Here is a 72,089-nt window from a genome sequence, read left to right on the forward strand (position 1 = left end):
GTGTACTCAACGACAACTTCCAACCCGGAGGTGAAGTCCAGAATTGTATAGGTTCGTAACAGTACAGTGCCTAACTGTTCTAACTATAAACTCTGCTGAGAGCAAAGACAGAAAGTCCGTCTGTACCAACAAAGCTGTTATTGAGCGACTACCACACACGGGCACTCACAACTGAAGGACCCCGTGTCTCCACTGCTGCCCTCCCAGCAAGGCTCAGCTTCCCACCCTCGTAATTCCGAAAACGAATCATATTCCCGAAGCCACGGACTATTCTCCCTCTCTACAGATTCTTCCGAACGCCGACCAACCGTATTTTAGTCTTTTGTCGTCCAGCGCAGAAAGTTTGTGAGGAAAATCCTATACTCGTACAATGGTACGCTTCTGAGTAAAAATCCTTGGAAATAACGCAGCTTGGGTGGTTTCCGAGGTGACGCTTCCTTGTTCCTCTCAGCTGCGTCCAAGATTTTCATAATTTCCGAAGTATAATCCTTCCTGTCCGGCTACAAACCAGCCGGTCACGACTCTATTGTGCCCCAGCGCTCAGGTGTCACAACGTCCGTCTTGCTACTTCCTGTGTTTAAGCAGAACCAACACACTTGAGTGGGCCTTCCACCCAGGGCTTGAGATCCGCCTGCCATTTCATTTCCACTGTCGGTCCAACCTCTACTAGTATGATAATAAAGACACTCCGTCACCTTTCATGCAATAAGCGTTTGTAATTACTTACAAGGCATATGTGACAATGTCCGTCTCCTTTAAATATTCATATATACGATGTACAACCTATCAAATGATATCTAATTGTGGTTGTAGTTCACGGCAAAGTATGTAAGGTGCGAAATTATAGGCACATTACGCATTTCCTCATGAGATAGCATTACTCGCTGTGGAATCGAACTGCCGCAGACTAACAGAACTGTTATCCTTTACTCTTGCCTCTATCTGGCACAGGACGCAGCAAGCTTTCGATCGAGATAAATGTGGGCTACTGGTCGAGTTGACAGGTTTATAGAGCCAGAAAGGAAGAGCTCTTTGGGCGGCCATGGAGAGACATACTCTTGTGCGTGACAGGGGCGTGTGCAATAACACCAAATAAGATGCTCCTGATGATACCAGGATTACTACAACTGGAGGTAGCCATTTGAGAGGTACATAATATTAGCTCAATAGGGTGAATGTGATAAGGTGAAGGACAATCTGGACATGAAGAGTCGCATCGATTAAGAACATAAAGACATACTTTGGTAGGAACAGCACTTAACGTGGGACAGGGCAGAAACGGAGAGGAGAACCTACCAGTTACTTTCTACTCAATAATGCCATATTTACTTCCGGGCAATGGCTAGAGCTATACGCTGCTTGTCGGAGCATGGACCGTACCCCACCTACTTACTGAAAATGCAGCCAACACTACACAGACACTTGTGGATGTAGAGAAATCGACCTCTCATTCCACATCGTCTGGGAGTGTGTCATTATACGTATAACACAATAAGTGATGAGGAGCTGTGTCACAAGCAGTTTGTTGCCGAGGTAATAAGTAATGACGTTAGCTGATTAGGTCTTTGTGTGCGCAAAAGCAAGCGATCTTCCAGATACAATTAGTGTCAGTTGTTCTGATAGCGCAGACGATAGTGCACGTAACAGCTCAGCCTTTGGATCGGGTTTGATCTTTACTGCCATTCCATGTCCGATATCTATGTCACTCTCATGTTGGATTTTAGGAAACGAAACGAAGAACACATTTTGCGATACCGCTTCTGGTGCGCTGCTCGCCTTTGCGGGCCAACGGCCTGACTGGCTAATGTTAATGCAAATTAACTCGGAAACGCCGCAACAATCAAAAAAATTTTAACAGTTATTTCCAAAACACATCCTACTCTGCAACACAGTTCCTAACTTTTTAAACTGTTTCCGTATAAATTTTAATATTATTCTTATTTTTATTAAATACATACTGTATCTGGTTTTTCCCCTTAAAAAACACAATGTTGAGCTATACTGACAAATTTGAAATTATTTTAGAATATTATACGATATATTCGTATATACTGATTCACGTGCAACATGTGATATGTTCCTGTATTTACATTCTTTTTGTGTCATCAGTCTTCTGATTAGTTTGATGTGTTCCCCCACGAATTCCTCTCCTGATTCAACCCTTCATTTTAGAGTAGTAATTGCAGCCGACGCCCTCAGTTAATTGCTGTATGCATTCCAATCCTTGTCTTCCTCTACAGTTTGTTTTTACTCTCCGCTGTAACAGTTGTCCTACTATCCTGCCCCCCGCGCGACCGCTTCGGTCGCAGGTTCGAATCCTACCTCGGGCATGGATGTGTGTGATGTCCTTAGGTTAGTTAGGTATGAGTATCTCTATGTTCTAGGGGATTGATGACCTCAGAAGTTAAGGGCCATAGTGCTCAGAGCCATTTGAACCATTTATCCTGTCCCTTGTTGGTTCAAATGGCTCTGAGCACTATGGGACTTAACATCTGAGGTCATCAGTCCCCTAGAACTTAGAACTACTTAAACCTAACTAACCTAAGGACATCATACACATCTTCGGTTCCAGACTGTAGCGCCTAGAACCGCTCGGGCACTCCGGCCGGCCCTGTCCCTTGTCCTTGTTAGTGTTTTCCGTGAACTTCTTTCCTCACCAGTTCTGCGGAGAACCTCTTCATTAATTCCCTTACCAGTCTACCTGATTTTCAAAATTCTTCTGTATCACCACAATTCAGATGATTTAGATTCTCTCCTGTTCCAGTTTCCCCATAGTCCATGTTTCACTACTGTACAACGTGATGCTCCAAACTTATATTCTCAAAAATTTCTTCCTCAAATGAAGGCCTATGTTTGATACTAGTAGATTCCTTTTCACCAAGAATGCTCTTTTTACCAGTGCTAGTATGCTTTTTATGTTCCCCTGGCTCCGTCCGCCATAGTTTACTTTGTTGCCTAGGTAGCAGCATTTGTTCACTTCATCTACTTTTTGATCACCAATTTTGATATTAAGTTTACCGCTGTTCTCATTTCAACCATTTCTCATTACTTTCGTCATTCTTCGATTTACTCTTAACCCATACTCCGTACTGATAAGACTGTTCATTCCATTCAACAGATCCTGTAACTCTCCTTCACTTTCACTGAGGATAGCAATCCAATCAACGAATTTCATCATTCGTATCTTTTCACTCTGGAACCTTCCTTTTACTTCCGCCATTTCTTCTTGGATCTGTAGACTGAACAGTGGAAACGAAAGATTACCTCCAAGTTCTATACCCATTTTAATCGATCATGATCTCCCACTCGTATTGCCCTCTTGGTTCTTGTACATATTGTATATTACCCACCTTTCCCTGTAACGAACCCCTATTTTGCGCAGTATTTCGAACATCTGGCATCAACTGACTTTGTCGAACGGTTTCTGCAGTTCGACAAATCCTTTATTGTTCTTTAGTATTGCTTCCATTATCAACAGCAATATCAGAACTGCCTCTCTGGGGCCTTTACCATTCCTAAGACCAAGTTGATTGTCGTCAAACAGATCCTCAATTTTCTTTTCTTCAGTGTATCATTCTTGTCAGCAACTTGGAATCATCAGCTGCTAAGCTGACTGTGCGATAATTATCGCACTTGTCGGCTCTTGGAATCGGCGAACCTCTGTGGGTGAAATTTCTTGGAATGTGAGCCGTAACTCCCTGCGGTGCTCTCGTCAGGATAGCTTCTCTGTCCAATTTACGTGCTTTGCAGTGTCTTGGTTGGCTAGCGCCCTCTATTTAGAACGGCCGCGGCTCGCGAGGAGACTCGGTCGGGCAGTGGCGGAGACTCGGTCGGCGGCGGTGACAGAGGGAAGACAGAGCACGGAGGATCGCGTGTGGTCAGTCGGCTCTTGGTGTACTGCGAGGACGCATGATGTTGACATCCCGGCACTTGGGTCTAGCGCGAGCGAAACTGGAGTGCGGAAGCAGCCACCTTTCAACATATTCTCTGTTTAATTGTTGTGTCTATATGGGATCCTGAGGAGAGCGCATGTTAACGGCGAACACCTGGACAAACTTTAAATGGTGAGCCACTTTGTGGTGGAACCTTTGGATGCGATTGTTCCGTGTAGCCACTTTGGTTTTCGTTAGTCATTCCTTAAATCACTTGGACGTGAGTCGGAGATACTTGACACTGCAGGTCCATCTAACTGCACTGTGCCGTGGTTCCTTTGCATTACAAGTGTGACCGATATTCGGCGACTCCTTTTTTATTTCTTATTGTTAATGTAAGTGGTGAATTTTTTGAATCAAAGTTTACTCTTTGCCCAAAACTTCAGTCGAAAATTTAAATTGGAATTGCAAACTTCTTGTTGTCAACTATCATAGTTACAATTTTGTGCCATCAAACGGTACTTTGGTATTTTAGGTTGTGTGCGGATTGTCTGGTCATTATCACGTTGAGCTAGTTGTGGTTTAAAAATTTATCAAGTGAAATTTCACGTCATTGGAGATTGTTAAATGAAATATTGCTTTAATAAGTAACTGCGATTGTCACATCTCTTCCTGCATTTGGCGCTACTCATTGCTTGGCTGTTGGTTTTGGTATTTTAGTAAACTGTGCATTAATACTCGGTTTGTGTGTTCTAGAAGCCGTTATTGGTGTGCGCAAGCCCTCCTGCCTGTTGTTGTCACTTGAGCTCTCGAGCACGGGATTCAGATGCGCGGTCGATGTGAACGCCAAGCATCGAGAATGTGCTGATTGCTGTGTAGATCTTTCAGGCTATCATAACATCATATTGCCGATTGTTTTCCATAATAGCTAATTCACGTATTTATGAGATCTTGCTATTTGAGTATTTTGAAACTTAATAGTCTTAACAAATTTTTATTTTTCGTATTCACAACTAGCGAGCTCAGATCTGCAGTTATGTTTAAGTTATATTTGTGTAAAGTAAATTTTTTATTAATTTAAAGTTGGTGCCTTATGGCCATTTTTCTTTTAAAATTTTCTTGAAATATTCTCATTGCTTTTATACAATAGAATACTCGGTGTAGATCACCGCCATTTGCAAATACTAATTAATCATTGTGTCGTTACCAGTGCTGTTTTCATTAACGTGGTGAAAATTAATGTTTGTATCCTCAGTTGGGAATCAGCATTCCACTTCAGCAGCCGATGTGCCCTGGTTATCATTAGAAACATTGTGCTATATCCCCAGTATCACACGTTCTACAGACCGACGTGAATAGGCGTTTTGTTGGAACTACCCGTACTACCCGCAATGGATTTACAAATTCTGATGGATTGTTACCTGTCCCCTTCTGCCTTGCTTTATCTAAAGTTCTCCAAAGCTCTTTTATATTCTGATTCTAGCAATGTAACCATTATCTCTTCCCTGTCGACTCGCGTTTGTTCTATCACGTCATCAGACAAGTCCTCTGTTCTCTTTCGACTCTTCCGCTCTCTCCCCTGCATTTAAGGGTGGAATTCGATTTAAGAGCGGAATTCCCATTGCACCCCTAATGTTACTTCCTTTGCCTTTCATTTCACCGAATGTTGCTTTGACTTTTCTGTACGCTGAATCAGTCCTTCCAATTTTTCATGCAACCATTTCGCCTTAGCTTCCCTGCACTTCCAAATTTTTTCATTACAACTTAACTTGTATTTCGGTATTTCGGGATTTTCCTGAAAATTTTTGTACTTCTTTCTTCCATCCATGGCTCCTTTGCAGTTATCTTCTTTGAACATTCGTTTTTCTCGTCAATTTCTATGATAGTCCTTTTTTAGTTATGTTTGTTCCTCTTCAACATAACTGTCTATTGAACTATCAATCATTGCAGTATCTATAGCACCAGAGAACCTGAAGTGTATATCTTCATTCCTTATTACTCCTGTAACCCATTTTTTCACACATAGTTTCTTTTTCACTACTCTCTTTCATTTCAGCCTAGTCTACAACATTACTAAATTTTGATCTGGTTCTAGGTCTGTAAATCTGCTCCTGGGTACACCTTACTCAACATATCTGATTTCAGATTCTCTGTCTGACCATGCTGTAATCTAACTGCAACCTTCCCTTATCTCTCGTTCTATTCCAAGTATACTTGTACCTCTCGTGATTCGCTAGCTCAAATGTATTGCAGAACTCTAGTATTTTCCACTCTCATTCCTAGCACCTAGCCCATAATCTCCCGTAATCTTTTCTTCTTCTCCTTCCCCTACAACCGCATTCCAGTCGTCCATAGCTATTGGATTTTCGTTTCCCTTTGCGCACTGAATTAACTGTTCGGTATTCTCATATACATTTTTTATTTCCTCATCTTCTGCTTGCGATATTGGCATGCATACCGGAACCATCGTTGTTGATATTGGTTCGCTGCCGACTCTGATGAGAACAAACTTATTACTGAACAAATCACAGAAACTCATTTTCTGCCCTACTTTCCCACTCATAGAGAAACTTACACCTGTTATGCCATTGTCTGGTGCCTTTACTAATCTCATCTGATATGCTTGTCTTCTTTCCATTTCTGTCAACTGATAGCCACTATATCTAGATTGCGCCTTTGCATTTACCTTTCCAGGTTTTCTAGCTTCCCTACTACGTTCAAGCTTCTTACATTCCACGCCTCTGCTCATAGAACGTTTCGTTGGTTATTTAATCTTTTTCTCTTGGTCACTTCCCACCTGGCACCCCTTCCAAAACATCAGAATGGGAGACTAGTCTGGAATCTTTTGCCAATGCAGAGATCATCGTGACACTTTCTCAATTACAGCACACATTCGTATTGGACCACATATGTGTCATTAATGCCAGTGGTTTCCACTGCCTTCTGCATCCTCATGCCGTTGATCAGTGCTGATTCTCCCACCTTTCAGGGGACGTTTCTTGTTGCCCATCCACCTCTGGACCGCCTTTTTGCCCGCCGTCCCTGGGCTACGTTGCCATTTGGGATCCGTGTGCAACGTGTACTAGAGTCCCTCGGTGTGGAGTCTGTACAACCCCAAATCCAAGGTTTTAACCGCCTGCCACCCTGGTTACTGAAGAGGCCCGGAGTGATTTTAGATTTATTGCAGTACAAGAGAGATTGCACTCCTGCCACAGTTCTTAATGCAGCATTTTCTGCCATTTTATCTGAGCACCACGACTATGTAGCTGTTTTTACGGATGGGTCGAAACAAGGGGATTCTGTTGGTTGCTCAGTTGTTTTTCCATATCGTGTCCTCAAGGTCCGACTGCCTCAGACTTTTACGGTCTTTGATGCAGAATTGTTTGCGATCTTGCGGACACTGGAGCACATGAGACATTCTTCCTCTCCTAAATTTCTTGTCTGTTCCGATTCACTCAGTGCCCTTCACTCATTGCAACGTTGGTATCCAGCAGACAAAATTGTCCAGACCATCCAGGATGCCCTCCTCCGACTACAGCGACTAGGGAAGGTTGTAGCTTTCTGCTGGGTTCCGGGGCATGTTGGCATTGCTGGGAATGAAAGGGCAGATCTCGCAGCCAAGGAGGCGTGTCTTGCCCCACAAGTATCTCAGTGTGCTACCCCCTTGCACGCACTCACCTCGCTGTTGAGCTCACGGGTCATGCGTCGGTGGGAGGATGAGTGGCTGTAAGTGACTGACAATAAGCTCCGTATAGTCAAAAGCCCACAACGCGTGTGTGGTGTACTTCCTTTCAGTCCCGTCGACGGGACGAGGTTCTCCTCACTCGGCTTCGAATTGGCCACAGCCCTATGACGCATGGCTTCCTGCTCCGGCGAGAGGACCCTCCAATGTGTGGTGCTTGCGGCGTCCAGGTCACTGAGCGCCACGTTTTATTGGATTGCGTTTTATTTTCTGACCAGCGGGTCGCGGCTGACTTGCCAGCGGACCTGCCATCTCTTTTAGGCAACACTCGGACGAATGTGGTTAAAGTTTTAAAGTTCTGTGCCCTGTCAAATGTTTTTACAAAGATTTTAGGGAGAGGATTTTAATTTGCTCACTGTGTAACAAGCTCGCCCATATTTTATGTAAGTGGCCAGCCAATAACAATTTCCTGTGACATTCTTGTTGCTATGTTTCCTCTTTCCTTAGGTTTTACTTTCGCATGTAGCATTTTCCTTCTTTTCCTCCTTTCTTTGAGTGTGTGCTTTAGTTTCCTTACGTCTGTCCACATTCGTTCCTTTTAATGAGTGTCAGGGCGCTGATGACCTCGATGTTGAGCGCCCATAAGCCCCAACACACCACCACACCACCATCATCCACCCCAAAATTTGAGAGGGCTCTGAACCTCTGCCTCCTGTGGTAGATTGAGACTATCTTGTTATGCCGGAAATCTTCGGCCTCCATTGATTATCATTTTAATTCAGAATTTAACCCGGGATCGACGACGTTTTGATTACTAATCAAACACAACTTCCTTTTCTCCTTAGACCACGGGTGAGTAACACTAAAAGAAAACGCAAATAGATAAATAAATGATAGCTGAAGAAACTTACGCAGTCTCTTCCTAGTGAAAATTGGGGCCTTTATCAAATCTAGCTGGAGAAAAAAATCATCCACACAACCGCAGATTGCTAGGGCCGACATGTGTGAGAATTATTGCACAATTAGCTTAACAGCTCATGCACCCAATTTGCTGTCAAGAATAATATACAAAAGAATGGAAAAGAAAATTGAGGGTATATTAGACGACGATCAGTTAGGCTTTAGGAAAGGTAAAGAGACCAGAGGGGCAGTTCTGACATTGCACTTATCCAGTCTAAGACTAAAGAAAAATGAAGAGACGTTGGTAGGATCTGTCGATCTGGAGAAAGCATCCAACAGTGTCAAATCATGCAAGATGTACGAAATTTTGAGGAAAATGGGTGAAAGCTACAGGGAAAGACGGGTAATATACAGTATGTACAAGAACCAAGAGGAAACAACAAGACTAAAAGACCAAGAACGAAGTGCTCGGATTAGAGAGGCTGTAACACAGGGAAGTAGTCTTTCGCACCTTCTGTTCAATCTCGATCTCGAAGAATCAATGACAGAAATAAAAGAAAAGTTGAAGAGTAGGATTAAAATTCAAAGTGAAAGGGTATTGATGACAAGACTCGCTGATGATGTTGCTGTCCTTGGTGAAAGTAAAGAAGAATTACGGAATCTGTTGAATGGAACGAACAGTTTGATGAGCAGACTGCAGCACAGTAAGTCGAATAAGGGAGAAAGTAATATGAGGTAGCACAAATAAGAACAGCGAGATACTCAATACCAGAATTGGTGAGCAAGGAGTAAATGAAGTTAAAGAATTCTCATACCTAGCGGCAAAATAGCTGATGATGGATGCAGTAAGCAGAACATAAAGAGCAGACCATCACCAGCATAAAGAAAAGTCCTAGTCAAGAGAAATGTATTACAATCTAACACATTCCTTAATCTGAGTAAGAAATTTAAGACAGCGTGCTTGTGAGCACAAGGTATGGCAGTGATACATGGACTGTGGGCAACCGGAACAGAAGAGAATCGAAGCACTTGTGATGTGGTGCTACAGAAGAAAGTTGAAAACTAATTAGGTTGGTAGGTAAGGAATGAGGAGGTTATCCGGGGAATCGAGGAGGAAAGGAAAATATCGAAAATATTGAAAAGAAGAAGTAACAGGATGACAGAACATCTGTTAAGACGTCGGGCAATAACATCCACGATACTTGAGGGAGCTGAAGAGGGTAAAAACTGTAGAGGAAGGCCGGCCGCGGTGGTCTAGCGGTTCTAGGCGCGCAGTCCGGAACCGCGCGACTGCTACGGTCGCAGGTTCGAATCCTGCCTCGGGCATGGATGTGTGTGATGTCCTTAGGTTAGTTAGGTTTAAGTAGTTCTAAGTTCTAGGGGACTGATGACCACAGATGTTAAGTCCCATAGTGCTCAGAGCCATTTGAACCAGCCATTTGTAGAGGAAGGAGTACATACAGTAAATAATTGAGGACGTAGATTGTGAGTGCTACTCGGATGGCAAAGGAGAGGAATTCGTGGCGGGCCGCATCATTCAGATGACTGATAACTAAAAAAAAAAAAAAAAAATCTAGAGCCAGTGTTACGAAGTATTAGCGTCATGTTCGCTGGGGGTGACAAGTCTTTTGTCCCTTGTGCTTAGTTAAGCTCCTACGTCTTGCCATAGTTCAAGCAAACTTTTGTCAGATATTCCCGCTTACTCTTTCTTCAAAAGTGTCATTGTATTTCGCTTCATAAGAAGGTTGCAGCAGCATTGTGTTCAGCGAAGCCTGACCTTAAGATTGCGTATCGGCCGCGAAGCAGCAGAAGAGAGGAACGCTAGAGATCTGGTGGGGCGCGCGTTAAGTGCTACTCGGACGCCGGCACGTGGCGGGCGGCGTCTTGGAGGCCGTAGACGCAGACGCCGGCTCCGACGCCGCTCATGACGCCCCCTGGGGCGGCACTCGGCTGCAGGCGAGTCAGCTGTGAGCTATGGTCGCTCCCGCTCTCTCGCCCTAACTGCCGCGGCTTGGCACGCCTTTATGTTTCCCCGTCCATAAAACATCCGCATCGATCTCGAAAAAGCTCTCAATTTCGGAATTTATGGAATTGTAAACTGCGACGAATTTGTCAACGCGCCATAAAACGACTGCCGCTGCAGAAACATTTTTTCCCATTCCCTTTATGACCTGATTGCACTGTTTTTGCACCATGGGCTTGCCCGCACACACATCCGGGAATTATAGAGGTGGGTGACCTTCGATTACTTTCTTCTTCACTGGCTCGAAGGACAGAAGCTAATTACTGATTTTACATGGTGTTAGTAAGCTTCGACAGTAACCATCAGCCCGCTGAGTAATTTTATATGAGGCTTTTTTATGTGAGATTTTTCTTGCATTCTGACACAGCCTGGCATTATTCTCACTCGGAATCGCAGATCCTAAAAGACGTGTTACAAAACCTTCTGACATTACGAACTTGATGTTGTCTGATGGATCAGACTATGACTATTCGTACGTTCCTCTGAATGCGTCTGTTCACAAAATAGCGACACTGCGAGAATATCCACACTTATCGGAGCACTAACATAATTTGGCTGGAGCAGACGTCGAAATACCGTGCACAAAAATTTAATCACCAGCTCGACCCGACGACCGAAATCGCACTGTCTACGTGGAACGTTTTTAGACAGGTACCCACTTTGTTGCATATTCAGGTTGAATTAAAATCGTCTGTTACCACTAAACTAGGTAGTTGCTTTCTCCACAAAATGGACGACTTGCATAGGGGGACAACTAAAGGAAGAGTTTACAATTTTAAATATCTTTATGAGACAGCAACCGTACAAGAATTCGATTTGTATATTACTGCTAACCGGTTTTCAAATATATTTTACTTTAACTTTTTCTACACCGATCTTGCATGTCTTCATAAGAAAATCCAAATAGTTGCGTAAAGGATTACAATAATGTTCATATATACAAAACCCAAGAATAGAGCTTACTATACCGAACATATCTTTGAGGAAGCAGTACTCAGATATAATAGCACTAAGTTGTTGTTGTTGTGGTCTTCAGTCCTGAGACTGATTTGATTCAACTCTCCATGCTACCCTATCCTGTGTAAGTTTCTTCATCTCCCAGTGGCTACTGCAACCCACATCCTTCTGAATCTGCTTAGTGTATTCATCTCTTGGCCTCCTTCTACGCTTTTTACCCTCCACGCTGTCCTCCAATGCTATATTTGTGATCCCTTGATGCCTCAGAACATGTCCTACCAACCGGTCCCTTCTTCTCGTCAAGTTGTGCCACAAACTCCTCTTCTCCCCAATTCTATTCAATACCTCCTCACTAGTTATGTGATCTACCCATCTAATCTTCAGCATTCTTCTGTAGCACCACATTTCGAAAGCTTCTATTCTCTTCCTGTCCAAACTATGTATCGTCCACGTTTCACTTCCATACATGGCTACACTCCATACAAATACTTTCAGAAACGACATCCTGACACTTAAATCTATACTCGATGTTAACAAATTTCTCTTCTTCAGAAACGCTTTCCTTGCCATTGCCAGTCTACATTTCATATCTTCTCTAATTTGACCGTCATCAGTTATTTTGCTCCCCAAATAGCAAAACTCCTTTACTACTCTAAGTGTCTCATTTTCTAATCTAATACCCTCAGCATCACCTGACTTAATTCGACTACATTCCATTATCCTCGTTTTGCTTTTGTTGATGTTCATCTTATATCCTCCTTTCAAGACAATGTCCCTTCCGTTCAACTGCTCTTTCAAGTCCTTTGCTGTCTCTGACAGAATTACAATGTCATCGGCGAACCTCAAAGTTTTTATTTCTTCTCCATGGATTTTAATACCTACTCCGAAATTTTCTTTTGTTTCCTTTACTGCTTGCTCAATATACAGATTGAATAACATTGGGGAGAGGCTACAACCCTGTCTCACTCCCTTCCCAACCACTGCTTCCCTTTCATGTCCCTCGACTCTTATAACTGCCATCTGGTTTCTGTACAAATTGTTAATTTGACACTGAGGTGTCTATAAAATTATCTGTGAGACATGTCCAGTTGAAAAACAGGACGAGCAGTTGCTGTTAGAATAAAGAATGTCTACCGGTGAAAAAAATTACAAATGAGTGTAACTCTCCCTTCGCTGTTTATTTATTAATTGTATACCACAAGCCTAAAGAATTTGCCCACAGAGAAGAAAGACTTCAGACTTAATATCATTGAAGAATCAGAAATTTTCGGATCTAACATATCATCATCCTCCTTCCTTTTCATTTATTACAATCTTTTGCACGCAAACTGTATAGAATTATCGCTACTGCGCTGTCCTGTATAAATTTCAGTTTGCATAATACTGGCTATGGACTTGTAGATGGACACATACATGCTATTTAAAATATTTTTGTAATTTAAGCAGCTGGTTTCTTCCAATTCTAATGGATGGCTTGACTTGTTTCGTGTCCACGTAGGGGACAGCTTCCACCTGTGAGCCTCTTAGTCTGATGCCACCACCAGTACCTGATTGTTCTTACAGCAATTTGCGGCGTCTAATGTGCAGCGGCACCTAACTATAATTTTAATGACAATTACCAACTTAATGTCAGTTCCAGTGTCTGTAATTTCATATGGTGTAAGTGTCATCTCCCTACGAAGCATGTTATATGACTAAAGCATTTTGCTTTTCAACCTATTCATGTGTTACTACATGCGAGTATAGTCTTCTCATAAACCTGTTCAGTATAATAATTATCTATTCTTAGTTTTTGCATGTGTGAACATTATTGTAGTCTTTTTAGGTCTTTCTTTGGACTTTCTGATGAAGGCACCCAAAGCCAGTGTCGAAACCAGGCCAAATTAAAATCTTGTTACAACTAGTTCAATGTATTACACAAATCACAAAGAAAGAGTGGTTATTTTTGTGAACAATACGTGCCACTAATTTTGTCTGTCATTCTCTCGACCACCTGATAAAAAGTTGCTGTATCGGTGCATCTGAATCAAAAATGAACAATATGTTAAGCAGCTCATACAACCAATTTTTCTATGTGTGGGATGTTAAAACGCTCATTGTGCCACAGGGCAAGAATTACTTGCACCTGTATAGACTTTTAGACCATTCGATTGTCACCACATACACGCTACAGAGGACTTCAGGTCTACCTCAGGATCATTCGCTGCTATTGACCTTGTGATATGTTCTCCGGCCATAGCGAACAGTGTTCAACGAATAGTAGCCAATCCCTTGGTTTCTACTAAACCCTTTCCAATGGTCATTCATGTGACAGATGCAGATGTGTCGTAAAGAAACATGTATCATTCTCCTTGGCACCAGGGAATGTGAGAATCTGAAGATATAAGCCAGTAGATATAGCTGTAGATGTACACTGACCACGTTGTGATATAGTACTCCATTTTCTAGCTGTCTGTCATCTTCATGTTTTCAGTCTGTCATCTAGATATGGGAGGAGCATACAGCTGTGTCGCTCCTTATAGACACTCCGAAAGAGTAAAGTCTCGGGACATCAACGCATGAATTTATACATTGAAGAAAGAAACCCTGCCCCTGTTCGTGGCGCCTGTGGCAGTCTATCAGTGTACATCACATTCTAACCGAGTATATTTTATTTATTAACGAATAAGCAGAAGTAAATTTCAGATTATATATATCTCGACGCATAAGAAATCAGCCTCATTCTGCCAACGGCCTTGTCAAAGAGGGCGGAGGAGCGGATAGAGTTCAGGGCACTCTCTTGTCCTAGGGGTGGTTCAAATGGTTCAAATGGCTCTGAGCACTATGGGACTCAACATCTATGGTCATCAGTCCACCTAGGGGTGGGAAATTGCCCCTAAAGGCGGAAGAATCAGCAATGATCAACGACATGAGGATGCAGAAGGCAATGGAAACCACTGCATTAAAGACACGTAACATGTATCCACAGGACACATGGCCTGTAACTGAAGAAGTGTCATGATGATCTCTCCATTGGCAAAAGATTTCGGAATAGTCCCCCATTCGGATCTCCGGGAGAGGACTGCCAAGGGGGAGGTTACCATGAGAAAAAGATTGAATAATCAACGAGAGGATAACGTTCTACGAGTCGGGGCGTGGAATGTCAGAAGCTTGAACGTGGTAGGGAAACTAGAAAATCTGAAAAGGGAAATGCAAAGGCTCAATCTAGATATAGTAGGGGTCAGTGAAGTGAAGTGGAAGGAAGACAAGGGTTTCTGGTCAGATGAATATCGGGTAATATCAATAGCAGCAGAAAATGGTATAACAGGTGCAGGATTCGTTATGAATAGGAAGGTAGGGCAGAGGGTGTGTTACTGTGAGCAGTTCAGTGACCGGGTTGTTCTAATCAGAATCGACACCAGACCAACACCGACAACGATAGTTCAGGTATACATGCCGACGTCGCAAGCTGAAGATGAACAGATAGAGAAAGTGTATGAGGATATTGAAAGGGTAATGCAGTATGTAAAGGGGGACGAAAATCTAATAGTCATGGGCGAATGGAATGCAATTGTAGGGGAAGGAGTAGAAGAAAAGGTTACAGGAGAATATGGGCTTGGGACAAGGAATGAAAGAGGAGAAAGACTAATTGAGTTCTGTAACAAGTTTCAGCTAGTAATAGCGAATACCCTGTTCAAGAATCACAAGAGGAGGACGTATACTTGGAAAAGGCCGGGAGATACGGGAAGATTTCAATTAGAATACATCATGGTCAGACAGAGATTCCGAAATCAGATACTGGATTGTAAGGCGTACCCAGTAGCAGATATAGACTCAGATCACAATATAGTAGTGATGAAGAGTAGGCTGAAGTTCAAGACATTAGTCAGGAAGAATCAATACACAAAGAAGTGGGATACGGAAGTACTAAGGAATGACGAGATACGTTTGAAGTTCTCTAACGCTATAGATACAGCAATAAGGAATAGCGCAGTAGGCAGTACAGTTGAAGAGGAATGGACTTCTCTAAAAAGGGCCATCACAGAAGTTGGAAAGGAAAACATAGGTACAAAGAAGGTAGCTGCGAAGAAACCATGGGTAACAGAAGAAATACTTCAGTTGATTGATGAAAGGAGGAAGTACACACATGTTCCGGGAGAATCAGGAATACAGAAATACAAGTCGCTGAGGAATGAAATAAATAGGAAGTTCAGGGAAACTAAGACGAAATAGCTGCAGGAAAAATGTGAAGACATCGAAAAAGATATGATTGTCGGAAGGACAGACTCAGCATACAGGAAAGTCAAAACAACCTTTTGTGACAATAAAAGCAACGGTGGTAACATTAAGAGTGCAACGGGAATTCCACTGTTAAATGCAGAAGAGAGGGCAGATAGGTGGAAAGAATTCATTTGAAATCCTCTATGAGGGTGAAGATTTGTCTGATGTGATAGAAGAAGAAAGAGTAGTCGATTTAGAAGAGATAGGGGATCAAGCATTAGAATCGGAATTTAAAAGAGCTTTGGAGGAATTACGGTCAAATAAGGCAGAAGGGATAGATAACATTCCATCAGAATTTCTAAAATCGTTGGGGGAAGTGGCAACAAAACGACTATTCACGTTGGTGTGTAGAATATATGAGTCTGGCGACATATCATCTGACTTTCGGAAAAGCATCATCCACACAATTCCGAAGACGGCAAGAGCTGACAAGTGTGAGAATTATCGCACAATCAGCTTAACAGCTCATGCATCGAAGCTGCTCTCAAGAATAATGTACAGAAGAATGGAAAAGAAAATTGAGAATGCACTAGGTGACGATCAGTTTGGCTTTAGGAAAAGTAAAGGGACGAGAGAGGCAGTTCTGACGTTACGGCTAATAATGGAAGCAAGGCTAAAGAAAAATCAAGACACTTTCATAGGATTTGTCGACCTGGAAAAAGCTTTCGACAATATAAAATGGTGCAAGCTGTTCGAGATTCTGAAAAAAGTAGGGGTAAGCTATAGGGAGAGACGGGTCATATACAATATGCACATCAACCAAGTGGGAATAATAAAGGTGGACGTTCAAGATCGAAGTGCTCGTACTAAGAAGGGTGTAGACAAGGCTGTAGCCTTTCGCCCCTACTCTTCAATCTGTACATCGAGGAAGCAACGATGGAAATAAAAGAAAGGTTCAGGAGTGGAATTAAAATAAAAACTTGAAGGATATCCATGATACGATTCGCTGATGACATTGCTATCCTGAGTGAAAGTGAAGAAGAATTAAGTGATCTGCTGAACGGAATGAACAGTCTAATGAGTACACAGTATGGTTTGAGAGTATATCGGAGAAAGACGAAGGTAATGAGAAGTAGTAGAAATGAGAACAGCGAGAAACGTAACATCAGGATTGATGATCACGAAGCCAATGAAGTTAAGGAATTCTGCTACCTAGGCAGTAAAATAACCAATGACGGACGGAGCAAGGAGGACATCAAAAGCAGACTCGCTATGGCAAAAAAGGCATTTCTAGCCAAGAGAAGTCTACTAATATCAAATACCGACCCTAATTTGAGGAAGAAATTCTGAGGATGTACGTCTGGAGTACAGCATTGTATGGTAGTGAAACATGGACTGTGGGAAAACCGGAACAGAAGAGAATCGAAGCATTTGAGATGTGGTGCTATAGATGAATGTTGAAAATTAGGTGGACTGATAAGGTAAGGAATGAGGAGGTTCTACGCAGAATCGGAGAGGAAAGGAATATGTGGAAAACACTGATAAGGAGAAGGGACAGGATGATAGGACATCTGCTCAGACATGAGGGAATGACTTCCATGGTACTAGAGGGAGCTGTAGAGGGCAAAAACTGTAGAGGAAGACAGAGATTGGAATACGTCAAGCAAATAATTGAGGACGTGGGTTGAAATGAAGAGGTTAGCACAGGAAAGGAATTCGTGGCGGGCCGCATCAAACCAGTCAGTAGACTGATGACAAAAAAAAAAAAACAAAAACAAAAAAAAAAAAAAGTCTCGACGAGGTCATTGCGGCAAAACATATAAATTTTTGTGTATTGTTGAGTTTCAGGCCTAAGCTATTACGTTGGGCGCATCATTGTGGTGCGTAGTGGTTGGATAATCGTTCTTCAGTGATCAGCCATCCAGTCTTATCTGTTGTACTCTTTTAGTTCATTGCATTCAATTTCTTATTCATCACAAGTTTGACAACTCACTATAAAAATAATTCAGACATTTCATATGGTAGTGTTTGTGTGAATGTACACAATACTGGCCAACTTCGTGACTTATTAACACCTTTTGTAATAAAACGCAACACAACACAACAAATAGATTGTGAGAATTTTCATTTGCACAAATATGGAATTTTAGAAACTTAATTATTTAATTTTGATAGCAGTAAAGTTTTTGTGTGCAATTAGGTATTCAGAACATGGAATAGTATCACAAAGTTAACCGTCAGCCCCGCCCCCCTCCCGACCCCGTTCCACAGCTCTGAAACCGTTGTCATCTGATGTCTAAGTCAGGGAAAGTAGAGTTTATTAAGTTTGTTAGGTAGAGTTTTTAGTAGAGTTTATTAAGTAAAGTAGAGTTTATTAAGACACATCATAGATTCCACAAGAGATTTTTCTGGCCCTGTCTATTTAGGAGTGTCCGTCACTATGTGTCGCACTGTCGAGAGTGCCAGAGGAGAAAGGCAGTTCCTCAGAAACCACCTGACCGATTCATACCAATTCCACCAGCCGAAAAGCCATTCCAACGTGTTGGAATTGACCTCCTCGGACGATTTACAAAGTCTGCTAGTGGAAATAGATGAATTATTGCTTGCACTGATTATCTGACACGCTATGCCATTTCAAAAGCCGTGAAAACAGCCGAAGCATCCGAGGTCGCCAAATTCATCGTGGAAGACATTGTATTAAAACACGGTGCCCCAAGGTCGTTAATTACGGATCGAGGGAAAGCTTTTCAATCGAATCTTGTGACAGAGATAAACCGTCGGTGGAACATAACTCATCACATGACGACTGCCTACCACCCGCAAACTAACGGGCAAACTGAACGCCTTAATAAGACCTTGGTCCGACATGCTATCAGTGTTCGTCAATGTTGAGAGAGCAACTGGGATGAGGTGCTACCTTTCGTGACGTTAGCCTACAACACTGCCAAACAAGACACCACAGGATTTACACCATTTTGCCGGTCGGTGTGGCCGTGCGGTTCTAGGCGCTTTAGTCTTGCACCGCGTGACCGCTGCGGTCGCAGGTTCGATTCCTGCCTCGGGCATGGATGTGTGTGATGTCCTTAGGTTAGTTAGGTTTAAGTAGTACCAAGTTCTAGGGGACTGATGACCACTGATCTTAAGTCCCATAGTGCTCAGAGCCATTTGAATCATTTGAACCATTTACACCATTTCTCCTGGTGCATGGGAGTTAGGCGGCTACGACGATGGACACTGTGTTTCCGTTACATCCTGATGACGTAGACGACGACTACATCGGCCAGGTGTTAACCAGAGCTGTGGAAGCTCGGCAGTTTGCACGACTCCGCATGCTACAGGCTCAAGAAAAGGATCGCCGAAGGTATGACGCAAGCCACCGCCCTGTTGTCTACCAGCCTGGTGACCTCGTCTGGATCTTCACTCCTGTTCAGAAAGTTGGTCTCTCTGAGAAGCTCCTCTGGCGGTACTTTGGACCTCATAAGGTTGTAAGACAGTTGTCTGATGTTACTTATGAAGTTGAAGATTTCGACTCCGACACAAGAAGATGAAAGATCAGAGATACGGTTCACGTCCTTCGAATGAAACCCTATAAGGATCCTGCAAGTGAGGTTAAATTCGAAGCTCCAGCAACTGCCAACAAGCGGAAAGGTGACGAAGAGCGTAGTGGCAAAAGAAGTTCAATGAAGATTACCGCCAGGGCGAGAATCAGTCATCAGGAGTCGGAGTATGCAGGACCGATGACTCATTCCCGGACTAGGATGACGTATCACCGAGACGCTGTTCCCTTAAGGAGAGAGCAATGTCGCAGAAGAAGCTGAGTAGCCACATGGTGTAGTGGTTATGATGCTAAACTGTTTCGTGTAGGTTCGTGAGTTCAAAATTCACTTGCACTGTACAATTTTGATTTCTATGTTCAGTTCGAGCACATTGTAGAAGTATCCATAAATTTCAAGAAGCGTTGTACTGGAATGTTCTGTAGCTGTATATATACTGCATGTGTTATGGCAGCAGGCAGTTCGCTCCGCGCTTTTGTATGTGCAAGTGCTGAATAAAATATCGTTAAGTGATATTAGTGTTCGTAATTCATCTAATTACACCTTCGTCTACGTGACAATATTGTTTGATAATCTGTTTAACCCTTAAGCACTGGTGCACATCTTAACCCCAAGCCTTTCGACATACAACTTCCAAATTAAAAGTTAAGTCATCTGTTTTGAGTAATTGAATCACTCTTGTCATCAATGGTGCCTATATAGTTTCATGTGTAGCAGAAGGGCATCTAATAAGATATATTTTGTCCAGAGCGGTAATAAACACCGCTGTTTCACCCGGTAACGGGCGGGCAGCAAGTTCGGCCGTCTTGTAATCATTGTCATATTGTTTGCCATTTTGGAATACAGCACTTCAGATTTCTTTTGCAACGATTAAAAGCTAATTCAACTTAAGGTTTATGGTCAAAACAATTTTGCAGATTTGTTAATTTTGTTAAAGAAAATGTTATGGTTAAACGCTTCGATTAGCTGTCGAACACAGTTTGCATATTGTAAAATAAACAGGTGACGTGACATGGATTCGGATAAACTTTGAAGTAGTGCTGGAGGGAACTGACACCATGAATCCTGCAGGATTCTCCATGAATCCGTAAGAGTAGGAGATGGTGGCGATCTCTTCTGAACAGCACGTTGCAAGGCATCTCAGATAAGCTCAATACTGTTTATGTTTGGGGAGTCTGGTGGCCATCGAAAGTGTTTAAACTGAGAAGAGTGTTCCTGGAACCACTTAGCAGCAGTTCTGGACGTGTGGGGTGTCGCACTGTCCTGCTGGAATTGCCCAAGTTCGTCGGAATGCACAATGGACACGAATGAATGCAGGCGATCAGACAGGATGCTTAGGCACGTGTCACCTGTCAGAGTCGTTTCTAGACGTATCAGGGCTCCCATACTACTCCAACTGCACACGACCCACACCATTATAGAGCCTCCACAAGTTTGAACGGTGCCCTGTTGACATGTAAGGTCTGGGATTCATGATGTTGTCTCCATATCCGTACACCTCCATTCACTCTATACAATTTGAAAGGACACTCGTCTCCAAGACAACATGTTTCCAGCCATCAACAGTACAGCGTCAACATTGACGGGCCCAGGCGAGGAATAAAACTTTGTGTTGTGCAGTCATCCGAAAGCCCATATCGATGATGTTTCGTTGAATGGTTCGCACTGGTGGATAGCCCAGCACTGAAATCTGCAGCAGTTTGGGGAAGGGTTGCGCTTCCTTCACGTTGAACGATTCTCTTCAGTCTTCGTTGGTCCGGCTCTCGTGGGACCTTTCTCCGGCCGCAGCGATGTCGAAGATTTGATGTTTTACAGGATTCCTGATATTCACGGTACACTCGTGAAATGGTCTTACGGAAAAATCCCGTTTCATCGCTACCTCGGAGGTGCTGTGTTACATAGGTCGTGCGCCGACTATAACACCAACGTTCAGACTCACGTTAATCTTGGTTACCAGCCGTTGTAGTAGCAGTAGCCAATTTAACAGCGGCGCCAGACTCTTACTGTCCTATATAGGCCTGTCCGACTGCAGCGCCGTATTCTGCTTGTTTACTTATCTCTGTATTTGAAGACGCTTTCCTATACCAGATTCTTGGGCTCTTCAGTTTATATGTGGCGTAAGCTGAAGAGCATACATGTAATTGCTAGGAATGTTTTTTGGGTGGGGGCTGGGAGGGGGGTGGATAAAAGCTCGATTACGCCAAGATGTTTCGATTAAAATGTCTTTGATGCTGCCAGACATGTCTAAAAGTTAGTTCCCTTCTTTTACGTCCCTGACTCTGCCGAGTGAATGTTCTCCATTTTTTGCTATGATAAGTACGTTTTTCATTCTGGTGTTTAAAGAAACACTTTCTCCTTCGCCGAGTGTGTGTAGCAATCTCCCTGTCTCTCTCTCTGTCTGTCTGTCTGTCTCTCTCTCTGTGTGTGTGTGTGCACGTGTGACACCGCAGTCGCGCTCACACACTGCGGCAGGTGAGGTCCGCTGCGGTGGATGTTGGAGCACCAGCTGCCTGCGCGCCCTGTCCCCGCATGCATAATGCCGCCCACGACACAGGTTTCCTTGTCCTGCGGCAGAGACACCCGGTACGCAGGTGTTCCACAGACCTGGCTGAGACATATGTCGAACCAGCATGCCAAACCTTGTGCTCCTCGTCATTGCACTTTCGTATACGAATCCCTTTATTACTAAGGCTGCCTGAAGTATTTTAAAAACAACACTTCACATGAGATAGTTCTATAATTTATACCAACATCTACTACCGATAACGCAACAGAAGGCTTTTGCGATCTGTTGCGCCTTATCAAACATCTTACGTGCTAAATTGTTAACACTTTTGTTAACATTAGACATTGCATCCTGCACCTAGTCAACGTCAGAACGCCTCTTTTTCGGGGAAGCCATTAGTGATTTAATAAGTTTGTAAGAGTCCTTCGCCTCTTTCCATATTTCAGGGAAGTGTTCATTAACTTGAATTCGCAGTTTTTTGCTGAACTTCGAGGACTTTTTCGAACCCAGCATTAGTTTCAAATTGGAGACCATTTAAGGCAGCATTTGTGGCCGATAACCTTGCATCTGTGGCTATTTTTAAGTCTGCTAACCCTGCTTATCTTTTTGTTTTTAAGTCTGCTAATCGTTCATTTGTTTGTTTCGCAACAATGGTGAGCTGATTCAATTTGGGGAACACACTAGCAGATATTTCACCATCGTCGCCTGTCACCATTTGGTGTAAATTTTGCCTTTCGCGCCTTCACGTGACGTCTCACCCTTCAGTACATAATGCCGGCCGAAGTGGCCGTGCGGTTAAAGGCGCTGCAGTCTGGAACCGCAAGACCGCTACGGTCGCTGGTTCGAATCCTGCCTCGGGCATGGATGTTTGTGATGTCCTTAGGTTAGTTAGGTTTAAGTAGTTCTAAGTTCTAGGGGACTTATGACCTCAGCAGTTGAGTCCCATAGTGCTCAGAGCCATTTCAGTACATAGTTCCGACACACTTACACACATCCTTTCTGTTGAAAACTGTCCCATTTGATTCAGAAGTCCTACATTTGGTTCAATGTTCCAAAATTCGTCCTCCGATTCTACTCTAGACCCAATAGATCCGACATTTATTCGGTTTTCTGCGGTCTCTGACTGTGGTACCAATCGTGAAACTGTCACCAGTCCCTCTACACTATCCCTCTGTTCGTATTCGTGACTTGCACTCGATACTTTTTGTTCTACATCAACTTCTGACCTCTCAAGATCTTCAGTCTGCCCTATATGCGATACTCTCCGTCCATCCGCCATCTCTGATCGTCTAACTAACCTTTGACATTCTCGATTTGCACGAGCCTGTGTCTCCAAAATATCGTAGAAGGTATCTTAGACTACGAACACATCATTAACAACGCCGTTTAATGTTTGTGGATATTCAAACCAACTCATCAACGCCTTGAATAACTTCGCGTGCGCCAGCAAGGTCATGCACAAATTACTTTTAAACAAACACAAAAGTTTATTTTACTTGTTAATACAACTTTTCTACTCTGTGGATCACACACTTACTGCATTCTGACCACTACACATACACATACATTGAGTAACCTTGTCACAAAACAAAACAAATATTTTTTCAATAGTTAACTTTAATCACTCTCTCTAATTTGACTAATTGCCATCCTGGCAGACCAATTGAAGTCCTGGTAGGGTCGCCATTCTCTGACACTTCACTCCTTTTCTCTTTCTTCAGATGTCAGCAGAAACACTCTTTGATAAACACAACAATATCAAATATTAACCAGAACTTTCTTTACAAAGTTAGTCCTACTACTACATCATGATGTTGGTCAATAGTACGACAAATCGCCTAATCCTGGTTCTGTGTTTCATACTATTTAGGACGACAATCAAGTCTATGGAGGATGATTAGTTTTTGTGACAAGCTGAGCAAAAGTATACTCAAAGTTGCTCGAGTTCATAGTGGATGCAAGCTGGTGAGCCAACAAGTTTACACCTTGGCTCGTAGTATTTACATTTGCAACATTGAGATATCATCTGCATGCTGCTCTCATCCACTGAAAATCCTATAAAAGCTAATCAAAATCTTTTCTGACCGTTTTTCAGCAGAAACTCTCCTATGTTTCTCGTTAGATGAGAAAACATGGCCTTATCAGTAATCTTGAAAGATGGCGATATGTGTGCACATGACTTGAGCAGCATGCATATTACAGTGCCCTCTCAGTTCTCGCAAGAACAATTAACTAAGTGGCAGGTTCGTTTCTCTGCTGTCGGGGCTTGACGACACTACAGCTAATATCTAGCTGAATGTCAGCCGCAGTGAATGCAGTATTACACAAATTTCTCCTCTGCGTTGTACAGAGCGTTACGCGCCCCATTCTGCACTTGACGCCAGTTCAGAGGAGAGTCCCCCTGAAATTTTCGGCCTTGTCTTTCTCGTAGCAGAACTGTCCCCCTCCTTGGTCCTTTTGTGCTCCAAGTCACGGCTTTTTTCGATCAATAGGAGCGCTCTTCTTATTTTGTGGAAACTCTCTCTGCCAGTTGCAAAGGCCCTACCACTAAACTGCGTCGAAATCTCGGCACTTTACTCCTTCCTAGTTCGTTTTCGCCACTCGGACATTTTGTGCCCACCCCAGACACCTAAAAGCTACATGTGTACATGTGCGTACCACGCCATGTTCATGTGATTAACTGTGTCACTGGTTTGTTTGTATCCGTTTGGAAACTGCAAAGCAGAGTTTTCTATAGCTTCTTTCTGTACCACGCCAGTGGCCCGCTACTAGCCCTCCTGGCTGATTCACCTAGACCGTTCGTTGACTCTCACGGTGGGACGGCCTTAAAACTTCTCCGTTGTCACCCGTGGTGTGCCCCTTCTGCTTGCTTCCAAATGCACCATTCTCTCCAGCCGCTTGTTTCACCTTGTCTCATTAACATGCAGTATATAGGGTTGGGTGTTAATACCGTTGATTGAGTGTCATTCACTGGCATTGCATTCTGTACATTTTTATTGGCAAAGCTGCCAAAGTAAGCCAGGTGACATACTCACCTGCCCATTACGATGCATAAATCTCTCATGTAAGGTGCAAAATTGACCTTCATTTAATCTGCCACCAAAACCTAAATCAGGATGGCCGGACACATGTTTGAACCATTGTTCTCCAGATGCGAGTCTGGTGAGCTAACCACTGTGCTACCTCTCTCGGTAGCTAAGTTCGAAAACTGCCTAGAAATGAAAAAAAAATTGTTTATTTCGATTAATGTGTTTCTCCCACCCATACTACTATGACGACTAGCTGCTGTCCTTAAGCATAAATTGGTAGGCAATTAAAAAATTCAAGAGGGTACATTGTCATCTGCCAGGCTTGGATTACTGGAACAGGCTCTAATACATCAGAATCCAAGATGGTGATGCAAGATGGCTGATCAGGAATATCGGCACTGGCTCTATGACATCAAAATCAAAGTGCTGGAATACTGGCACTATGTTGTCAGATTACCAACTGAGACAAAGGATGTTTGTGAAAGTCCAGGCTTGTCTGTTAGACAAAGTATGTCCTACTTAAAATGTTTCCCCAAGCTACTATTAACTCAGAGTAGTAAGGCCCCCAGATACTGCTTCCCCCTAACCTTGGATCTTTCCACTTTACATTCCTAACACTACATTGGCCGGCAAATGGCTAATCAGACATTTTATACTTGAGTCATGCTTTAAAGCACATGTCATTACCAACACGTGTGTGTGTGTGTTCCTTTATGTTATAGGATATAAAAGAGACAGGAATGCTTATTCGTCTAAGCAAACACCACATGTCAAGATTGCTACATGACCCACATCAAGTGCCGTGAAGTCCCACACCACAACATATGTTATCTTGTCATATGTGTGTAATATAGCATAACGCAGACCCGCACACACTATCACAGATCCTGTTCTGGAATGCAGACTCGATCCACAACAAAAGGGCAGAATTTGCCGCGTTCATGGAGCGCAAGGGAATCCTTGTCGCGCTACTGAGCGAGACTAAGCTTAAACCGCACAAACAATTAAACTTTCCTGGCTACTGTGTCTATCGTACCGACCGACCGGGCGACGCCGTGGCAGGTGGAACTGCAATCGTCATACACAAAGACATTGAGCACACAAACATAGAGCTCCCTGAACTGGAAAAAATCGAGGCTACGCCCGTCAGGGTCAAGTTCAACGGAACCTACACCACACTGATATCGGTATACGACAGCCCTGTAGGCATTTCAACACGCGATATCAGCACATTACTCAATATTTCACCGCGAGTAATAGTCGCTGGAGATCTGAACGCAAAACACCCAGAATGGAATTCACGCATACGAAATCCCAACGGCAAAAAACTGTACGAACATTCACTAGGCAGAAACTAGATTATACTAGCGCCGACCGAACCGACGCACATTCCCTATCAGAGGGGACACAGGCCAGACGTGATAGACATGGCCCTCATCAAGGGCATTGCATCAACACTCAACGTTGCCGTTGAAAACGGTCTGCCCTCAAACCACCAACCTGTAATACTATACATTGAGGAAACACTGCAGCACATGGAACGACGCAAGATGTTGGACTACAGGCGTGCGAATTGGACATTGTTCAAGCAAACGTTCGATAGCCACACCCCACCTATACACGAAATTAATGAAACAGCACAAATCGACGAGGCAGTAGAAACCCTCACTAACGCCGTCCAGGACGCAATGGCAGGCACCATACCTGATCGCACCTCACAAAAACGCAGTGCGGCCCTGCCCCAGGAAATCCTGGGCCTAATCTCAATGACGAATCGCCTCCGGAGACAATGGCAGCGCACCAGGCGTCCGTACTTCAAACGGCACATTAACAGGCTACAGGGCACCATACACGATAAAATACAAACACATAGAACACAACAGTGGAACCAAAAACTCGAAGGGCTGGACACCGCACGACCTGGCGTGTGGCAACTAGTCCGACACTTCACCAGGGAGGAAATATACACCCCAACGCTTCAAGGGCCTGACGGACCTGCATACTCAGCGGAAGAGAAAGCAGAACTAATGGCCCGAACCTGGCACCATCAGATCCAGTGTTCACGCTTGCTACTGACCAAGAGGTTACACGCATTCTAGCCCAACCATCGCGCGACGACATTCAACATGCTAGCACAGCCGAAGTCTCCTGGGCTATAATGCATTCCGCTGCTAGGAAAGCCCCTGGTCATGATAGCATTCAAAACCGTGTCCTCCAGAGTTCACGGATAAAGCAACTGAATACCTAACACACATAACGAATGCCATACTATAACACCAACACTTCCCCGCCTTTTGGAAGACGGCCAAGGTCCTGATGTTCAGGAGGCCGGGGAAAGACCACAGCCTCCCACAAAATTACCGACCCATCAGCCTTCTGAGCTCGCTCAGTAAGATTGTTGAGAAGGCGATTCTCAAACGCATCACTAGGCACTGCATAACAAATGACATCCTGAGACGGGAACAATTCGGCTTCAGAAATCACCACTCCACATCACAACAACTCCTACGGGTCGTTGAACATATAACATATGGCTTCAACATAAACAAAGCTACAGGGGCGGTGTTCCTGGACGTCGAAAAGGCTTTCGACCGTCTATGGCACAACGGCCTCATCCGCAAACTCAGCGACGCGGGATTCCCCGACGTCTAATACACTCATACCTCACAGACAGGAGTTTCGACACTGACGTGCAGGGAAAACAATCAACACGACTCGGTATACACGCGGGAGTACCCCAGGGAAGCATCCTAGGGCCCCTACTGTTTAACCTCTACGTAAACGATCTCCCAATCACACACAACACAATGATGGCAATCTATGCGGATGACACAACCATCCTTGCGCAAGATTGGAAACCATCAAACATTACGACACGCCTACAGACTGCACTCTAGAGTGGCCGAGCCTTGGTTGGGGAAATGGCGTGTTAGAGTAAACGTCGACAAGTGCGAAGCCGTTCTGTTCACTAGAAGACCGAAGCACCTGCGCAAACACCGCTACTGCAGACCAATAACTCCACATGCACGTCCAATACGTTTCCGCGAGAAAGTCAAATACCTAGGTGTCTGGCTGGACCGGAAATTACTCTGGGGGGACCACACACAACACACGACCAACCGAGCTAGCGCGAGGCTCAAACAGCTCTATCCTATGCTCAACAGGCGTAGCACACTGTACAGAAGGGTGTCGAGGTCAATGTATATGACACTTATCCGACCCCTGATGACGTACGCTGCTCCTGTCTGGGGATACGCTGCGCCTACACGCCTGCGCCTTCTGCAGCTCATACAAAACAAAGTACTCAAAATCATAAGCAATGCTCCACGATACACACGCATCGCGGACCTTCACCGGGAATACCGACTTGAGACTCTCACGGAGGTAATCCACAAACTCACCACAAGACTATACAGAAACTCCAGACATTCGCAGATCCCGTTTATTCTGAATCTGGGGAACTACGACCAAACCATAGATGCAAACATAAAAGACCAAAAGACATACTTGTAAGGACAAAATATCTATGGCCAAGCATACGCAAACATAACGGCACAGGCGATCCCCTGTTAATCAGACGCCATTACCGGATATCCAGCTGAAATACACTGCCGAATAACTGGCACCACACAGGGAAGCCGTACCGTACACTGCATGCAAACAAGCTCCACACATCCCCCACACAGTGAGGTGATCTATGGCCGATCTCCCACTACTGTATAACGATCTTGATTGTTCCAGGAATGTAGCAGCTGCAGCAACTGGGACACATCGCCATCGCTTGTCACGGTAATGATGCATGATACCTATTCTAACAAATCCAACCTTGCATGAGCTATCGCAGCTAGTAAGCCACTACTGCTCTTACTACCCATCACACTGTCGCAGAGGTTTTTTTCCCACGGCACGAGCCATGGCACTTTTTTCCCTCTGCTCTTCAAATCGCTACCCTCACTCGCGTTTCGTCCACTATCACCTGATGGACCGTGTTAATGCGTAGCCTTACGCAGACGCACGGACAACATCACAGCCCACCATCCTGTGATCCACTAACATGTTTACGGAGGTGACAGTAGAACTTTTGGTTTGGTCACCACGTTAGTGCGGGCGTGGAGAGGCCCCATCTCTAAAAAAAAAAAAAGACCGCTGTTATCGTGTGACGAACGCTTGCGACCATAGCATAGCAGATTTGAGGTGATTTTCACCTCTGTCTTCGCCTACTTCCGCCGATAGTCCACAAGACATCGGCAGAAGTTATTCAATGCACCACATATTTCTGCACAATTTAACGAACGAAACGTGTACCATATTCACATTCTAAAGCCGTGACTGTCTTTCCACAAAAGCTGTAGGCAAGACCATGGCTGCATCGTGATAGGCTAGTATTGTTAACATATCAGTCGCACAAATACGACACTACCAACAGCTCTTAGCCACAGGAGTGCCGACAGATCCATAAGATAAATGTGCTATAATGTGCTACTGTATGGACTGCAAAGTCTCTGTATATGATCCCCTGTCAGTCAGTCGTAGGACTCCCACTTACCATTTCTTATGACTCTGCTAATGGCTGTTTGTTTAGAGGCACACACTATAGTTAGAACTCGCACCCGAATGCTATAGGAACATAAAGAGTATATAACATTGTGCAGTCGATTTTCTTGTAATCTTGATGTAAGGTAGTCCGCAGCTCGTGGTCTTGCGGTAGCATTCTTGCATCCCGCGCATGTGCTCCCGGGTTCGATTCGCGGCGGCGTCGGGGATTTTTCCTGCCTCGAGATGAATGGGTGTTGTTGTGTCGTCTTCATCATCATCATTCATTCCCATTACGGTTGGAGGAAGGTAATGACAAACCACCTCCGCTAGGACCTTGCTAGTACGGCGGTGCGGATTTCCCGCATCGTCCCCTACGCTCCGTGGAGTATGGGACCTCATCATCAAAATGTAAGCTAATGACTTTAACAAATAATAATTCTTAAATGCAGTTATTCCACCAGTTTTGAAAGCTCGGAAAACTATTTCCCACCTTCTAGATGCACGAGGTCGTCTTCTTCTAATCCAGTGGACGCACTGCAGAACATTGTTACACAGACTACATCACACAATAGTTTATAATATAGGATGTATTACGAATGCTGGTTTTAGTGCGCAAAAATACCTAGCAGCGCCTTGGAGTCGCAAATAGCAGCTTAATAATATGTTATGTTAGTCACAAAAGTGTATACAATTATCCATAAACCGTCAACGCCTTGTCAGAAGCCAGCTGACAACACAGTCGTAGAACTGGATAGTATATAGGATCAACAGCACTGAAACGTTGTTCGGTGACAGTTCTGTTGTATAGAAAGAAGAAAAAACAGAGGAGGATAATAAGAGTTGCAAGATGATGAAGCACAGCAATCAGTTGTATTTTCCTTTCACGTTTTATCAAAGTAAATCTAGATTTAGGCTAGTGGCCAGCCATTATCAATGCTAAAAATACAAGAAGTGCATAGCCAGGCGATAGTATAATAAGTTGCAACTCGTAGCATAATCTACATCTATTGTACATTAGGTTACATACCACTATTTCATAGTTTCAACATATGTTCTAGTACATGAGTCCCCTGTTTTAGTAAGAAGCAGCAGAATACTAAGGATAAACTGTATGATAATGGCTCACGAGGTACACCCTCTCTCTCTGCCACAAACACTCTGTGGGGTTCAGCTGTTCGATACACATAATTACAATCATATATGAGTAAAGTTCATCATATCATATGGTATAGGCCATACATCAGAGGTGTTGCCTTGTCTGATTTTGGAGTATATGTAAGAAACCTTAAACCATGAATTTCCATAATACGGAAACAACTGGACTGTTGTGCGTCCCTCATATCAGGAACTGTTCTACAATATATGTATCCAACCTGTGCATTGACAACTACTCATTTAAACTTGAGCCGCAGCTCTTTTACATGCCTCTGCCCAACGGTACATGTCACCAGTTCCTCCTTGCAAGATAAGTCTCGTCTGTCTGTTTATGTAGACTGCTTAATATTTAAAGAATTTTTGTTATCATTTGTGTTTTAGGAAAGTAATAGGCTATATTTTATTCAGCATTTTTCAGGTTTTTGATGGAATGAAGAACAGTTTAGAGAGGTAAATACTCATTTATTTTCACTTTTTAAAACTTTTTTTGTTCGTGGTAGAATGCAGGAATAAACATGCAAGTAATTTTCTAGCAACATAAAGCAGTGATGGTGCTGTCGCCTCACACATTCCTCAAGTTGAAGCACAGCACCCATCGAAATTCGTAGCAAAGGCATTACCTGAAATGTTCAGGTGTGTAAGCTTTGTAGCTGAATCCAAGCCATTCCCATTAGATCGTGGATTTCCAAATAATATCATTACGTTTAACTAAGGATCGGAGGAAATGCCTACAACTACGCGTTTACTACTGCTCGCATTCAACTTCTACGTTGCAGCGAATAATAGTACTTTTATAGCTGTATTAAACCGTGGTAGCGGCTTGATGAGTGGTTCAGACTTTGGTGTCAGTGGAAACTCGAAGTAGAGAAACAGTTCCACATGCTGTGGAAACAGTTCTGTGTGCTGCTCTGATATATTAAGCACTGCATCAGAGAGCTTATTTGCTTGCTGCCTTAGTGGTGCAGATGATGGGTACAGTGGAAACAGTTCCGCTCGTTGACTTCAGTTCTACTCCAGCGTGTTGGGTTCTAAATCAAGAAGCCTGTTTCCACGTTGACTTAATTTCCGCTGTTGCTGTTGCTCAAATATACTTTATTTCCACGCCAATGTGTCGAGAGTTGTATCAGAGAGCGTGTTTATATGCTAGTCTGATATATGCTATGCAGTTCAAATCGATCAGGTACTGCATCGTCTACATCGGAGCTGTTGAAATAACAGAGATATAAAAGAAAACCAAGAAAAGCACGTACATACACTACACACTTAACGAATAATAAACACAGAGCGAGAGGGAATGGTTTAGTCCTTACAATCTATGTGAGTCAGTCTTTTTCTGCCTGCAGGTGGTGAACTCTTTTCATACTTCGTGACGACGATCAACGTTTCACTATGGTGTACTGAGTGGTGGGCTCTTTTGATGCCTAGTAAGCGTGGGCACCGAGGATAAGTGGTGAGGGTAGACCACCGCAGCGCCTTGAGAATCGGAAGAACTACGTTCCATAGTTTTTTTAACGTATTCGCAATTGTGAATGTGGACAACCATCAGCTGTAGAACGGAATGGCGACAATGAAAATTTGTGGCGGACCGGTACTCGAAATCGGTTTTCCCGCTTAAAGCGAGCTGTCACCATATCATTTGGCTACGACTGACGGCCAGACCCAAACTTACACATGGCCTTAACCAAGCGTCTACAACCTATACTCGTACTTCCATTATGTAAATGTCCGTAGACGTGAGACATTTTACATGGAAGTCGCTTGCCTGGTGTAGTGTTATTCTGATTTACGATGCAAAGTGCCTCTGGAGATTTATGCGCGTCCAAAGGACATAATGGCTATTCTCGCTGCAGTGCCTGTTCCTTTGGACATGCATACATGTCCAAAGGACCTTGCATCGTGATTCGAAAGATCACAGGCACTGCAATATCGGTAGCGTCGTCTCTGTAGGTTGGATTCTGACGTCGTCAAAGACGTTATGGATCACGATCTTGAATTATAAACAAGGTATCATGTAGGTTAGTACCCGTAGGGCAACATCATGCAAATGTTGTTACCAAGCTCAGTGGTTTACTCTATTGGAGTGATAACATGCTAGAAATTCATAGTAGACACATCTTCTGAACTGTTCCGTTGGCTCTATAATGTTTCTCCAGACAGTTCCTGGAATTCTGTACACGTAAGGATATCATGCGCTGGATGGGTATGCTGATATGCGGCAGGTTTCAAAAACTGAATACACTACATGATATTCTCATTGTCGTTGTATATTTTCAATGTTCTTGGATGGTTTTAAGCACTGTAATTCAGTATCAATGTCTGCGGTTGAGAGTGGAACATTGCAGTTAATTCTGCTGAGTTCAGATTTAACTGATATCAATCATAATCTGACAGCACTACTGGGTATTGTGGATCACACTCAAAGATTACTTTCGGCCTTACGCAAGATTTACACGGTTAGGATTAAATCTTGTTGGCGTGTATGACAACCGCTGTAACGTCTATGATGTCACTACATTTTCCAGAGACAGAAGACGTCTCCATCAATCGCCTTTACCAATACAGGATGACTTTGCCTTCTGACATTAAGCATCGCCGCTGGGTCTGATGTTCCCAAGAGACATGTATCCTGATGGTTATCTGACTCTGATATGTGTGTCTTCTCCGATCGCAAACCTATGACGCTTCTCTCTGTTGATGTAGAGTGCAGCAAGACAAGTCTTTCATCAATAAAAAAGGCTGCTCTGTCACGTCTAGAGCTATTTGCAAAACTTTCACGCTTCCTCTACTGAGTTACAAACGATGACCTTAGAAAAGTGAATATGTGGATTTTGTTGTATCCCACCTAAAGCAAACAGCGGATAACTTTTTTCAGTCCTAAATTCCTCGATTTTCAACACAAAATTAGCCTATAAAATCAATTGCACTCCCTACTGAAGCTAGTCTACCCACCAAGAAATGAATGGTTGGTGTGTACCATACCGATTCCCTATTACATCTGATACGCTTGCTGAGCGTTGAGAAATTTCTCAGTGGCACCCTCGTGTCACATCACATCTCCTGATATACAATTACTATTACAGAAGAAACACAATAATGTTAAGTAAATGTGTAGTAAAATTCGCCGTACGTACGGTACTGTGAAAGACCATTTACTTTTGGACTGTTGGTGTCAGTTCTATTGGTGTTTCTTTTACCGCCCTAATATTGAAATTCCTTTAGCCAAGATGGTTTTGTGAGAACTACATCGTCGTGCTCCATGAAACTGCATTTAAATTCCTGGAACACATCTTTCACACTTCCGTATGGTCTTCTGTTACAGCTATAATCATACAATTTATGCTACATTTTTTACAGTTCCTTACGAACTTCCGACGATTGTACACACATCAAAAAAGTTTTTCGCCACCTCGGTTCCGAGAGTTCCGGGACGTGTACAGAAAATAGGAATAGAGACCAACATAAACATCATTTCCGCCCTATTTATTTGCTCATGAAAACCACACATTGCATGTTGAACCACCACACAAAGAGACCTTCAGAGGTGGTGGTTCATATTGCTTCACACGCCGTTACCTCTTGTACCATGTAGCACGTCCACTTGCATTGGTGTTTGCCTGTATTCGTCATGGCATACTATCCACAAGTTCATCAAGGCACTGTTGGTCCAGATTGTCCCATTCCTCAACGGCGATTCGGCATAGATCCCTCAGAGTGGTAGGTGAGTCACCTCGTCCTTAAACAGCCCTTTTCAATCCATCCCAGGCATGTTAGATAGGGTTCATATCTGGAGGACTTGCTGGCCACTCTAGTCGAGCGATGTCGTTATCCTGAAGGAAGTCATTCACAATGGGGGCGCGCATTGTCGTCCATGAAGAGGAATGCCTCGCCAATATGCTGCCGATATGGTGGCACATCGATCGGATGATGGTATTCAAGTAACGTAAAGCAATTACGGAACCTTCCATGACCACCAGCGGCGTACGTCGGCCCCACGTAATACCACCCCAAAACAAAGCAGTAGTGGTTGCTGGTGACTTCACTGTAGATTTCCTTAAAGACTCTCCCACTAAGAATTTAGAAGAGTTAGTAACACTATCATTCAACTTAATTCCCACTGTAAAGTTCCCCACTAGGGTAGCCAATTGCTCACAAACAGCCATTGATAATATCTTCATAAAAAAGTCCAATGAACAAAATTATATTACAAAACCAATAGCCAATGGCCTCTCAGAACATGACATGCAGTTCCCTCTGTTAAGTGTTAATACTGAACAGGATATAAAATCTGTAAAATCTGAGCTCAACTGGGTAATCAATAAGCCAAAAATTGATTATTTTAGGACACTCCTCAGAGACATTAACTTGAGTTATGTTTACAGTGCTCATGGCATGAATAAAAATGTAGCACTTTTGCGGAAGAAATGCTTACCTTATTTTCACATTGTTTTGCCCCAAAACTAACCAAGGTTAGAGCAATGTCTACAATGAAGCCATGGATTACTCAAGGAATAGGGATATCTTGTAAAACAAAAAGAAAACTGTATCTGTCAATCCGAAACAGTCCTGATGCTGATGCTATAGCACATTACAAGAAATACTCCAAATTTTAAAGACTGTAATACAGACACCAAAGAAAATTTATTACAAGGAAAGGATAGTCATATTAGATGATAAAATAAAGACAATATGGGATATAGTGAAAGAGGAGACCGGTAGAACCAGACATGAAGAGGGACAAATAGTATTAAGAGGAAACGATATATTGATGACAGATGTGTATAGTTTTGCAGAACTTTTTAACAAACAATTTATAACTGTTACTGAAAAGATGGGGTTGTCGGGTTCTGTAGAGGCTGCTATGGAATACCTCGGATCAGACACTTAAAGTAACTTCCATAATATGAATTTGAGCCTCACTACCCCAGAGGAAATAATGTCATTTCATAAAATTAAAAACATCTAGTGGTTATGATGAACATCAACAAAGTTAGTTAAAGAATGTGATTCTGTTAAGTAACATATTAAGCTATCTGTGTAACTAGTCGTTTATCAGTGGAATATTTCCTGAATGGTAGAAATATGCTGAAGTTAAGACACTGATTAGGAAGAGAGATAAAGAAATAGCATCAAATTTCCTTCCACTTTCATTTTTGCCAGTATTCTAAAAAGTTTTAGAAAAGGTAATGTACAATCGGCTTTATAACCATCTTATCACAAACACCATACTATCAATGTCACAGTTCCGATTCCTAAAGGGTTCTGATATTAAGAAGGCTACCTACACTTACAGTGAAAATGTGCTTAATTCATTAGACAAAAAATTGCAGGCAACTGTTTTATTTTGTGATCTGTCAAAGGCATTTGACTGTGTAAATCACAAAATCCCTTTAAGTAAGTTACAATATTGCGATGTAACAGGAAATGCTGCAAAATGGTTCAAATCTTATATCTCTGGCAGGAAACTAAACGTGTTATTAGGAAAGAGACATGTGAAGAGCACAAGGCAAAAATGATGATAGTAAATTTTTTCCCATTTTCTGGTTAGGACAGGAATTTTTAGCTCAAATACGGCCGAATTTGTATGGGGGTGTACACGGCAAGAATGCTGGCAGTTACAAAGTTATCTGCCATTTTATTTTTGTAGTGCACGGTAAAATTCGATGAATGTCATCTGTGTTCACGGCACATATGATGAGAGTCATTTCATAAGGTTGGCAAAACCTGCTTGATCAGGAGTTCGACATGCTCTCTTCATTCTTTTGTTTACTTTGTGTTTGTGGTTAGAAAGTTGCCAAAGTTTATAGCTTGTGTTCTTGGTAGTAGTTCCTGTGAAAATCAGTGAATTAAGTGAGTCAAGTGTGGATGAAGATTGTGAAAGCGTCAGTAAACCCATGGAAGGGTAAGAGATGTGATGAAATTAACTTAAAATTTGTACTAACGAAACTGGGCCCAATCGCAGATGTAAAAGCTATAGTGTTTTGATAGAGTTTGTGAAGGTGAAAGAAAAGATTAATTTCTCATTTTAATAGTTTAGAATCTAATGATGCTCAGTCGACATACTTGACTGGGCTTATCAATGTTGAGTAAATGAAATAAAGAATGCCAGAGAAAAAGCCTTCGCTTTTCACTGTGATTGAAGCTGACCAAAACCTATTTAGAAAATGGACTGCTTTTTGGAAAACCACTATTACAAGAAATGCCCACTTGCTACACCACCAATTTGTGAAATAAAATTTTCAAAAGACCATTGCAGGTTAGTTGAACACAGATCATCATACACTGGGAATTTTCTTATGTCACCGATCCTAACACAACACCAACTTACCAAGCTTTCAAGAGAGACAGAACCCCTGGTGACAATATGTCCTCTTTACCACAAATTCTGCGTGAAGGTAAGAGAAAATGACTCAACACTTTATCTTGCGTTCACATATCAATAATCTACAGACCTATAATGAGTTATAGAATAATACCTCATAACAATAGTGTAACCTTGAAAGTAATGAAAACTTATCAGTACAGGAAATATTTTTGCCGTTATTGCAACAGATATTTAGTTAGGTTATTAGTTAAATTCATAATACGCTATGTAAGTAGGTAGGTTACTATTTTATGACAAATAACACCAGCAGGTTCCCTTGTTTTCACCCAAAAGTATGCTAACTTCCAGATCAGATTAAACTAAAACCTGGAATGTACCAAGACCTGCAGCACCTGAAGCAATTTTGCAGTCCATCTGCTCAAAAGTACTGTGAAGAACTTCCTCATTGACAAAACATAAGTTGTAAGTAACAGTATTAAAATAAAATCTATATGGGCGTAATGTGTTAAAATCTAGAATATTATAAACTTTATAAAATAAACAGCAAACAGAATCTGTTTACAGGTTACAAGATCCACTGAAGAAGCACAGAATGATAGTGGACTTTTATCGTTTCTACGAAGTTTTTTATGACTACCATCACTTTTACCATGTTTTTTGTGTACCTATTTAAGTTCTTAATTAATAAAGCACCTTAAAATTGAAAATGTGTTTATTGTATTTCATTCATTACCTAAACAAATAGATGTAGAACAATAAAAATGCTGTTGTGATAATTATACGGTGAACGTTTATGATATATGCGAGACTAGAGCAGAAAGTTCGTCGTCCTGAAAAGTTACAAAGAAGTGACTATCATCAATTTTGCCTTGTGCTCCTCTTGTATTAAGCTATTAGGCATCATCCAACTGGGAACTAATTGCATGTGGGGTCCCAGAAGGTTCCATCTCAGGGCTCTTACTTTTTCTTGTTTATATCAATGACCTTTCATCAGTAACATTACCAAATGCCAAGTTAGCTTTGTTTACTGGTGATACAAACATTGCAATAAATAGCAAATCTTAGAAATACTGGCTAATAAAATATTTGTGGACATTAATCACAGGTTTCTTGCCAATTCTTTGTCACTAAACTTTGAAAAAACACACTATATGGAGTTCAGAACTTCCAAGGGATGCCCCACGAGTATATGCCTAACACACAATTACAAGCCGATAGAAGAAGTGGACAGTGTTAAAATCTTGCGATTGCAGTTTGATAATAAATTCAACTGGGAGGAGCACACCACAGAACTGCTGAAGGGTCTTAACAAATCTCTATTTGCAATGTAAATTGTGTCAGATGTAGAGGACATAAAAATGGAAAAGCTCTCATACTATGCTTACTTTTACTCTATTATGTGATATGTGATTATTTTATTGGGGTAATTCATCAAGCCAAGCTAAATTTTTCTGGGCACGAAAATATGCAATAAGAGTTATATGTGGTGTGAGCTCAAGAACATCCTGCAGAAGCCTGTTTAGGTAACTATGGATACTAACTACTGCTTCCCAATATAATTATTCCTTAATGAAATTTTTCATTAAAAATATATAACTTTTTCAAACCAACAGCTATAATCATGGAATCAGTACTAGAAATAAGAATAATCTACACAAGGATTTAAACTCACTTGCTCTTGTACAAAAAGGCGTGCATTATTCAGGAACACACATTTTCAATAACTTGCTAGCAACCATAAAAAGCTGAACAACCAATGAAATTCAGTTTAAGAGAAGCGTAAAGGATTTATTGGTGGCGAACTGCTTCTACACCATTGATGAATTTCTCAGGAAAACCAATATAATCTAACCTCTACACAACTTAAGTGCACACTTAAGTGCAGTAATGTGTTCATTGTAAATAACAGTGTGTGTGTGTGTGTGTGTGTGTGTGTGTGTGTGTGTGTGTGTGTGTGTGTGTATGTGTGTGTGTATAGCTTATGCACCATTTCAATGCAGTAATTTGTTCATTGTAAATAAGTTCAAATGTCCAAATGTGTGTGAATTACTAAGGGATCAGACTGCTTTGGTCATCACTCCCTAGACTTACACACTACTTAATATAACTTATGCTAAGAACAACACACACACACACATGCCTGAGGGAGGACTTGAACAACCGGCGGAAGTGGCCATGCAGTTCATGACATGACGCCTCAAACAGCACGACTACTCTGTGCGGCTGTAAATAAGTATTGTAGTAGTTATATTATATGTTTATTACCTTATAAACAAAAAATAAATAAATTTTAAATTCAGTGCATTAATGTGATCTTAGTAAATGAGTGTTTGTAATATGATTCTTTCATGTAGTGTTCATTAAAACAAATATCATTCCGTTTGGGACCTGTGGAAGGTACATTTGCTTTTCTTTTCAGTTGTAAATTTTTGTCATGTATTATTGCTGTTCTGACATTTTCTACAACATGGAGAACCTGCCCACTACGGATCAATTGGAATTACAGTAAATCTAATCTAATCTAATCATCAGGGAACCTCCACCATGCTGCACTCCCTGGACAGTGTGTCTAAGGCGTTCAGACTGACCAGGTTGCCTCCACACACGTCTCCGACTATTGTCTGGTATATGCGACACTCATCGGTGAAGAGGACGTGATCCCAAACATGAGCCGGCCGGAGTGGCCGAGCGGTTCTAGGTGCTACAGCCTGGAACCACGATACCGCTCCGGTCGCAGGTTCGAATCCTACCTCAGGCTTGGATGTGTGTGATGTCCTTAGTTTAGTTACGTTTAAGTAGTTCTAAGTTCTAGGGGACTGATGACCACAGCAGTTAAGTCCCAAAGTACTCAGAGCATTTTAAATATTTTGAACCCAATCATGAGCGGTCCATTCGGCGTGTTGTAGGGCCCATCTGTACCGCGCTGCATGGTATCGTGGTTGCAAAGATGGACCTCGCCATGGACGTCGGGAATGATGTTGCGCATCACGCAGCCGACTGCGCACAGTTTGAGTCGTACCACTACGACCTGTGGCTGCACGAAAAGCATTATTCAGGTAACGATTATCCACTGCAGTGGTAGCACTTGGGCGGCCTGAGCAAGGCATGTCATCGAAATTTCCTGTCTCTCTGTATCTCCTCCATGTCGGAACAACAACGCTTTGGTTCACTCCGAGACGCCTGGACACTTCCTTGTTGAGAGCCCTTCCTGACACGGAGTAACTATGCGCACGCGATCGAAGCGCTGTATTGACCGTCTAGGCTTGGTTCAGCTACAGACAACACGACCCATCCACCTTCTTCCTGGTGGAAAGACTGGAACCGATCGGCTGTCGGACCCCCTCCGCCTAATAGGCGCTGCTCATGCATGGTTGTTTACAGCTTAGGGCGGGTTTAGTGACATCTCTGAACAGTCAAAGGGATTGCGTCTGGGATACAGTATCCGTAGTCAGAGTCTATCTTCAGGACTTCTGGGAACCGGGGTGATATGTACCGGTGTGTGTGTGTACTTCCTTCTATACAACAGTATTGTCACCGAGCAATCTTTTAGTTGTGATAAATCGTTTATGTTTATTAGGATGTGTGTCATTCGCCATCCAGTATAACACACTGCCTTCTGTTAATTAAATATTCCAGGATTACAGAAGCCAAATGTTTCTGACAGGATGGTCTTAGAACGCCTCAAACTCCTTCCACAAACTGCATACCAAATGACATTTGGCTTTACGTATTTCAGACCAAGTCATAAGCCCTTTTCAACCTCATATCCTGTTTACTTAGCGTCATTCTGTTTTACTGGCATTTACGGCAAATGCCCATGGTATTAAAATCGGCTAGCATTCCAATCGTGACATTAGGTCGGTCGGTCATGGCAATTTACCCTGTAAATAGCGTTAATGAAAGGCGTATTGCTGGAAGTAGCTCCCACAACACATATAACTCATTCTTTCCAATACAGGGGATTGCTATCCATTTCTACGTCTGTGTTACGGCCTAGCTGCAGCCTAGAAGCTCACCAAAACGGTTCAAATGGCACTAAGCACTATGGGACTTAACAACTGAGGTCATCAGTCCCCTACACTTAGAACTGCTTAAACCTAACTAACCTAAAGGCATCACACACATCCATGCCCGAGGCAGGATTCGAACCTTCGACCGTAGCAGCAGCGCGGTTCCGGAATGAAGTGCCTAGAACCGCTCGGCCACAGCGACCGGCAGAAGCTCGACATTTATAGATGCTTTTATAAAGAAATATAACTAAAGTTACATAATTTTAGCTGCTATTTGCAATACGACGTAGCTGCTACAGTTTTTCATACTAAGAGCCAGTATTTGTAATGCATCGTTTGTCATATGCTTCTGTGTGGTGAAGACTGTGTTACAGTGTTTTGCGACATGTCCACTGCGTTAGGATAAGACCAAATTGTGTATTTAGAAGCCGGAAAGCAATTGTCCGAGTAATTCAAAATTCTGGAAAACTGCATTTAACAGCAATTCATCTGCTATAGTGGATAACTTACTTCGATTACACAGACACCCAGCCTGGTTGTGATACGGTAGCCAACTTACCGAATTTATGAAGTGCCTGATAAAGAAGGAACTGGTAATAGAGTATAATTTATAAGTACAGTGTTTGCGTGTACACAAACATTGACAGCATCTTAAGAAATGGAGGCAACATATAGAATTTCAGTGACTGACGAGGAATCATATACAGAGGCACTGCAATCTGAAGAGTGACACTTTCTAGCAGAGTTGTCTGCTGGAGCTGTCTGCTCCACTCTGGCGCCGTGTTTTTGACATTGGCACGTTAACGGCGCAGGCTTATTGTGATGCAGCCATTGTCTTCCCTACAGCTGTGGTGGAGCGACAGTCATAGTATCAGAATGGGAATATGGTGCACATTAAGTTTCGTAGTTGCTGCAAAAGTATCTGATATACTGAATAATGTCTGATTGTGTCTCGTGCACAAGTGATGGGGAGGAGGCAGGACGGCATAGCCTGCTGGGTGAATAACTTTAGATCTGTTCTAATAATGCTGCAAGCATTGAGTATACAGTCTCGGTGGTCTTGCTCTATCAGACACATGGCAATGCAACATAAGCTGTGAATCAGGACTTTGCAGCAGTCATTGTGGATGGCATAGTAATCTCGTTGCCGCTGTTCTCTCCTTGATCAATCACACACACACACACACACACACACACACATACACACACATATGTGTGCACACTGGTAATTATGTGTACAGTAACGGAAGATTCCTGTACGACCAGTTCTGCAGTCGATGATAACAGGTATGGGATGAAGATAGACGCACTATGGTAGGATCACGTCTTTCACAGTCAGAGATGAGTCATCCTTTGGCTTTCTAAGGTAGAAGAGAAGTGAATGGAAGAGTTAGATCACTTGTGTAGTGGGACCATATTAAGAATCGTCTGAGCTTTCCAAGGGATTTATTGTTTCCTGCTACAGTGCCCCCATTCCTTTCAATCTGTGTCACTGGGTCCTGCAATGCTGAGGACACCACTTAGCTGTCCGTGAAACAGCTTGGCACATAATGGCTGCCTCAGCAACCAGTGCATGCACTACTGTGTGTCAGCCTTGTATGGCAGCGGAGTTGCGTTGTCATCAGGATGCTGGCAGTTGACTCTGCAGTCTGCATGCCTGTCGACTCAGCACGGCTCGGTGTGAGGTGGAGGTGGCCAGCTGCGTGCTTCTCGCCGGCGTGGCTAAGGTCACGACGACAACGAGCGCCCACGATCCGGAGTCCGAATCTGCGGTCCTCTCCTCAGGATGCCTCTGGCGTGTGTTCGAAGCCAGGACGACTGTCCACAGCAGCGAGCCATGGAGTGGAGCGCCGCTGGCTGGCTACAGACCCAGGTCAGCCTCAGACGTCGAACCAGTGACCCACAGTGGACTGGAATGCTGGCGCCCCATCTGCTGCTGTGTATAGCTGGTGATATGACACAGCCCACCATCCAGGAGAGCTGCAACACTTGAATGAATCTCGTAAGAAACCCACACCTACTTATATGTGGCTGTGCACATCTGTTTTGCCATATGCCCCACTTCGCGTCATGTACTCATAACACACTAGGCTGGCCAGTGGGCCCCTTCTGCCTGTGATTTGTTACATGCAAAACCAATACGTATACTCATTCAGAAATTTGATGGCCTTATGGCCTCTATTCTACTTCGCAACTGCTGGTATGCATAACTCACTGCAATCCAGCCTGCACCTGGCTGTAACTTGTGCTCAGAATATTGCATAAAATTAACTTTCCCTATCCTAAATGGTGGTGCCGCTACACTTGGAACCACTAGCCAGTCGTTATTTCACTATCACTACCTTTCATCAAAAATACTTATAGAACCCTTGACTTCCTAATTTTTGTGGTTTTGGATCTATAGCAGAAATGGGAATACCTTAACTTTATAATTCAGTGGACAGTACTGCCGCATGCTATGCATTATACGTTCAGTGATATCCTGTAAGCATGTCAGCTACCTTCATTTTGAAATCCTGTTTAGAAGTCTGATGTCACGTGTGAGGTGTGGAAAACGTGATGAGGTGGGATGTGAAATTCATTTACGTGGTTTTCGTCATATGTCGTTTGCTGAGTAGGAAATTACATTTCATTCTTTGATGCATTTTTCAACTGTAGTGAGGGGACTTGGAAATGGAAATTTCACGACTTACGTGGAAAACGTATTATTTTGTGTTTGTTTCCCAAGTGCCTACTGCATTTAAGTTCGCTAGTTTGATGGCTCTGTCTTAGTTACGTTACTGCCTTCATCCATTCCATGATTTTCATGATGAGTTTACAAGCATAGTAACTGAAACCAATTTTTTGAATTTAGAGTCGTTGCGGTAGTGTCCAATAACGGGAGGAAAAATATGCATCTCTTGATTTGTCAAATTCCAGGAAACATAAGCATCGGTTACAAGTAATTTGAGCGTGCTGACGGACGTCTCAAACGGACTGGCGACCTAGAACTTTGCCACCATGGAAAGGAGGCTAACAGCCGGCCGCTGGTGGCCGAGCGGTTCTAGGCGCTTCAGTCTGGAACCGCGTGACCGCTACGGTCGCAGATTCGAATCCTGCCTCGGGCATGGATGTGTGTGATGTCCTTAGGTTAGTTAGGTTTAAGTGGTTCTAAGTTCTAGGGGACTGATGACCTGAGATGTTAAGTCCCATAGTGCTCAGAGCCATTTGAACCATTTGAAAGGAGGTTAACTTTGTGCAGCATTTGGCAGCAGCGCCTGCAGTTAGGCCACCCTCGAGTGATGCAGAGACTTGGAGAATGTGGTCAACTATTTCGGTGGCGTCAGTGTGAGGGTGGCGGGATAGCGAGGATGGCAGCGTGGCCGGTGGGCTGTTTTCCTCACGGTGTGGTGTTAAAGATACAGAGCAGAACAGTCCAAACTTAGAGGAGAAGGAGGGTACCATGAAAAATAAGAAATATGACATACTTTGCCTAGACCTACACAAACATCCTTCGGGTCAGGTGGTAACCTGACACCTTAGAGCCAGCATTCAAGAACTTTGATTCTGACATCGTACAGCCAGTGTCAGTATTCTGGGATTTGGAACCTGATGCCATAGAGCCACTGCGAGTATTCCAGGTCAGCCATCTTGCACCACCATCTTAGATTCTGGCGTCTTAGTGCCTGTGTCAGTTTTCCTGGTCGCGTAGCATGACAATGCACCCTCTTGGAATTTTCAATTGCCTATCAGTTTGTGCTTATGACAAACGCCGTATGTCATAGGAGTGGTGTTGGGCAAACAAATTAACACAATTGCCTATGTTTTCACTTTCCTGCCAATTTTTGAATTTACCACTAAAAGTTAGAAAGTGCAAGAAAATTTTGAATTTTTACAAAATTTGAATTTCCCACCAAAATTATAATTTCCCAGCAAAATTACAATTTCCCGCCAGTTTATACATAGAGCAATTGGTCTTTGTCAGAGGTGAGGAGGTTAAATACTGTCTCATCAATGACGTCGTCGCTGATTTGTTGGTGGCCTAAGCACAACCAAAACTCTCACTATCTACTTAGAATCGGAGTGCCATCGATAAGCTCAACAATGTACAGTGGTAGACTCTAAAATAATGGTGTTGTGCATCTCAAAGATGTTGAAATTATTAGACCGTAGATTCTAAGAAGAGTGAAGCATTTTACTACTCCCACCACACACATGAACTTTTATGGCCTCAGAAGTTCTTGTCTCTTATTTTTTTCTAGGATAAATGTTGTCAAGATGGGGGTCCGTCTTTATTTTCAAGAGTGGTCAAATTTTATTTTATTATTCAACATTTTGCAGGATGCCCTTACCCACGCCACAGTTGCCAAAGCAACCTAACGACGGAAGTCGAGACCACCATCATTCTTTGAATGGTGTAAAAATTTTTAACGTGTAATCGTATTTCAACTGCTTGAGTGCACTATTCTCTGAGGCAGAATTTAGAAACTGTAGTGGTTCTTTTTACGTATGTATTATTGGTATTTGTTTGTTATGTAAAGTTGGAGTTAGCATTATTCTGCCTGCTTCGCAACTGAAAAATTATTTACTCCATGGACACAGTTCTACTTCTCGTAGTTAGTTTGCCTGTCAAGCTGTTTTTATACCAAAACACACCACTAACACACATTACTTCTTTTTTGCGCTATGGTACTGTTTATTAGTGTTTTGTCCAGCTATAACACGTACTGTCTTTTCATTCTTACTTTCTTTAAGGCTCGTACTGTGTAACTTCTTTTCTTATGTCAATATATGAGTGTCTGGAAAAGTATTTCACCCTAAATGCACAGTGAGAACATCGTGATCGTTTCATTAAAAGTATGTGCATAAACACGTATATAATCGATATTACATTTTCCGTCGCTTTACCGACATGTAATTTAGTCAGTAATATACTTTTTCTAATGCAAAATTATCATGTTCTTTGCGAAATCGTCTTATTCATGAAGTGTCAGCCATTTGACCACTCTGAAATCGTGAGTTTGGTAAATTTTGTACATAGGGCCTAATATTATCATTCAACACAGAATCATTCGCTTAACGTAGATTGCGCGCATGCAGCTGCCTTGGATGTGAGAGTGCAGCCACAAATATTTCTAGCTGGTATCCCAGCTAAATCTATCAAGCTGTACTGCAGTTGAAATGAGAAATACGGACGATTCAGTGGAACAAATTTTCTGGCGCACGCACTATGCTGAATGTTAGTATGTCATTCACGGACACGAACGTCCGATTCATTTGTTGATATGTTAGTTCATGTATATACATGATGCACACATTCAATTCAACTCATTCAAAATCACATATACTTACATACTACACAGGACAAGAAAATTTATGCACAAAAATGAATAAAGCACACATAAATCACAAAAATACGTATTCAAATTAACCTAAATTTGTTCAAAGTATGCTTGCTTATCAAGTACGAATATATTTACAATTTTTGCTGAGTGATTCTGTATTTCCCTTCCTACCGCTTTTGCTGAGTGATTCTGTATTTCCCTTCCTACCGCCTCTTTTTTCGATCAGGAGATAGAGTAGGTGGCGCGGCAGAGTGTAACGTGAGCTCGGACTTGCATATCGTACTCATAGTCTACCCTCTGATTATACCGGGTCTTTCTGTAAATACATAGGTCAATTGGTTAAACAACTGTGTCAGTTCACTTTGTTGCTGTTCATTCAAATTTGAGGATTCGGCTACCTTTTCGACAATGTTGGGCTTAATGTACCTTGATTCCTGCATCCAGGCATCTTCCGTATCATATTCACTCTGTGCTGAGAGATTGTTTACCTCCATTAGTGTGGGACTGTCAGGGAGCACTACGCTAACGTGCCGACAATAGTTCGTGCACGCATCAGGCGTCCTGATTAACACCAATTCGATCTGCATGCCATGGCGTATTAAGGTGTAGATGCCCCGTGCCAGGTCAATTTTCGCCTTCATTTCACGGGGAGCATCTAAACCTAGACTACAGGGTACGGCGAGATTTATAACTACCAGGAATGAGCTTGTAAATGCTTCTTTTTCCAGTGTTAGCTCTACCTACACCTGTTTTTTTATTAACTGCTCCTTCCCTCCTAGGGCTCCTACCACTCTACAGTTCTCTACTGGTAAAATCAGCAGCTTCCTGGTCTTGTCCACACAACGGAACAATCGTTCGTCTATCACGGATGCGCAGGCACCGGTGTCAAGAACCACTGTTATTAAAATATCGTTAATTTTAGCCTGAAAGGCAGTCTGTCCTGATTCCATATCATCCGTACTTCACTTTCGCGGTTCAGTTATTAGTTCGTCCTTTAAATGCTGGCCATCATTGTACCTCGGCATACAGACGTTTACATTCCGGGTGCCTCCAATTCCTCCCCTGCCGACCGACTGGAAGGGGCCTACAGCGGTCGGCCAGTGTTCGACGGCCTGTCTCACGCTGCACGTGTCTCATCTGTGACGTCCACAATCCTCACGCTCTCGTTATGAGTGCAACACTGACTCTGTGGTACATACGCTTGCGCATTAGGGTTAGGTGGTGGCAGTGGCAGTGGCATGGGTATAACGTTTATGTGATGATCGGTACATTATTACTGGACATGTGACTTTGTACCTGCCAGTTTGCCGGCTCTGGGCGTTGCCAGTGGTTGTTGACCCACTCCTTCATCTTTCCGTTTACGGTTGCAGTGCTCATTGCTGTTTTACTCGGTGAGTAAGTAGGTCGTCAATATTAATTTCCTTTCCCATGGTTAGGATGCGAATTACTATTACTAGGCGGCTGGTTATGCCCCGCCTACCTTTTACTGCACAGTTCACCATTTGAAGAGTCATTATTTTGCACGAAACCGTTCTTTCCGGGGCTGCTACTATTGGACTGTAGTGATTTGTTCTTTTTTATTATTTACCCGCATTTCTATATTAGTTTTGACGTACATCTTCTTGGGTTACATCCAAAGAATCTAGTGCTGACATAAATTGTTCTATGTCCGTGTCTGGGACAGGCACGAGTTCTTCTCGAATGGCAATGGGTAATATTCCTTTACGAATTCTCACTGCATCTCTTGCCAACATCGGTTCATTTCAACAGCGCGTCTTATTAAGATATTTCTCAAAATACTTTTTTAAATTCCCCTGGCGGGTCTTGAACAGTCTGGGGTTGTAGACCTGTTTTCTTAAATGTTCTTGTGGAGATCGGGACCAGAACCTTGTAAGAAATTTGTTTTCAAAATCAGAAAACGAAGCGCACTGTTCGGCCGTTTCAAGTGCCCACAACGGTGCATCTCCTGTTATAAAGGATGTGAAGAATTGAATCTTTTGCCACTCTGTCAATGGAAGAGGTAAAATGTTTTTAAAACATTTTGTAAGGATGAGAGGATGCACAGCCTTTTTCTCATAATTGTATGTCTGAAACTGTCTATGTTTTATCAACGATTCCTCAAGTTTAATTTGGGCAAGGATTGGTAATAGGCCTGATTCTGCGGCACCATCAATGCCCTTATAGGGCGGTGGAGTCTGGATTGGGTGACTCTCGCAGACAGATTTCTCATTACATCGTATATTAACTGGAAAGTTGGCTGGGCGATTAGCCCCAAGGAAAGGTAGCTAATGCGTTGATGACCCTCACCCGCCCCGGAAGTGCAGCAAGACCACTGTCCAGTTTGTCTCTTCTTCAAGAGCCTTGGCTTCCACGCTTTCCCTTTCCTCACGCTCGTTATGTTCTGGTTGTAACACGTCCTTTACCTGAGGTACGTGCTTGTTGACGTTGTCTGTCCCAGGTATCTAATTGTGCTAATAGCATCACAAAAAAATCAGAACTGGGACCTGTTGCTACTGATGCGTCATCAGCTGATGTTGTGGCCCCAGTCTTTGTTTCTGGCCTAATATCGTGAAGATGTGTGCTAACTTGAGCTTGTTCAGTATTTTCAGTAAAATCGTGAGATGTTGGTCCCAGTTCTGGTTCCTTTCCAGGAATTTGCGAACGAGTATTCTCATATGAGTCAGTTATTAGGAGCTCGTGGACATTATCGTTCACTTCCGTATCAGACAGAGTCTCACTCTTGGTACGTTTCTCTCTACGTGGTCTACCCATGCTTACTCAACGACAATATACACAAGACAAACACAAAAACCCAAGAAATATAACACACACTTTAAGTGAAATAGTCTGACAATATACTAAAAAAGAAACACATAAAATTAGAAATTTCAACTCAAATTCGCTTTCTTTTAGTTATATAAGCCTATCATTAACTAAAATTCTTTCAGATTGGCTCAAAATTTGACTCTGTGCACGAATTGAACAAGTACACGTATTCAGAACTGCAGTGCAGTTTTACCTATCCTGAACTGATAATTATCAAAAACACTGAAAAAGTATCTTGTTATCTATGCTCTGAAGTTAACTTTGTGCACACTTTACTTTAAATTACTTTACATTAATCTGGAAAGCAAATTCGTATGAAATATGCACTGCACTAAACTGTCTATGTCAGACACTCAACTTGAACACCATCATTCACTGAGTTTAGTAAATGTATTGTTTTGAATTCGCTGCAAAATCATGCAAATGTAAATTCATTAAAATATGTAGACAATGTAAAATTTGTCATTGTGCAGAGTGCCTGGCCCCTATTCACTTAAGTCTTTTCATCCATCAGCCAGCAGCACTTGTATCTGCACTATAACCTTTTGTAGTTTTTGGTTTATTGTCCTTGTTATTTTTTTTTTCTCAAAGCTGCATCCCAAGGATCGGTTACTTCAGACACTTCTCACACATGGATAGGTTGCTTGTACGATTTTGATGGAAGTGGTACATGAAACAGTTTATTTTTACAATGTTAAAATGTGTGCCACCTGGAATTTCTACATACAAAAAATATACATTTACATCTAAGTTTTAGTTTGAGATTCTGAGTTTAATCAAAAACTAAATACAGCTATATATCTGTTTGCACATCTGTTTCCTGTTGTGGTGTTGCTTTATGTACCTCCATAACTGGCATATTTATATAAATGGGTAATTCGTGCCCCACACGCTGGGTGTCATTGTGGTTGTTCTTTTTATGTATGTATTGTTGGTATTTGTTTGTTATGTCAAGTTGGAGTTAATATTATTCTGCCTACTTCTTAACTGGAAAATTATTTACGCCATGGACTCAGTTATAATACTCCTATCACAGTTAGTTTGTCAGACAAGCTGTTTTTATATCAAAAGACACCACTCTTTCAGAATGTTCTAAATTTAAAGTTGCAGCTTACTTCTGTTAACTGATTGATCAACATTTGTGAAAATGCAATGCTGAGGAGATTCTCGCAAAATCCATTAATCAGAAATCAAATATTTACTGAAATCACGTTAAATGAATATGGTTCAATCTTAGAAAAGCTGACTACGACTACCGTTTCAAGAGAAGAATCACTAATTAAAAAAATTCTCCTACATTTAAATTTATTTCTAAATATTTGTCAAAATTTGGAGAAGAACCACTAATTAGAAGAATTCTCCTACACTGAAATTTATTTCTAATTATTTGTCAAAATTTGCAGATATAGGCCGTTATCATTTAGAACAATGGCGTTGACCTCTGCTCGAATGTCCCCATGTAAAATTTGCATTAATTACTAACCCTCGGATGCGTATACAGGGCCTCTGAGGCCCATGCATGTCCTCATTTTTTAAAAAATTCTGTAATTTTTTGTTTGATTTCAAACACTGTGAAATTCTTCCTGTCAAGTCTGAACGAGATACCTTTTTAAGTTTTTTGTATAATTTAATACGTTTACCCATACACCGTGAATGCATAAGCAGGGCTTCAGAAGCTCTCACACATTTATAAATGTTCTTTAACCTATATTGTCTTCAACATTTGTTTGGGAGCAGTTATTAAATCAACAATAACTGTAGTGGTATTTCCAGCAACAGGAGTGCCAACAGCAGCAGTAGCTGTAGTAGTAATAGTATAACTAAAAAATAATACACACTACTTTCATATATTGGCGATGTCGGTGTATTATTGATCTTTTTGCTATCAAATGTTTTATGATTGCATAGTATTGTTATCCTGTGCTGCTCTTGTCAGCCTCATTGTTACTGTAGTTCGTTTGTTGCTGCAAGGCCCATATTAATACGAGTATGACTCGTTTAGTGCTGCACAAGCTGCTGTTTGAGAGACACGCCATTTGATATGGCTTCAACACGCAAAGCAAGAGAGTCTGTACATGCAAATGCAGCTAATTTTGAAAGTGTTGTGGCTCAGTGGTTTGAAGAAGATGATTCTTGCGAGGAAGGATATTTTTTTGACGATGTAAGTAGTGAAGTATCAACCAACGAACCTGCAGATGTGAATATTGAGGCAGATGACAGTCCTTCCAATAATATTACTTCATCAGAGTCTGCAAATGAAGAACTACCACAAAAGATATAGAAGACCACACATACATTAGTCGGAATGGAACGGTTTGGAAATTAGATCCTCATGCAACTTTTCGTACACCTGTCCATAATATCGTAAAGAAGGCACCTGGTCCAGCCCGTGGTTTGAAAACCTGTAAACCTAAGGATGCCTGGGACTATTTCATCTCCAAGGAAATACTAGAGGAAATCATCAACTGTACAAACATTGCAGGCAGAAGAGTGGCTGCTTTACGTGGTAAAACGTGGAAAAACGTTTCACTTGCTGAAATGGAGGGTTTTCTTGGTCTTTTACTGCATTCTGGTGTTGAGAAGAGTTGGGACGTCCCTACTAAAGAATTTTTCTTGGATGAAAAGGCAAATCCTACCTATAAGGCCACCATGTCAGTAAATAGATTCGCGGATATAAGGAGATTGAGTAGATTTGATTACAGGCGTACCCGTGAAGCTCGATCTGCAGACGAAAAACTTGCAGCTGTTCGCTATGTATTGGAACTATTTCTTGGCAAGTATAGAAATAGAATGATTCCCAATGATTCGCTCTCAGTTGACGAACAGCTTGCCCCATTCCATGGAAGATGCAGCTTCACCCAGAATGTGCCCTCTAAACAAGCCAAGTATGGCATAAAAATATTTAGGTTATGTGGTGCTACATCTGCATATGCTTTAGACGGAATTGTTTACACGAGAAGGAAGCCCCATGAACCTATTCAGAAAAATCTTGGACTGGATATGGTGAAATATCTTGCTAAAAGCATTGAAGGATCATCAAAAAATATTACTCTTGACAACTTGCAGCTGGCAGAAGAGATGCTTCAGAAGGAAATTACAGTGGTGGTAAGAATCAAACAAAATGCACCAAATATTCCTAATGAGACGAAATCATGTGCCTCAAGAGCGATTCATTCCTCTTTGTTTGCATTTAGAGGTGACATTACAATGGTGAGTTATGTTCCCAAAAAGAAATAGTCTGTAGTTCTCATTAGCACAATGCATCACAACAGAAACATTGATGAAACTCATGCAAAAAAGAAACTAGATATAATACAGTTCTATAACTCTACGAAGGCTGTAATAGATCAAATGGACCAGAAAATTCGTTATTACACTTGCAAGAGACAAACAAGAAGATGGCCATTTGCATTATGGATGAATATGATGGACGTCGCAGCAATGAAAAGTGAAATTTTATTTTCTGCCCAACATCTGACATACCATAGTGGAAGAACTGATAAAAGGCGTTTGTTCCTAAGAGATTTAGCAGAGGAAATGGTAAGACCACTAATGGAACTTCGTATTCAGAGCCCTAATGTTCAAAAGAAAATCGTTGCTGCCATGCAAAGATGTGGTGTTCAAAATGGTGTCATACTGTTGAACCAACTACCGGTTTCAGGAAAAAGAAGATGATGCAATTATTGTCCATATTATAAACACAGGAAAAGTGCTATGACATGCATTAAGTGTAAAACCAACATTTGTAAGGAACATAGTGGCGTTCTTGGTGCTTCTTGTTTGTCACATGTTGAAAACTAAGAAAAAAAAAATTTTGTGTGAACAATGAATAATAAATTTTTGTCAAAATATTGCCTATATACATAATATTTAGTATAATGAGTATGTTTTAATTGAAGAAATTGGTTGTAATAAATGTTGTAAAATGTAAACTGCAACTTATAAGTGAATTAATAAAATTATTTGTATATGTTGTACGTAAATGGATGTAACTAATAAAAATTCACTCTTAGAGTTTTTGTTAAAAAATTAATAAAATGTTAATCAGGCCCACCAGATCCCGTTACTGTATCTTAGGAACCTTCCAATATGACAATAAATTTGACAGAAATAAATTTAACTCCAAAGAATGATTATATGAAAAGAGGAAAATTTTAAATTAGGGCAGGGCCTTGGAGGCCCTGCATAAGCAATCATGTGTGTTTTTGGCACCATGCATCCTATGATTAATATATATATCACTTCAAGAACATAGGAGTTATTACAGTTAAACGTTAGCGACACTTTTAAGTAATATTTGATTATATATAGTCTAAATATTACATGAAACACGTTTTCGAGCCTTGTCACAAAATGGCTTCTTACTTTACGAAGAAACAGAAGGTAAATGTGTCCGATGCTTTATGAAAATGAACAGAGATTACAATAACAATCATAGATGATATTAGTTGATTACGAGTACATAACCTTTTCGATTTTCCTGCGATAATATATATTTCGTTACGACGACAGTTTTGTTAAATTTGCGAAATTCTTCAATATTATTTTTTCACGTTCTGTGGCGTACTGCCACAGAACCATCTCAAATTGGTTCAAATGGCTCTGAGCACTATGGGACTTAACTTCTGAGGTCATCAGTCCCCTAGAACTTACAACTACTTAAACCTAACTAACCTAAGGACATCATCACGCACATCCACGCCTGAGGCAGTATTCGAACCTGTGACCGTGGCGGTCGCGTGGTTCCAGACTGTAGCGCCTAGAACCGCTCGGCCACTCTGGCCGGCAGAACAATCCCAGCATTTGCGTAACCGAGCGTGGGAAATCGCCTAAAAACTACGCTCAGGGTTGCCAGCGTACAAGACCAAGGTTGTTATTCCGTCACGCGAGATTTGATTCCAGACAGGATCACGTCCCTGTCTGGCCAGCTACTACTTCAAGCATTACGCTGTGTGAGCACGAAAAGATAACATAACGTAACTCTTCTTTTGTTTATTTGTAGGTACAGTGCCGGATCACAATGAAATCCCAGCACCAAAACAGAGCCGCAGTACGCTGCTTAATGAGCCAAATAAACTCAAGCTGTCTACTGATAAAATAGATATAATGTTCAATAATGTACATCTCATTTAATGATGACTGTTGCAAAATTAGAGGCTGTGACTAGGACTGTAATTTAACACGCAACACATATGGAAATGGAAAAGAGAGTTGGGATTACTTTTTATAAACTAAGCGCCGTATGCCACAAACCGCATGGGGAACAGATGTTAATACTGATGGATGAGTGAGGTAATGGAATATGCTATCCAATTATCACAAAAGTCAGTAATTTGATATCTTCCCTGTTGGTGCACTCCTTTCAAGCTGGACACGGAGAAGGTCGGCGGATAGGAATATATCTCGCATTTTATGTGTAGCGAGGTTAGAACAGTTCTCGCGCATGCGCAGAGACGCAGCTGGTGCAGCCGCTATCAGCCCGCAACTTGCCTTAATTACGGCGCAGTTTGCCCGCGGCCGCAGGCAGCGCAGCGCAGCGCGACACACACGACTTAGCCACGGTTTCGCTGCTCCGGCAGCCGTTATGTTTACGGCCCAGCCGTGTTATCCTGCAGCGCGGCGAACTGCTTTATAGCGCGCCCGCTTCTCTACTTCTCGGCGAATTGCTAGTAGAGAACTCCAGCTCTGGTCTGCAGACTGGGCCAGATAAGTGAACAGTGCTAGAGCCAGTAGTGCAAGAAAGTACTTACATGTGTCTTGTTTTCTCGTTTCCATTCTTATTTTTCCTCTTATTTCCAACATAACAATTGGCGTCAACATAACCATTTGTTGTTACTCGTCAATGTATTTGTAATATCGTACATTAGTGGAACTAAATGAAACCTCACAGTGGTTTTCATGTTAAGGAAAACTCAAAACAAGAACAGATTTGTAAAAGAGCGAAAGTAAGCCAACTGTGTAACATCCCTCAGGCGATGATTAAAACGGAATAAACCTCTGACAGTCTTTCGATAGAATGCAGGTTTTTCAGCAACTGACAACGCCTTTTTCACTCTTGGAAGGTACGGAGAGAGCTTAGGGCAATGATTCACAAATATACAATAATTTCACGAAGCTGGGGTTAGAGATGAAACTTTATAGAGAATCACAAGACGCATGAACCTTCCAATTTCTAAATACTGGGTATCTCTCTCTCTTTTTAGACCTACTAGGATGTCTTATTCTACATCTACATTTATACTCCGGAAGCCACCGAACGGTGTGTCGCGGAGGGCACTCCACTGTCATTACCTCCCTTTCCTGTTCCAGTCGCGTGCGGTTCGCGAGAAGCACGACTGTCGGAAAGCCACCGTGCGCGCTCGGATCTCTCTAATTCGAATATATTCGATACCTCATTCAGAAACGCACCCTGTCGAAACCTGGACAGCAAGCTACACCTCGATGCAGAGCGCCTCTCTTGCAGAGTCTGCCACTTGAGTTTGCTGAATATCTCCGTAACCCTATCACGCTTACCAAATAACCCTGTGACGAAACGCGCCGCTCTTCTTTGGATCTTCTCTATTTCCTCTGTCAACCCGGCCTGGTAAGCATCCCACACTGATGAGCAATACTCAAGTATAGGTCGAACGAGTGTTTTGTAAACCACCACCTTCGTTGATGGACTACATTTTCTAAGGACTCTCCCAATGAATCTCAACCTGCACCCGCCTTACCAACAATTAATTTTATATGCTCATTCCAACAAAATGGCTCTGAGCACTTTGGGACTTAACATCTGAGGTCATCAGTCCCCTAGAACTTAGAACTACCTAAACCTAAGTAACGTAAGGACATCACACACATCCATGCCCGAAGCAGGATTCGAACCTGCGACCGTAGCGACCGCGCGTTTCCAGGCTGAAGCACCTAGAACCGCTCGGCCACCCCGGCCAGCCTATAATCATTCCACTTCAAATCGTTCCGCACGCATACTCCCTGATATTTTACAGAAGTAACTGCTGCCAGTGTTTGTTCCGCTATCATATAATCATACAATAAAGGATCCTTCTTTCTATGCATTCGCAATGCATTACATTTGTCTATGTTGAGGGTCAGTTGCCACTCCCTGCACCAAGTGCCTAGCCCCTGCAGATCTTCCTGCATTTCGCTGCAATTTTGTAATGCTCCAACGTCTCTGTATACTACAGCAGGTCAACATATTCTTTTGTAGTTCGTACTTGGTACTGCAAATTCTAATAGTGCATGTGGCATTTGAGTTTCGATCCTCTACTTTTAATAAGATAGATCATATGAGAATAAAGAACATCCACTGAGGTGACGAAGTCAAGCGATAGCGGCATGCACATAGAGAGATGGCATTAGTATCGGGTACACAACGTATAAAAAGGCAGCGCATAGGTGGAGTTGTCATTTTCACTCAAGTGAATCAAATGGAAGGTTTCTGACGACATTTTGAACGCGGAATGGTAGTTGCAACTAGACTCAAGAGACGTTGAATTTCGGATATCGCTATGGAATTCAATTTTTCGTGACACAGAGACTCAAGAGTGTGCCGAGAATACCAAATTTCAGGCATTACTTCTCACCACGGACAACGCAGTGGCTCACAATGTTCGTTTAATGACCAAGAGCAGCGGCATTTGCGTACATTTGTCAGTGGTAACAGTCAAGATACACTACGTGATATAGACGCAGAAATCAGTGTGAGCGTACGGCGAACGTGTCCGTTAGGACACTGGGAGATAACTGGCATTAATGGGCTATGGCAGTAGACGACCGACGCGAGTGCCTTTGCTCACAGTCCTATTTCGCGTGCAGTGCCGCACCTGGGTTTGTGTACGTATTGGTTTGCCCCTACAAGATCAGAAAACAGTTGCCTGGCAAGATGAGTCAAAATTTCAAGCTGATGAAGTTAGCGTTCGAGTGTGGGGCGTACCCCCCCCCCCCCCCCCCCCCCCCCCACGAAGCGATGTATCTAATTTGTCAGCACGGCACTGAGCAGGGTGGTGGTGGCTCCATAATGATGTGGGCTGTGTTAAAATGGAGTACACTAGATCGTCTGGGCCAACTGAACCGATAAGTGTCGGGAAATGGCTACTTTCGATTACTTTGAGGCCATTTTCAGATATTCATAGACTGCATGTTGCTAAACAACGGTGGAATTTTATAAATGGCAATGCGCCATGTCTGAATATTGTGAACATTTCGACTGAATTATTTGGCCACCCAGCTCACCCTACATGAATCCCATCGAACGTTTATAGGACGTAATCGAGATGTCAGTTCATGCACAAAATCCTGCATAGGCAACACTTTCGTAATTATAGAAGGCTACAGAAGGGGCATGGATCAATATTTCTGCGGGCGACTTCCAACGACTTGTTGATTTCGTGGCACGTCGAGTTCCTGCTATACGCCCGCTAAAAGGAGGTCCGACACGATATGAGGAGGTATCCCATGACTTTTGTCACCTCAGTGTACATATTGGCTAAAACAGTATGGTAAGCAGGCAGCACACAAGCAAATACGCAATCTAAATTACTTTCAGCCACTGGAAGTATGCAGTTATTTAAGTTTTAAGACTACACTTCGTGTAAGGGACAATGTATCTTCAAATTAAATATTTCCACATCTAGATTGATCTAGAAATAACAATCTTAAATCAGCATCTAAAGTGTCTACGAAAGTATGCATTCTTCGTCAGAATCAGAATTTTCACATCAAAGCTAGTTCTACAGCATTAAAACAATAATAATAAACAATAATAATAATAATATTTCGACAAGACACATGCGTTACAAAAGAATCTTCATATTTATTATATTTGTCAATATATTTAATAGGGGCTGAAATATCAATTGTAGGATATGCAACGCACGGTTCTAAGATCAGACTATGAGCACGTGACACTTTTACATAATTTTCAATAGTGCATCAAGACAGAAAAATTAATTTCAGGGAGTGGGGTGGGGATAGTGCAAACTGTGGTCAGTGTTACGAAAGCCTAATACTGCTTATTACATGTGGTTCTGTATGAAAAACAATCTTTTGAGGGCGGCCCCAACATTTTGTAATCGAAACTACGATGCTACAGCTTACTAAAACGGTTACAAACTTTATTTCCATAATCAACGACTTCATAAAACTAAAATTTAATCTTAAGCTGCATAATACCCCACGTAAATACGCAGAATACGGCAACAACAATGAACTGACCAAGCCTAATTTTACGACAGAAGAAGAAGTTTTGATGAGATCTCTATTGCATTGCAACACTGGAACTGCATTTTTTCGTAATAACCAGATCTAACCTCATAATGCGGCAATTTATCATGATATGGAAACGTGACCAAAGGCAGTGAGTGGAACAAGGCTGGGATGAAACAGTGGTATTCCGTAAACTCGATCATTGACGCAAAATAAAATTATTTATCAAAGTAAGTAAAGATTTCGAGTAGAAAAACACAAGTTGGTGGTTTACTGAAGCACGCAAGTAAAATTGTAGATCTCTGATCACAATAATTCGAGCCTTGTACCACAATAAAGTTGTACTATTACTCCAAATATTTAACTGAAGACATTGAAATACCTGGAAACTACACATTGGATCAAAAAAGTCCCAATTAGTTTCTCTCGGATTGGGACATCCAGCGATGCCACACGCAACCCGCCACCCCACCCTGCACATGAAAGGCTTTCAAATCTTCAATGGGAACCTTAGTTTTTTATTGCAGATTATAATTCTACTGCATAATATGTATACGCCTCGTCTAAAGCATTTTCTTCGTTTCACTACAGATGCTGCTGTAAACGGAGGAACGTAAATGGGTACACACACAAACGTAATTTACGACATGCTGCTCAATGGGCCTTGGATATCCAGTGGCAGGTGGGAGCCCAACTATGTGCTGAAAGGCCATGATTTCAAAATTTCTGACTGGAAACCCCATTCGCGACGTTGTTTTCTTCCGACATGTCGAACTGGGGACTACTCCACGCACCACTGCGGCCATGTAGTACCATAACTGGCAGTACACTGCGACTAGAGCTCGCGTATCGTGCAGACGTAGAACAGATAGCGGCTCTATACATTATGTATTTGAGCAGTGTTTATTGCCCGCACACTTAGCTGTCATTTGTAGAACAGACGTGCAAATGGACGATGAACGTTGCAACCACAGAAGAAAAAAACTGAAATGCCCTGATGTACGGAGAGTGTAGGAGAAATGTTAAAGCTGCTGTTGCCTCTTATGCCGAGCGTTTACCAGAGAAAGATCGCTCCTTTTAGTCCTTTTACTAGGTTGTGAACGCCCTTATGTCTGTTGGCAGCTTACAGATCGGCAAATGCAAACGAAGCAAACGTGTTGCAGGAGAAGCTACTTAAATACCTGTACTAGTGGCAGTGCACCACAACCCCCGGATAAGCGCCCGGCAGTTACCCCACGATTCCAGTATGTTCGTAGATAGTATTGTCACTGATGTGTTGGTAAATGTGCCAACACCTTGTAGATAAAGGAGGCCGAAAGGCACGCTATCTAACGCAGACGGGCGTGAATTCTGGAACAGGATAAGTAGTGAATGGTAGCAAGAAAAGTATGCAGCTCCTCGAATACTTAACTTTTATGTATCCTTTGTTGTTTACAACATTCTTGATGAGACATTTCATACGATAACTTTCAAACTATGTAAGGCTAATGGCGCCTTGCTAGGTCGTAGCCATGGACTTAGCTGAAGGCTATTCTAACAGTTTCTCGGCAAATGAGTGAAAGGCTTCGTAAGTGTAGTCGCTAGCAAAGTCGTCGTACAACTGGGGTCGAATGCTATATCGTAACTCGAGACCTGCCTTGTGGTGGCGCTCGGTCTGCGATCACATAGTGGCGACACGCGGGTCCGACATGTACTAAATAGACCGCGGCCGATTTAAGCTACCACCTAGCAAGTGTGGTGTCTGGCGGTGACACCACATTCCTCCCCCGCAAATCGGCGAACGGTCGTGTTATAAGGCTTCCGCCCGCCGTGGGGAGGACCCGATGTTGACGTATGCGATGAGGTGGGGAGCCTAACAACAGGCGAGGCTGTGCCACCCGCACCCGCCCATTCGGTCCGAGGGGAGCTAGGAAACGCCTGAAAACCTACTCCAGGGTGCACGTCAACATGCGGTGTATGCGCCCGTAAAGAGTCAGGAGGGGCCGAAGGGTCGACCTCCATTGCGTCGGGGTACCCGACGCGCGACGACATCATGTGGTCCGGAGCGGGCAAGAGTTCCATGGCGGAGGACAGCTGGTCACGGGAAGCGATCGGCGGCGCGTGACCCAGGGAGGCGCTTGGCGGCTGCAGCGAAGCGTCGAATGCGGGGGGCGCCGGCGGGAGAACAGGCGGCGGCGGCGGCGGCTGCGGCGGCGCGTCGCCATGGGGCAAAATGGAAGGCATCGTCGGTAACACCTGGGGATGAGGCGAGCCAGTAGATGGGTCCCCAGGGCGCTGACCGGACGGCACCGTCGCTGAAAGCAGACGGGGAGCGGCAGAACTCGTGCGACGACGGAGGCGCAGCTGATTGAGATGCCGACGCACCTCACCAGAGGCCCCCAAAACCAAATACATCGCGCGGCCGAGGCAGCGAAGAATGCGCCCTGCGAGCCAACGCCGTGAACCTCGATAGTTGCGATAAAATACAACGTCGCCTGGAGCAAAAGCAGGAGTCTGCCGCTGCACAGGAACCTGATGCGGCGGGTGCAGCAAAGACATCAAGGTTCGATGAGGACGACCGTGGAGCAACTCAGCCGGCGAGCGACCATCTCGGGGCTGAGAGCGATACGATGTCAAAAAGAGCAACAACGCGTCCTCCCGAGAATGCGACGCTTTCAACTTCAACATCTGTGACTTGAAAGTCCGGACCAATCGTTCAGCGGCACCGTTTGACTGAGGCGAAAACGGCGCGGATGTCAGATGTTGAATACCATTGGCCTGGCAGAATGACTGAAATTCAGCGGACATGAATTGTGGGCAATTGTCGGAAACAATAGTCTGCGGAAGACCTTCAATGCAAAAGATAGCAGACAACGCTTGGATGGTGGCAGAGGACGTCGTGGAAGACATCCGGACAACAAAAGGAAAATTACTGAAAGCATCTACCAGAACCAACCATCGAGCATTCCAGAATGGACCAGCAAAATCGATGTGCAAGCGTTGCCAAGGGGAAGTGGCTTGTGGCCATGCAAAGACTTTCCGTGGCGGTGGGGATTGTTGTTCGGCACACGCCATGCAAGAAGAACACATATTCGTAATCGCAGCATCGATTCCGAACCAAGTACAGTGCTGACGAGCAAGTTGTTTCGTTCGCACTATACCCCAATGTCCTTGGTGAAGAAGCTGTAAGACAGAGGACTGTAACGAACGTGGGACCACGACTCTGGACTGATCATTATCAGAACGCAACAACAAAACACCACGTCGTACAAAAAGTCTCTCCTTGTGAGCAAAAAATCGGCAAACCAACGGATCCTCAATCCGAGACTTTGACAAAGGCCATTGCGTAGCAACAAAACGCAAAACGGTAGCAAGGACAGGGTCAGCAGCTGTGGCTGTAGCTACACGACGAAAATCAATCGGAAACGATTCGACCACTTCATCGGTTTCCGAGTCAATGAACATGCAAGCAAGTTCGGAAGAATCGAATGCTTTATCCTCAGCAACAGGCAAACGGGACAACGCATCGGCGTTTCCGTGCTTAGCAGTGGACCGATACAAGATATCGTAGCGGTACTGCGAGAGGAAAATAGACCTGCGAATGAATTTCTGCGCTGTAAGTGGAGGTACAGGCTTGTTCGGATGAAAAAGCGATGTCAAAGGCTTGTGGTCTGTGATGATGGTAAAGTGACGACCATACAAGAAATCATGGAACTTAGTAACACCAAACACGAGAGCCAAAGCTTCTTTCTCTATCTGTGAGTAATTTCTTTGCGCAGACGAGAGCAATTTGGACGCAAAGGCAATAGGGCGATCATGCGAGCCAACTTTGTGCGCAAGCACAGCACCGATCCCGAAATCCGATGCATCTACCATCAACAAAAGGGGTTTCTGGGGATCGAAAGGCGTAAGGCAAGTATTAGAAAGCAACGCCGATTTCAACTGGTGAAAGGCGCGCTCGCATTCCGTCGTCCAGACGAACGGAACACCCTTACGGCGTAAGCTATGAAGCGGAGCGGAAATAGAAGAGGCATTGCGCAGAAAGCGATGATAATAGTTAATTTTACCCAACACACTCTGTAGCTGCTTCACATTTTGTGGGGAAGGCAAATCTCGTATGGCACGGAGGTGCTCTGGACTCGGATGTATGCCTTGGGCATTGATGACATGTCCCAGGTATGGTAAGTCACGAGCAAAAAACACGCATTTGTCCTTCCGCAAGCGAAGACCATGTTGGCGCAATACCTGAAATAATGTTCATAGGTGTGCTAAATGCTCGTCTGCCGTCTTTCCGGAGATCACAATATCGTCCAGATAGTTCGCAGCAGTAGGAACCGACGCACAAATAGTTTGTAAATATTGCTGAAACAATGCAGGGGCGGATGCACACCCGAATGGCAGTCTTTTGAATCGGTACAAACCAAGAGGCGTGTTAACCACCAAGACGCGCTGGGTTTCGGCGTCCACTGGGATTTGCAAGTACGCATCTGCTAGGTCCAACTTGGAAAAGTATTTACCCGGGCACAGTTTATCAAAAAGACCTTCCGGGCGGGGTAGGGGAAAAGTTGCAGTCACTAGTTGTGGCTTCACTGTTGCCTTGAAGTCCACGCAAAGTCTCAGTTTTCCGGAAGGTTTTGTCAAAATTACTAACGGTGAGGCCCAGAGAGAAGCTTGCACACGTTCAATTACACCTTGTGATTCTAAATCGTTTAATGTTCTTGCGACCTCATCACGCAATGCGTGAGGAACATTGCGCGCTCGGAAAAATTTCGGTTGCGCGTTTACTTTCAGTTCCAAGTGTGCTTCATAGTTCTTAGCGCAACCAAGGCCCGGTGCAAAAATGTCCGCAAATTCTTCACACAAACGAGAAACACTGTCTGAGGGCATAGTCTGATTCACTGATAGTACCTGATTTACTATAGACATGTTAAACAACTGAAATAAATCTAAGCCAAACAAGTTCACTGCAGTAGAAGAACGAAGAACGTAAAATGACACAAGTTTTGTTTGTCCCTTGTATGTTGCAAGAAGAGTGCACTGTCCTAACACAGGGATCTGCTGTCCTGAATAACTTTTTAACTGAACATTTGCGGCACGCAACGGAGGTTTGCCCAGTTGTTTGTACGTGTCGTGATTGAGCAATGAAACTGCAGCTCCGGTATCGAGCTGGAATGGTATCACTTTGCCATTGAAGTCCAAATCTACAAAAAGTTTATTGTCCTGCCGACGACAAGAGCGATTGTTTTGTGCAATTTGAACTGATACAGGTACAGCATCACTCGCTAATTTACGTGATTTCCGGCGACGTCTACGCACACTTTTCGTGAGACGAACACAGTCACTGTTAGAGAAAGTGGCACTGGGCGGAGTGGAATTAACTACATGAATGTCCATGGGCGAAGGTCCACGAGCCTGAGTGTCCTTGGTTCGATTCTGGCGCGAAGCAAAGGGCCTGGAATGGTTGTGATTGTCTGATCTCAGCTTTTTCTGGCAAACACTTTGAACATGTCCTTTCTTATTACAGAAAAAGCAAATAGCTTCGCGTGACGGGCAATTGTCACGCGAATGTCGAGTAGCACACCGCGGGCATGATTTCACTGCATTTGTAGGCGGGCGCGGCACACCTGGTTTAGCGTGTGGCGGCAGCTGTGCGGACGTGCGCGAGGGCATTTGAGCGGGCCGCGCAGCGCGCCCGGCGGGCCGGTTAATGTTACACACGGCTGGCGAAGTTGCAAATGATTCCTGAGCACAGTCAAGTGTGTCTTGTCTATCCAATATGTCTATCACTTTGTAACGACAACTGTACATATAATAATTTTTTTATTTATGAATTTAGATAAATTAATGTAAGCAATGTTTTGAACTTCTTTTTCGGTTCGTTTTGTTATGTTAAAGAAACTGTGAGTAACTTTTGAAATGAATATTATTATTTATGTTAGATTTCAAATAATGTGGTAATCAAAAGGAAGTGTATTTAATGTTAAAACTATTGTAAGATGTGAAAATTGTAATTTATACACTTGGTCCATACGTAGGTAATGCATTAGGATATGTGTAGTAGAAAACCTGTGGTGAATACCCTACCTGTAGGGGAGCGGGAAAAGGTGGAGGCAGGCGAGGCGGGAAAACGCACACTGGCGCGGTTCGGCACAACGGGCACAGCATTACAGTCGGAGGCAAGCAACAGTCGGAGTTGGGTATCGTTCGGAAGTACACGTACTGTACCGAGGAGGCTACCCAGGAAAAGTGGATTCCATTGAGCCTCGGATGAACCGATTCCGACGACTACTTGGCATGGCTATATTCTGAGGCACAAAGTTGGAAAGATAACGACGCTAAGAAGAAGGAAAGTGCCGCTGCAGTGAGTGCCTTAGCCGTGCTTGCATGTGTGCCGTGCTTCTCGCTATCTCGCTGCCCGCCATCCGCCGCACCGACTTGCACAGGTCAAACATTTATTACATCTTTAGAAGTATCTGTGTGGACCAGTGTCGAAACTGTTTCTAACTGTTCAATAATAACGTGACTTTTACCAGAATTGCCTTAGCCATTACTGATCCTGATCTCTGTCCTAGACAGGGTCCTTACCTCGTATTGTGCAACCCGAGTATCCTGAACTGAAAGTTTAATGTCAGTGTTAATGAAAATTATCGGCAGATTAATCTATGCTATAAAGAAGTTTAAAGTCCGGTGTGTTATTGCAAATGTTGAGAAAGAACAAAAGTATGACTAAATTGGAAGAGAGTTTTTTTAAATTGAGTTAGCAATGTTATTTAATTAATTTGAGAAAGAAATAATGACAGTTAAATTATTCAGAAGTAAGACAAAAGAGTAGTTATCCATAGATTGATAATTTTGAGTGTAAATTTGCCTTCAGTACTTAATAGTTTCAGTATAACGACCATAACAGTTTCAGCCCCCCCCCCCCCCCCCCATTCTCTTGTCCATTCTTTCAAACCTTGAAGTGTACTGATCAGATTTGTCCAGTAAAGCTAAGTTCTATATTAATCCTAAGTGTATTAGTGTTTTTCCATCCTTAATAGTGACATTGTGTGTGTACTTTCTAGATTGTCGATGCTAGGGCAATCTATGCCCGATTTCGGTATGATCAATATACAAAATGCAGTTCGTAGTAAGCATTGCTGTGTGGTGTTGTGTATTTATAGCTCGTTCAAATTAGTACTAAAGGAGAAAACTTTAGTTCAGTGGATTTTTCCGGTTCCAAACTTTGCCATATAACGCATCATTACTACGTGTTACTATGCTTGTACATGCACCCACTTGTACAAGGAAAAACTTACTCATTGCCTAAGTAGGCTGGCGACCGAATTATTAATTATAGGTAGCATCTACTGTGTGTACTTCTTGTCTATGCTAAAGGGTAATTAGACTTTACATTTGCTTGATGCATCACTGTAGTTATTGACTGAGTATAAGTCCGATCTTGCTTCTATTAGGTACACGCGGTCAACTTATGTACTAAAATCCTTGTTTATAAGGTGAAGCCCGTGAACTTATTACAGTACAGGATTTATGGAGCTAACGTACGTCCGAGCAGGGCGGTAGCGTTACAACTTGTTGAAGGGAGGGATTAACTAGTTTCAAAATTTGCTCCCGGATACGAACATCAGAAACGTTCTGTGCAATTGCATCACGCACCATAGCATCTGAATAAGGAAGGCCACAGTCACATTCAAACGCACATTCCCTAGTAAGGCCTTGCAATGTTGCAACCCACTCCCTATTAGTTTGACCGGCCGTACGTTTTGTACGAAAGAACGTATACCTCTTTGCAACTACATTAACAGTTTCTTTGAAATAGGCGTCCAATGCCGACAAAATTGCTTCGTAGGACAGAGTTGCTACGTCGCGTCGGGGAAACAATTTAACTATCACACGGTACGTTTGCACCCCTACACACGACAATAAATGAGGCTGCCGCTCGTTACCTTGAATTCTGTAGGCGGCGAGATGAAATCCAAACTGGCGTGACCATTCCGTCCAAGATTCGTGCGCCGCATCAAAACTGCGAAACTGCGGTGCAACTGCATGTTGTGGCTGCGGTAGCGGTGAAGCGGCGGCAGCCGCATCGGTTTGAATGGCACGTTGACCCTGGACGAGCTGTCCAAGGGCATCCAATAACGCCTGCGTCTGCTGATTCTGCAAGCGATAAAATTCGGACAGTACATCTGGAGATTGTGGCGAAGCCATGACACAAATAAATCAGAGCAAGTTACTATCAAAATGACTGCAACGTGGGCGCGTCACCAATACTCGGCGCCAATGATGTGTTGGTAAATGTGCCAACACCTTGTAGATAAAGGAGGCCGAAAGGCACGCTATCTAACGCAGACGGGCGTGAATTCTGGAACAGGATAAGTAGTGAATGGTAGCAAGAAAAGAATGCAGCTCCTCGAATACTTAACTTTTATATATCCTTTGTTGTTTACAACATTTTTGATGAGACATTTCATACGATAACTTTCAAACTATGTAAGGCTAATGGCGCCTTGCTAGGTCGTAGCCATGGACTTAGCTGAAGGCTATTCTAACAGTTTCTCGGCAAATGAGTGAAAGGCTTCGTAAGTGTAGTCGCTAGCAAAGTCGTCGTACAACTGGGGTCGAGTGCTATATCGTATCTCGAGACCTGCCATAAGGTGGCGCTCGGTCTGCGATCACACAGTGTCGACACGCGGGTCCGACATGTACTAAATAGACCGCGGCCGATTTAAGCTACCACCTAGCAAGTGTGGTGCCTGGCGGTGACACCACAGTCACAATACAACATCGTCATGACTCTCATACATAACACGTACCACTGCATCAAGAACTTCACGTCGCCGATTTCTATTACCGGCTAATGTTCTCTTAATGGGCACACCAACAAATGCAAACGACACTCACATTCTTTGTCGAGGTGAGTCTGCATTCAGAAACCATGCGTTAACCGGGATAACTTGCGTTACTGAAGTGTAGACAATCCCCACTGGTTACGTCAAGTTGACCATCAACGTCCTTGGTCTGTTCGCGTATGGTGTGGCGTCGGGTGAACAAACTCATTGGTCCGTATTTTATCGACGGCATGTTGAATGGACGCAAATATCAAACGTTTGTGGAACAGAAACTGCCGGTAATACCGCAGGATAAAGACCTGGACATTCGACAACGTATGTGGTTTCAGCATGACGGTTGTCCAGCGCATTACGCAGCAGAAGCACGTGAGATATTAGACCGTGTTTACACTGGTCGGCGGATCAACAGAGCGGATCCTATTAACTGACCTACTAGTCGTCGGATTTGACGTCGCCGGACATCTTTCTGTGGGGCTATTTGAAAAAGAAGGCGTGCCACCAAGTGCCAACAGGCCGTGAAGACATCTTTAACTGCTTCAGAAACGCCTGCGTTGACATTCTCGCAAATATGCTTCTGTCCTGTGTGCGGTTATTTGAAATCGGATCACTAAGTGTATTGAATTTGGTGGTACTACGTTTGAACGCTTGTTTTAATTGGAAAAGTACTGTAGCATTCACCTCGAACCACGGCCACAGGGGCGCGTCGGGTAGTTCCCTGTTCTGTATGTCGGAGAAGGACAATGTTGCGAATGTGATTTCCAGTTAGAAAATGTGAAACACTGGCCTGTCCTATCCTATCCTCGCAGCATTGTGGTTGGCTCCTACGCGCCACTGGATTTTCAAGGACCATTGAGTACCATTTCCTAAGCTACTGTTGTGTACCGATTACTATTCCTCGGATTACAGCGTCATCTGTGGCAAAACGAAGAAAATGCTTCAGACAAAACGGGGTTCCCACTCAAGATTTCAAAGTTATCCCCTGCCAACTACGCACCGGGTGGGGTGGGGTTCGAGTTTGGTCTCATTGGACGTCATCCTGCGAGACACAAAAAGTGGGATTATAACTTTTTTTGATCCGATGTGTAATTTTCGAGACATTTCAATGTCTTCAGTTAAAATAAACATCCTATAGTGGCACTACTGATACAACATACATTTTTAGCAGCCCTTGTTTGACAATCATAGATCGATATCTGTACCACAGTTTGCAAGGCACAGTGCACTCACTTAAATATTTTCACACGTAAATTGTCTGTGTTACTTATTATTTATTGTTATAGGTTAGTAGTCGAGCTTAATTGGACGCATGTACCGAGCATTGAAAAAGCGTAAATAAATAGGAATTGGTTCTATAACAATGAACACTCAAACTGGCACAACTGCAAATCTGATATACAGTTTAAAGTACACTTATTGACAAGATTAGTGTGATCTATGCATGAAAATGAAAATATTATTGCCGAATTTAATTTTGTCAAAAATCATCTCAGTTCAGATAAAATTAATATTCATGTCTGCTGAACATAATAGTGATCCTTATGCTTAACTTTATATTGCAGTTAAAACGTTTATCATGTTCTGTCGATAATGCTAAGTTATGTTGTCACTCAGTGAAGATTACTAGCACTAATGACAAAAATTTGTGTTAGTAGATCAGCTTAATTTGACATCTGCACCACACATTAAGATGCAAGTTAAGTGAAAATGGTTGCTCTAACATCACAAATTGACATGGGTTTTGTTGCAAACTTATATCTTAAAGCTGAAAATGCGTTATTGACAACATTAGTTTCATCGTAATACAGAGATAAGCAGTGTTATTCCAGTGTCTAAATTTGTCTAAAGCAGATTTTAGTTGTGCTAAAAACGACATCAAAGTTTGGCTGAACTTTACGATGGTTTCCATAATGCTTGGGTATCCAGTTAATCTTGCAGTTAAAAATGTTTTTCTTAGTCTACCGATAAAGTAAAATCATGAAGACACATAGCGGAAAGTAAATGACACTTCGATGAAGTAGCTTACTGAACAGTTGTAAAACATTTTCTTATAATTGAGAAATGAAGTTCACCATATTTTCAAATTACCTACATTCAAAGTCAGTTAAACCTTGTAGTAAGCCTACGCTTGGGAGTTCAGTTTACCTTACCGCACAAATGTGTGTCGTCTTCTGCCGTCACTCAGTGGAGACTGCATCATACTTCACTGCATACATTTCCATGTCACAACAAACTGCAAGAAATGCCCCATGTTACACAAAACCATGTAATAAACTTAACCATTGATGTGTCGTTGGAACTAGACACAACCAGGGCAAAAGCACCACACGTGCATAGATGCGAGCTGGTGCGAGTGCCATAGAGACTCTCCACCAGCGACACAGGCGGCGTTGAAGATGAAGATATCAACTTCATCTCTTCTAGTTGCCGGCCGAGTAGAATCCGGCGATGACCGGACGACAACGGGCAGAAACCTACACGGAAGATAGAAGAGCAGCTCTCGCTCACTTGGTTATAGATCATCGTCCAGGGCTGACAGCCAGAGAATGTGGTTTAGTGATCTCTTAGAACTCAACAGACAGTTGTTGTAAATTTCATTCGCTATGTACTGTGGAGTTTACCTACGATTATTCGCACTTAGTCATTGATGCCTTTTTGCGTTATGTCACATGAAGTGATGCAGACTTCATCATTTGAAAAGTCACAAAGATAAATAAACCTTTTTAACTCATTTGTGTGGCTTTGTTACTAATTTCCTATCCTGTTACCTCACCCTGGGGCATGGCTGTGTATTAGTGGCAGGGAAGAATCATCTTAGCGGCCTACTGCACCAGAAGCTGTTTTACGTACTCTCAAACTCGGCCTACTGTAACAACAGTGGTAACTCTGCCTCCACAGCGGTGGCGACGAGGCCTTTACAAAACTGGGGACGAGCGTTTACAAAACTGGCGATGAGGGTTTACAAAACCTATACTACATAAAAATTTGAGAAATTACCCAATCTTCGATACGTTCCAGCAAAACGGTACCAGACCCTGCGGATTCCAACGAATATAACAAATAGCCCCAAATGTCACATTACAACTGCAGTGAAATGGTCCATATATCTCGATGATTGTTTAATTGTAACAAATTGTCACTTACATCACTGTGTTCAGCAGAAGCAAATACTATTGAGGAAATATTGGATTACAGGTTGGCTCAATAATTGTCTTTTTACAAAGTGACTACAATTAATCCAAATGTAACAGAGGGAGGGGGGGGGGGGGGCGGGGAAGCAACGATTGTCACTTTATATACAGGACCATATTACCAAAAAACTGTAAAATGTTAATGGTAAGTTTACAGGATGGGCAGTGATGGTTAGTTTACTGCTTCAGACCAATGCACTGAATGCAGCTGGGGACAATGATGCTTAGTTGACATGGTGATTACCATTACTCTCCATATAAATGAGGCGATGACAGTCAATGTACTCAGTAACTACCATTATCCTGAATGCATATGGAATGACACTTCCAATTGAGTAAGTACAGCGTGAGTTCCATTATCTCGAAAGCAATTGGGAATAATGATAGTATGTTAAGTCACTATAAGTGGTGACATCAACAGGGGTGATTGGTGGGGTTAACTGTTGGAGGCTTCAACTACTGTTGCTTTATCATTTGGGGATTTCACCTCCTAGAGGTACAGTAGACTCCTGGCTATCCAGCTCGTGACTATCTGGTGTCCATACTATCTGGTCTACTTAACAATTGTCATTATAATACCTCTCTATTATAAATTGAGGAATAATTAGTTGTATATACTGTACTTTTCCAAAGCTTAATCAAAAGTTGATGTTGGTTACATCTGTGGAACCTTTCAAAATGCTTTATGCATCTTTGTACTTGGAGCACATCTGGACTCACAATTAAAGACTCTGAAATGGGAGATTAAAAAAAATGTAGTTAGTATGTAGCAGAAAGCATGTGCCGTAATGTAACTGGATTGATTGGTAGCAACCACAACCATTGCTTCAGAAGCAGGGGCAGTAAAATTTATTGTTGGAGGCAGGAGGAAATATACAGCAGAAATTGACGAGCGGTGTGCTTCCCCAACTAGTAGAAGTGGAATAAAAGTATGGAAGACAATGCTGAAAGTTAAGCATAAAGATGTGGAAGAAGCATTATTTTTGTGGCATTAACATTTAAGACGAAAAGATTTTTCTATTAGTGGGCTGATAGTGCAGGAAAAAGCAACGCAGTTTCAGTGGGAAATGGAAGGAGAAAATTCAAAATTCCTTGTCAGTGATGCATTTTTGTATCGGTGGAAAAACCGTTCAGTATTCGGCAAATTAACAGTAGTGGAGAGTCTTTATCCACTTACACAGAGGAAGTGTCGTTACGTAAAGACTATCTTCCGAAATTAATTAGTGAGGTGGGAATTTCTGACCAACAGCTGTCCAGTTACGAAAAGAGTGATTTAAATTACAAGATGCTCCATATAAAAACACTTAAGAAAGGAAATTGTGGAACTCAGATAGAAAAAACGCAAAGAAAGAGGTATCATACTAACTTGTAGCAAAAGAAGTGGCAACCACAAGCTTAGACTTACATTACTAGGGAAATCACTGAAACCTAAAGCTTTCAAAACCTGAAAAATATGGAATCAATGCACCCACACTACGTTCATGAAAAGAATGTATTGATTAATTTAGAACTATTCAGAATCTGGTTCCAAAAGGAATTGATACCAGCTGTAGAGAAATATTTGAAAGGTAACAATCTATCAGGGACAGCTGTGATGCTTCTTGGTAATCTGCCTTCGACTCCTGCCAGTGATGAACCGATGGACCAGGACGTCCTTGAAATGCTAACGGTGAAGTATTATCAAAGCCTTCTCTATTTCTTCACGTCACTGATTGATATTAATGGGGACTGTGTAACCGTGCTGAGGAGGGTTGATTTGCTGTGTGTCATGAGCTGGTTGGCTGAAGGGTGTTGAGACATCCTGAACACATCACTTGTAAAGTCTTGGAAAATTCCTTTAGACAACGAAGGTGGATGTTTTCGCTTTGAATAAATGAGTGAAACCGATGTCAAAGATGGAAACGATGATATTTTTCCGTTGCTAAGAAACGTACTGTGGTGTGAGGGTGTCAAAGCAGAGGACTTCACAG

Source organism: Schistocerca americana, chromosome 4 (genome assembly GCF_021461395.2).
Source record: "Schistocerca americana isolate TAMUIC-IGC-003095 chromosome 4, iqSchAmer2.1, whole genome shotgun sequence".
Lineage (NCBI taxonomy): Eukaryota > Metazoa > Arthropoda > Insecta > Orthoptera > Acrididae > Schistocerca > Schistocerca americana.